This window comes from Pinus tabuliformis, chromosome 1_2, assembly GCF_031772625.1.
Source record: "Pinus tabuliformis cultivar Carrire ecotype Pingquan chromosome 1_2, CPIR1, whole genome shotgun sequence".
Lineage (NCBI taxonomy): Eukaryota > Viridiplantae > Streptophyta > Pinopsida > Pinales > Pinaceae > Pinus > Pinus tabuliformis.
In genome coordinates this window covers 265,892,394-265,964,482 of record NC_142298.1, presented here as the reverse complement: position 1 = coordinate 265,964,482, position 72,089 = coordinate 265,892,394, and positions in this window count along the sequence as shown.

Here is a 72,089-nt window from a genome sequence, read left to right as displayed (position 1 = left end):
CATTCTGCCTCTGTTATATAACGAAATTGTACTTGTTCTTTGTATTTCTTGCTCATTTACAATTTCCCATAACGAAAAGTAAACTAGTCATGCTTTTGGCCTCTTAGATCTGAACCTGTGTTAGGCGTTTTGCTGGTCTAAAGAGTTAGCTTGTTTGCTGTCCATAGCTGGTTAGTCATTTTACTTTCGTTCATATGGTTTGATTTCATGTATTTCCAGTGATTAAGCAAGTGAATCTTAAGGTGCCTTTTGATTTTGGACAAACTTGTTTACTTTCGCTTTAAATCGAAATCAAAGTTATATAACCACTTTCTTTTTGTATCCATCCACATTAAGAAAGGGAAAAGAAAATACATGCATTGTGCATTTTGCATTTGACTGTGTGCTTGACGATTTAGAAAAATTTGCATTTTTAGTGTGTGCTCTATGATCTGTTTGAAAAGATTTGCCTTTCTTTTCCCTTAGTAGTTAAGGTTTTCAAAGTTGAAAGATTGAAAAGTTTGCTTCTCATCTTAGACTGCATTCAGGAATTTGTTATATACATCTCGTGGTGATCCTTAAAGACAAACTGATAAGCAAGATCAACATTAAAATAAATCCAATTTACATAACAACGCTTTGTAACATAACGCAAACACATAGAGGTCTAGGTAGAGACGTGTTCCGGCGTCGTTAAACATAGTGACTGTCGATCTCTACGAAGGTGGGTGATTCCTCCTGAGAGTCGGTGGCACTAATACGGACTTGTGCTCCCACGTACTGTCGCGTATATATTGGGAGACCCCTATAGGCAATTATCCTTTATCCATAGGAAGCCGTGTCGACCGCCCTACTGATCGCGATGCAGTGAACACAGCATTCACGAAGATCGACCACCCGTACCGTAAAACGTATTCTGTGGTTTCGCGAAAAGTTTGGCACACCCTCTGCCTAGAACTCCAGAGCAGTTTCTTTTGGCCTTTTTCAAACTCTATAACTGAAAAAGTCCATCCGAGCATTTGTCACTTCGGGCTCGTTAAAACATCGAAGGCGACTAGAGTCATCTTTAGCTTTTTCTCGACTCTTAAAACATGAAAAAGCAAGTTTGTGTCTAAAAGCGTCGTTAATAAAATTTATTTTAAGCGGAACAAAATCACCTGTTATTCCCACGTTGATCTTTCAGTTGAAAAGTATGGAGCCCACCAACCAAGGAGGCAACCTTGGCGGAAGTCCAAATCCCTTCTCCTCTTGGGGAGATGTTGGTGCGCCTCATATGGCAACATTGTCACTTCCAGGATTGACAATTGGCCTACCTGTATGGCTCTTTTCAACTAATGTAGTCCAGATCGCCACTAATCCTGAGTAGTCGAATCAACAATCAGACCAGTCTAGGACTACCCACCAGCCTTCCACTTCTTACAATACTTCCTCTGATCCTTCATCTTCGCGAGGTAGAACTGGCAAAAGTCAGCCTCCCAAGGAGAAGAAGGAAAGGAAGAAGAGAGAAAAGAAGCAGAAGGAGCCTATGGCGAAGGCGACTGGGGGCAAGCAAAAGACAGCTGACAAAAACCCACACACTGCATCGACCGGGCCTAAATCGCCATGTGTCATTTGTGAAGGGGCCCACTTCCATCGTGATTGTCCGTGTATTCCCCGGATACTAAGGGACTGGTCCCCAAGATTGCACTATCCGGTAGCATCAACCTCTGGCAGCCATGTTGATTGCAGTCCGTCAACTAGCGAGAGTGAAGGACGAAGAGGGAGACCAAGATCACCCTGTATATTGTGTGAAGGCGAGCATGCCATCCACAAATGTCCATTCTTAGATGAGGCAAAGAGAGTTTTGGAAGATCGTCCGGTTTCGCCATTACGACTTCCTCCTGGATACCAAAAACTCGCGCCTAATCCCTCGATAGTTGAAAATCCAGCTGACCCGCCCAAGTGGTCAGCTGAAGTGTCGGTCATTGAAAATGAACCTACTGAATCCAGACCAGACGAAAGTTTAAAGGTCGAAACGGCAGTTGACCCGGTTCTTCCTTCAGAGGTTTCATCGTCCAATGACTCCGTCATTGAAGACCCATCTTCAAATGACACCCTCACTGAAGAGGATAAGGATGACACCGTCCATATTCTTTTCATCAACACAGACTCTGATGAGCATCAGGGCAATGCGCCCATTCCTTTATCGCAGGAAGGAACATCGTCAGGGTCGTATCCGGCCGTATATTCGGTCCCACCACCAAGCAACCTAGTTGTATCCTTTGATTGGAATCAACTAGGCAGACCCCGGTTACCAGCCAGTATCCCATTCAGAATCATAGTCCAAATCTACAGAATGGTGATGGCTGGAACTATCATTGATGAAGGGGCATCTGTGAGTATCCTTTCCTCTGTTGCTTGGAAAGCACTGGGTTGCCCGACGCTTTTGCCTGAGATGAGAAATCTATCAGGTTTTGATAAAGGAACCAGTCACCCGTTAGGGATTCTCCCCAATGTTCCGCTTACATTGAAAGGGAAGTCAGTTCGCATGAACATCATGGTCGTCCAGGGACCCTTGGCATATAACTTACTCCTTGGACGAGACTATATATATTGCATGGAGGCAATAGTGTCCTCGCTCTTTAGAGTCATGTGTTTTCCGCACGAAGGAAGAATGGTCCAGCTAGTAGACCAACTTTCATTTCCAGGATCACGCATTGCAAATAGTCAAATACCATCCCTTAACGGTTTATTCGCTCAAGGAATGCCACCGCCTCCGGTTCTACTTCCCGATGAATGCGAGTAATCAGGAAAGAAAGAACTGGGACCCAGGGGGCATGCACCCTGGCCTGCCTCGGGCAGAGAAAACCTTAGGTATAAAGTTAATTTCCGCAGAAGAATGGACTAGTCCGTACCCCGTCCGGCAGTGGAAGAGGGGGTTGTTCTAGGATAAAATTCTTTTGTCAAAGTTATGTGGGCGAAGCGATCGCTCCCTTTGTCTAAAGAAGTGGGCTCTCCTAAGGAGGGGGTCTATTTGTGGCAGCAAGAAGCCACCATCTTTGAATGTCAAGCCTCACCCATTAAAACAAGTTGTTTTGAAGGATAAGTAGGGGCAGTCTTCAAAGAAAGAGATGAAATTGCTGCAACAAATGGTCACCATCCTTAGCAACCTAATGATAGACATCACCGAAAAGAGAGTTTAGTTTGCGGCAGCAAACAAAACCATTTTTCGGATAATAAGTAAGAGATGGCAGAATCTCGAAATTATACTTTATACCTGGGGGCATGCAAACCTTTTGGAGTGCAAGCACGGGACGACTATTTTTTTTTTTTAAATTTTTAGGTCCTCCCTTTAAACCTGTAGGTCTAACCCGTTAAACTCGTAGGATTAGCCGTTTCTAGCTTGCATGAAGAAAGGATGAAGGGCAAAAGTTAAAACCTGCCATTTTGGAGTAATTAGTGAGGTATCGCTCCTTAAATAAGATTACCTCACCTAAAGCATTCCTTGTATTAAGACTGGTATAAATCGAGCAGTTTTGGCAATGTTCATGCTCGTTAAAAAATAAACGCAATCATCGAGCAGTTTTTGTGCAGAAGTTCATGCTCGTTAAAAAATAAACGTAGATTGTGAGCAATCTTTCCCTAGCAGTTCAAGCTCACCCAGAAAAAATGAACCGGTAAACAACCTCGAGAAATGTAACCTTTGAAAGCCATATTAAAAGCCCTTGGTCGTGTTTATATGCCATCACCTCCATCTGTTCATTTGGCCAATCGTTCACCTCCATATGTTTGTTTACCCATTTTGAGGAACAGCTGCGAAGAGTGATTTCACTTAGCCATCCTTGTGACACTGCCGTGATTGGAGAATTCCAACCTGTACCTAGAATCTGCTGCTATCCCTGTTCATCACTCGTTCCTCAAAAGACGAGTCTTCTTTGAGCTCTTTTCACTGACGCGTAAAATATGAAAAGTTTGCCGAGTTTTGGCCTTCCAGCTCGTTAAAGCGACCGGAAAGCTATCCCTCCTCTAGATTTTAATCTTTTTGGACCTGAGGGATTATTGCACAAAAAGATCGAGCGCTTGTTTTGTTCGGCTCGTTAAAGCAACCAAAAATTCATCCCTTCTGTATTGTTTTATACTTTTTCGGACTTAAGGGATTAGATGACGAAAAAGGAATTTTGGAGTTAACTTTTCGTGCCTTTTCAGACTCTCTAAAAATGAAAAGGACCGAGTTTTCCTTGTCGTTAGACTCGTTAAAATGATTAAATAGCGACAAACTTGTCTTTAGACGAGAACGAGTTTCCCTATCGCTAGGCTCGTTAAAACATAGCGATGGGCTTGCCCGAAGGGCAGGTTATAGAACAAGCATATGTTATCCTCCTCAAGCTTGACAAAAATAAAGAGGTACTGGTTAGCAATGACTGGGGAAAAATTGGGAGAACCTCACAGTATTAATGGTAGCAAGTCGCTCTTGAACATGACACTTTGTCCTCCGTCCGCTTCGGGTTGGGTTGTTTCATTCACCGATCGCAGAATCATGGTCCTCGCCACACCATCCACAATTGGGGTAATGCTACCAATCCATCACATCAGTGTCGTTATATGTTCAAGAGATGTGGTTCTGTAAAGAGTCAACCCTGTTCCACCCACTGCCATACATTATCCTTCATCCACTTCATGACCGCCACCCTGAATCATACATCACAGTTTATTTTCACCTCATCATTATCACTAGCTCCGTTCCGTGTCACTGATGTGGGATTCATTAAGGCCCTCCTTTGACGGATCGCTCCTTGTCGACATCAGCTCATTATCCAAGGAGTTGATCTAGGAACACCCCCCTCAGTACTTTGAAGCTTGCATGCCTCAATGGCAAGTTTCTCACTTCCGGCGACAGGTATACATCAATGACCTTCGACCAGAAGATTTTGCATGGTGGTCGACGCCAAGTCCTTTATTCCCACCATGTAGATTGTACTGCCGTACCTTGAGGGTCATCATCCTTATCGGTGATTCCTCTCGCGCTTGTTAACGGTTTACATTATTGACCGGTAATCAAGCGATGTCTTTCCATGTTCGACTTCAAGAAATTCTCACATGGATCGACTTGTACATCGAGTGAAGATCGGAAGAGATTGAAGACCCCGGATCTAGTTTCATCCATCCGGGCTGCGATATATATTCAGGACATAAAGACATTTGATATGTACATCATTGCAACAGATGATTATCCTTCTCAAAAGATGATAAATTCGGCAGAGAATTATCAGTGAAGGATGATAAATTCGGCAGAGAATTATCAGTCTAGCATCAGACGATCGTCTGTTCTATGTACCAAAATGTATTTATAAAGCTGAGCATGGGAATGCCCGCCTCAGCTAGATCATGAAAAATGTATGAAAAATAATGTATTGCATTGTATCTTATTACAGGACACTTCTCAGCAGATTGAATGAACTTCGGATCCTCTCAAAGTATCCGACTCGGATGACCCTAACCCACTCTAAGGGTGACAGTTCCTTAGCAACAACTGTAAAACAAACTACTGAAGGTTTACTTCTTTATGAAAGCAAAAGAGGATGGAGAAAGCACTAACCGTTGCCTTGCGCTTAATGTCGAATCCAAACTCTCCTCTTTGGCCGCTTGCTCCTAGCTCTTTGTCCTTCTGCTCGCCCAGCTGCAATGAGATCCTGCAAAACAACAAAGAAGGAAACTACAAGAGGCATGCAATCATAACTGGTTCATGGATTAGTGTAAACCAAACATGCAATCATCACAATACATAATTGAAACAAGAGCACATAGAAGAACCTCAATAGCTTTTATTAATGAAGAAATAAAGGTTCTGAGAGGATTACAACCATTGCAGGCTCCAACCCAGCAACACCTCCCAGCAGAAAGAATTGCTCTTCTTCACCTCTCTCAAACAATCACCCAATAACTCAAGAATGAAACCAACAGCATATCATTACTTTGCACAAAATTCCAGCCCCCTTGAGCTCATAGGAGAGAGCTCAATATATAGATGAATTGAGAAAGGATGAGTCAGCTTGCAACTGATGTGTAGCTGCCTTGTGTCCTCTCTCTCTTCAGTTAATCTTTAGTTGATCTTCAGTTCTTGAGTCCACTTGGTGAACCTTGCTTCCACTTGGAGAAACAAAGCCTCTGACTCATCACAAGGCGAAATACCTGATCCAAGTGTCAATTTTGGAAGATTCCAAAGCTATGACTCACTCTGCCACATGTCCAAACTCGCCCAACGCAGGTGGGCTTTGTTCTGCCTGCTTTGCAACGCAGGTACACCATGGAGTAGTTGTGTTTCAGCGCAGAAACCCAGTGGAGCACCTGCTTTGATTTCAGGATTGCTTGTTTTTGAGTGTTTTCAGGTGGAGAACTGATCTGAGAGCTGTTGGTTTGCTGACCTTGTTCCTCTAGGGGTAGGAACATCATGTTTAGGGAACTTTGGATCCCTTGGATTATTGACAATTCATGCTTGTTGCTGCAAGGCACAAAATTGTCTATAACAATGGCGGGGGAAAAAACATCATGCCCCCAAGCATGGGATACTGATATGGTATTCAAAGGTGGGAATGATGCCCTCTAGTAGGAGGAGTTTGTGGAGTGCCATTGTGTTTCAAGTGCTCCAGAAAGGGATCCAAGCATCTCGACCCAACGTGGCACGAGATCCTCCAAAGGATGATAATGAGATGTAGGAGCCTATGTGCCCCCCAGTATGCTATGGGCATACTAGATGTATTCAGAGTGGTGGACTCCAAACACTTATATGATACATATTATGATTAAGCATTTTTATATGACGATGATGGTTCACCATGTGTTATGTTTTATGGTTGTTTTCTGTGGTATACATGTGCTAAATTCCAATCTATAATATTATTTGCAATTGTATCTACATAATTGTTTTGGGCCTTAGGAACATGACTAAATGTAATGGTTTCAAATTCACGTACCAACAACTTAACTCGTAGATATTTTCTAAATAGGACTTGGATATGCACATGATACACACCATTCAATTGCATGACAAGTAGTAAGGAATCTAAATGAACATGAAGATGAAGGATGCGATAAGCAAGGGCATCGACTAACAAACGTATCACTGCATCATATTCGGCCTGATTATTGGTGGCAGATTTAATGCAAACGCCATTTGAAAGGACTAACGTATGCAAGGGGGTAAAAATGGCCCAGGCTACTGAGGCTAGATTTTAGGAGAAGCGACTCATACCGTCGGTATGACCGATAAACAATGTGGATGATGGATCCATCTGAAAGGTGAAAAATACAATAGATGAGATGAGGCAACCTACCTAACTTCATGGAAAAAATAAAGACACCCAAATCAAAGGGATATGAAATGAGAAAAATGTCTTGAGGTAGAGTGCACTGGGAGAATTAGAAAGGAAATGGCCTTTAGAATCCTCCAAAAATATGCCCCCTTGCCTAGGTGCAAGGTTAATCAGGGGTAGACATAGCTTCCATGATGTCCTCATCAGGATGGGAGATGGGTGGATGGGAGGAAGACTGAATACATGATGTGACAGTGTTACCTGGTGCATCGACTTGAGAAATAAGGTTCACATACGCATCTTCTTAAATGGTAGATGACAAACTGGTAGACGAAGGATCTACGGACGTTGAGACCTGGGATTCTTTCGAAAGAGGTTCAATAGAAGCGCATGAAGAAACCTCAGAAAGGTTTTCCTACGAGAAAATCAAGCATGACGACAGGTAAAGGATATGGCCAACGATGTCTGTCATCTTGACATCCGGGGGGGGGGGGGGGAATCATAATGGTGGGACCAAAGTCCCCCTGTTCTGGTTGACTAGGGGTACTAGAATCCACAAGTAGAGGAGTAGGGGTTCCACTACGAGTGGCCTTGTATTCGCGAAGTGCTTCAAGGCAATCGCGAAATTCATCGAGATAAGGGCAACAATGGGAATAGTGACCATGATGATCACACAAGGCACAAGGGTGATTTGTGTGTAACGTTTTGAGTTTCTTGGGTGGACCTGACAAGTTAACATGGACTTCAGGGATATTTGACTCAGGGAACGTTTCATGAACCAAAGGTTTGAGTTGAGGAAGCTCGAGACAATTATTGGTGGCGTGCCCAACAACTTTACACAAAGCGCACAAAGGTGACGACTTTGGGGCCTTAGGGGCTGGAGGAGCTTGGGGAGCCTTGTCCTTAGGTTCTTTCCTCTTAGCTTTGCCCCCCTGTCTAGATGCTTTCACAACAGGAGTGGGTTCCTGTTGAGGTTGTGATGGAACTGAAGCAGCGGTAGGGACCATAGGGACCGATTGAACCGGGGGTCAAAGAATGATAAGGTCTTAGCTGACTAGGCGGAATGATTGTAGGGGGATCGATGTACCATACTGGGATCCCCAAAGTCATGTTAGGAAGGACCAACGAAGCCATGACAGGGACAGAAAATACTCCCAGAGGGGGGAATAAGAAAGGTATCTGGCTTGCAGGGTAATGTCCCGGTGGAATAGCTCCTGGATGGTTGAGACCTAGAGGAACAGTTCCTGGTGGAAACATAGGAGAGGCACCCACAAACGGAGGAGGTCCTGGGGGGGTGGATCCAGAGGGCTCAGCTAGGATGGCAACAACAGGGTGCTGAGGAGATGGCTATTGATTGGATGTACCAGACTACTTAAGGGTAGCCTGTGACGCTTGTAACATGCAAACACTCATAGATTTAGGCTCTGAGATAGGAGGGGGAGGACCAGGGAAAGAACCTAACAATGAGGAATCTTTATAGGGGAGGTGAAGACTTCTTATCTGACATTGTCGAGTTAATGGACTCAAGGGAGGTCATGGATGTTGGCTCATAGTAAGTCAATTGATATATGGTAACGATCTTCCCTTTATGGGGGAAGCACATCTTGTAGAAAACCACATATGTGATGACTGACATGGCATATGTGTAACTACGACCTAAGAGAATGTTGTAATCCAAAGGGGCATCAATGACTTGAATGTCAACATGGACAGTCTTGTTCGCAAGGGTCACTTGACAATTGCGGTACATGACAAGACGCTGGGAGGAGAGTCTATCCCAAGCACGCAAAGTGATGGTGGAGGGGGACAAATCAGGTCGCTTAAGATGTTTCAAACAGTAGTGGACATCACATAGGTGGATGCACCTTCGTCAACAATGCATCGCGAGATGATGGAATTACAGACTCCAAGTGGTATCTGGAAAGTAACAGATGAAGGAAATGGGGGATGTTCTGATGTATCAACAGGGAAGACAATAAAACGATCGTCAAAAGGATCTACTATGCCCATGGCAATTAGTAGAGCTTTCTTTTGAGATGGGAATGACTGGAGTACTTCTAGTGTTGACATGGCGGCAGGTGATTGTGCAAAGTCATCTACTATAGTGTATGTATGGGCAGCTCGGTTAGAAGCCACATTACAGCATAATGGTCCTGTTAGCGCTTGAGATTTCACCCTAGGCTGAGGAAGGTAAACCTTCAAGGCAACATCAAACCATTTCACCTCGTAGCTAGCCCTACGGGGTATGAGAAGGCTCTCTCCGGTCAAACTCGGTAGATCTTTCAATAGGATGAGCTGACCCAATTAGGAACACTGATATTAGGCTAGTAAACTGATAAGGAGGGTTGATTTAAAGTTTTTGGGGTTTTTTGGTGGCAAATTGAGGATCTGCAATTTTAGGGTGCGGGGATTTGACACAGTTTCTGCAGGTGGGTCTTTGGGGCAAGGTAGGAGTTTGTGTTGATGCCTTTAGCTGAGATGGATGATCAAGGAAGAAAAAAGAGAAGCTAAAGAGGGAAAACAATGACTTTGAATCCTCTCTAGACAGTGGAAAACATAAACATTAAACAAATTTGAAAGCTGAGCATGGCAAGCATGAATTCAAAGTTTATCACTTCATTTGTTTAATAAGCTGCAGTAAAGAAAGAGATGGAACACATAAACACACTTACAATTACAATAAGAGAACACACCATCAACACAAGAGTCCACAAGAATCCTAATGATGTCTGCAAAACCCTGGTCTTCCTTTTCCTCAAATTGCAGAGATACAAGTAAAATATACAATGATAGCTTCTCCCTCAAGAGTCCAACCATGAAAATGAGCAAGAGAAGGCATAATATAGATGATCTAACTCCTTTCCCCACCTCTAGGGGTCGAGCTCAGCTTCCTAGGAGCTGTTTCAACTAATTCTAAACTGAGCACTAGATAATAGGCAGTCAAAACAACTTGCCTCTAAAACTTAGGAAACCTATCCATGCATTAAATTTTTACCATTTACATTCAAGAATCTTCTAGAAGTGATCAAGGAGAGTAAAAGCATCATAGAGCCATGAAAATTACACAAAAATCCATCATTTACATGCCCAAAACATTAAACCAAGTGAAAACAGTGTTTTTCTGGCCGAACTGGTCAAAACAGGCAAAATTCCCTGACTGGTCGCGCACATCACTCTGACTGGTCGCGCACATTCACAGCTCTGTTTGAGGGCCTTCCCGGTGTCCAAATCAGGTGCAAGATAGCTCGTTGGAAAGGTCTGCGAGTCTACTTTCCAACCCCACCGGAATTTCTGAATTTGGAGTTGATTTGACCCCTCAAAAGTCATTTCTCCCAATGCAACTCAAAATAGGGGCAGAAAGTCAAAAATTGCATGTATTTTGAGCTTTTGGAAGCCCAAATCTCCATAAAATCTGAAACCCATCCATAGGCAAGTGTATTTTTGCATGAAAATTCCAAAAATGCAAAGTTTTTCCCGTTCTGAGTTGCCCCCATGTATGGTCGCGCGCGGGGTGAGACCAGTCAAATGGCCAAAACCTGTAAAATTCCCAAAAATGCCTCAAAACTCTCAAAATTTCTTGGGTTTGCTGCTATGAGGATGCTAATGAGTATCATGGTGAGTGAGAGAGGCCTCAGCCAAGATACGGAGCGGGTTGGTCTTCTTCTTCCTCTTACGGGCCTCGGACAACCTCCTTTGGAACATCTTCATTTTCGCCTTGCAAACATGCATCCTCGCCCAATAGTGATTCTTCATGTTCCGTAGCAACCTCTTGTCCTCGTTTTCCTTCTCTAACAGCCTCTCGATCAATTTAGCAAGCAAGAGGGCGATTTGAGAAAATTTGAAGTGGTTCTGTGAGTGACAGGCTGACTAGTCGCGCACGGGCTTTGACTGGTCGCGCACAGCCTGACTGGTCGCGCCCGTTAGGAATTAACACTGTGGAGGAGCTGCTGACTGGTCGCGCACAGCTCCTGAGTGGTCGCGCACCTGAAAATGACCCAAATTCTCTGCAATTCGCCTCCTTTCGCCTTCTTCGCCCTCTCACTCTTCTTTGCAAGCTCTTAGATGCACAATGAGGGTGTTTTAGAGGGAATTTAACTCTTTATAAGCCCAATTTGAAAAAATTTACTTACCAAACCCACTTTCTAATGTTTTGTTTTGACATTCTCTTTAACACTGTTTTGAGTTTGCTTTGTCCTGAATTTGACTTTTTGAGTGCTTTAACACCGTTCTTTTTGCAGGTTGACCATCTGATGGACTCTAGTGAGGAGACTAGGGTTATTGCCGACATTTTGAAGAATTTTGAAAATTTCCTTATTTTTTGCAAAATTGACATGACCTTGGCTTTAAAAACATGGTTTTTAAATCCAAGGTATAAATGAGCTGTACCTGATGAAAATATCCATGAAACACATTTACATACCTCCTTCCGGCTTGCTGGGGACCCATGGACCTCTGACTCATGATCTTGCAATGACATTTGACCGAAACCCTAGACCTAAGACTTTGGACTTGAAGACAAAAAAAAACAAGCGTGACACAAGTTCATTAACTGATATGACCTGATCCAGCAAAGCCAAGAAGGGAACAAGGACCAGCTCCTCCATCAGTTTTATGGCATGCCTAATGGAATGCAAAACTGACATCGATGAGACACCTACCTATGCATAATGCAAAGAGCTTTTGATCACTGATGGAGGGCATCATGACCGACACTAACATTGGCTCCAATGGGGATGGTAGCTCCTTGGAGGTGCCAAGAACCTCAGACCTCTAGGAGAGCAGACCAGTGCTTGCAAACATTGGGCGATGGAGTCAAAAACTCAAGCTGAAATACATGACTGAAAACTGACACAAACGAACTTAACAACAAGACTGAAAATTGACTCAAAAAGGACTCATGACTCAACCAAATACTGACTCAATACTTAAACACAACCGACAAACTGAAATGATGCTCAAGTTTGAGCTTATTCATCAAAACCTACTCTAACAGTTTCATTCATCACCTGATCAAGTGAAATGAAACAACCAATGCAACCAAGTAAGTATCCCGTCTGCTGTTCGAATTCTCCACAAGTGTTCGCTTATGAACAACAAGAGAGAACTACTGAAAGGCAACTCTGATGGCAACTTAGAAACAGATCCGTTGAATGATACGAACTCTCTATCTGCCTCCAAAAACACTGCATAAGGATCTTGAAATTCAAGCTCACTGGAACTTAGCTCATCCAATGGATTACTTCTCTTTTCCTCATACCATGAATGCAAACTTTGATCTGAGTCTTGTGACGAGACCTCTGCTGAAAATGACAAAGAAACTGACTGCTGGATCAAATTCATATCAGCACATGTTTCAAGCTCACATGTGGTCAATGGAGAAAGACTTTGACTGCAAACCTCATCCAAAACATCAGCTATTGGATCATGAAAAACTTGAAAAGACCGCTGCAATGTATCCATTGAAAATGTATGACATCCTTCTAGCTGTTCATCTTTTTCTTGAGAAGTTTTACAAATATTCTGCCTTATAAACTGAAATGCTTCGAAAGAAAAGGGTATAGAATCTTCCGGCATCATCAAATCATCTATTTCAACTGCCATACCTTCATCTGTAATCTTCCCTTCAAGTTCATTTGGTGGCTGCAAATCTGATGCTACAGGCTGCTCAAGCATTTTGTTATTTGTCTCGTCCTCAACATTAACACTGAGAGATTGCTGATTTGTTATAGGATGTCCATTTAAAGATTTACTATACAACCTACCCTTCAAAAACTGAAATGATTCGAAACAAAAAGGTAGGGAACCTTCTTGTATCATTTGATCAAATATGTCAACTTCCATGCCTTCATCTGCAATTTGAAAACCAATGGCATTTGGGGGCTGCAAATCTGAATATGAGAAGTCTTGAACAAGGTTTTTATTGCCTTCAAGATGGTCTAGATCAAGACTTGTTGACAGCTGATTCCTAATTTCATGGAAGTTGTCTCTGATGAACTGAAATGAATCAAAACAAAGAGGCAAAGATCCTTCACTTACTTCCCAATTTTCTGCACTTTCCTCATCGATGTCATAGCTGATATGTGATGGCTGAACATTGTATTCAAGCTGCTGAAAATGAACTTTTTCCTCCCACAAACTAGCTGCTGGTTCGTCTGCAAGATTAGCGTTTGTTTGGAGAACATAATCATCATCATACTGATCATAATGAGGCAAATCATCATCAAACATACACATCATATCAACAGCTCTCTCTTCTTCACAATGATCTATAAAACAATCACTACGACAACTAGGGTAAGAAACAAAATGTTTTGGATCAGCAACTTGTTCTTCTTCAATCAGCGCGCCATGAACATCATAATCATTCCTTGAGTTGATCTTGTCCATCATCTTTTCCACTGCACTTACCAAAATGTCAAGCTTTACCTCTAGAGATGTCGATTTTTCCAGATCTATGTTTTTCATCTCTTCTTCTTTCAACCTTGCCCGTCGGATCAGCAGATGCGCCTCTACACTTACTGCACTGTTTTGCATCTCGTGAAGTGTTGCAATATCCCTTTCTCTCAGCTGAAACTCCATCTCCGGATCAAAGGCACCCGGATAGTGCAAGAGAGCAGATCTAGGAGAAGGTCTTATATCAACTGGCATTGAATAATAAACTTGGTTGAATCTGGCCGAAAACTGTTGTACTGTCTCCCCTGGCAATCTTTTCAGCTGGTTATACTCTTCTACAATCAAGAAAAGGTTCTGCCCAATCATCCACCTATCAAGAAAAACTTTGACGAACTGCTGGAAATCTGAGATGCTTGCATCAGGCAGGGTTTTGAACCAACTCTTCACTTTGGCTTGCAAAGAAAGAGCAAAAAGCCTTATACTAACATCTTCTTCATCAACTTCAAAAAGATCTAGAAAATTCTCAAAATTCTGGACATGTTGCTCAGCGTTGACATTCTTACATTCACCATCAAACATCGGCAAGTATAGATCATAGTTTTTGGGGAAAACATGAAGAACAGAAGGCAAAACAAGAGGTTTATACCGATCTGGAATTTTACAAGGTGTAGGGGTATGTACAGCAGGTATAGAATTGGTCTTTTGAGGCTCATCAATTTGAAGATAGCCATCACAAAATTCGGAAGAAAGGTCTTGATCAAGCTCAAAGGTATGCAAATCTTTGGTATTCACAATCTTCAAAGGGAAAGAATCAACTGCAGGCCTGGGATCTCTTCTCAAATACAATATACTTTGCAAAGCCTTCTTGACATTCTTGGGAAAAGAGAAGAAATATTTTATGACAAAGAACAAAATGTCTTGGATAAAATTCCAACTTGAATACCTGATATGTCCATATTGTCCTTTCATGTTTCTGCTGGTCGGGATAATCCTCCAGTGGAGTCTTTGGATATGATCTTGAAAATGATTTAGAGTCGCCAAGTGAATGATTTCAGCCTGTCAAGTGTCTGATCGTTGTCCACCATCAACAATCAGATCTGAACTTGATACATGTACTGGGGTAAAGTGTCAATGAAGCACTACGTTCACAAGCTCACGGAGATTGACTGAAGCAGCGTTTATCTACTAACGCTGATGTAAAACAAGAGCGTTTTCGAAGGCTACCTGGCGTAACTTCAGGCTCCGTCTAAGACTTATGAAATAACACGTCAATGAGCAAACGATCAGTTTTTCTCCCCAGTATGGTCGCCACTATGTTAGCGCTTGAGATTTCACCCTAGGCTGAGGAAGGTAAACCTTCAAGGCAACATCAAACCATTTCACCTCGTAGCTAGCCCTACGGGGTATGAGAAGGCTCTCTCCAGTCAAACTCGGTAGATCTTTCAATAGGATGAGCTGACCCAATTAGGAACACTGATATTAGGCTAGTAAACTGATAAGGAGGGTTGATTTAAAGTTTTTGGGGTTTTTTGGTGGCAAATTGAGGATCTGCAATTTTAGGGTGCGGGGATTTGACACAGTTTCTGCAGGTGGGTCTTTGGGGCAAGGTAGGAGTTTGTGTTGATGCCTTTAGCTGAGATGGATGATCAAGGAAGAAAAAAGAGAAGCTAAAGAGGGAAAACAATGACTTTGAATCCTCTCTAGACAGTGGAAAACATAAACATTAAACAAATTTGAAAGCTGAGCATGGCAAGCATGAATTCAAAGTTTATCACTTCATTTGTTTAATAAGCTGCAGTAAAGAAAGAGATGGAACACATAAACACACTTACAATTACAATAAGAGAACACACCATCAACACAAGAGTCCACAAGAATCCCAATGATGTCTGCAAAACCCTGGTCTTCCTTTTCCTCAAATTGCAGAGATACAAGTAAAATATACAATGATAGCTTCTCCCTCAAGAGTCCAACCATGAAAATGAGCAAGAGAAGGCATAATATAGATGATCTAACTCCTTTCCCCACCTCTAGGGGTCGAGCTCAACTTCCTAGGAGCTGTTTCAACTAATTCTAAACTGAGCACTAGATAATAGGCAGTCAAAACAACTTGCCTCTAAAACTTAGGAAACCTATCCATGCATTAAATTTTTACCATTTACATTCAAGAATCTTCTAGAAGTGATCAAGGAGAGTAAAAGCATCATAGAGCCATGAAAATTACATAAAAATCCATCATTTACATGCCCAAAACATTAAACCAAGTGAAAACAGTGTTTTTCTGGCCGAACTGGTCAAAACAGGCAAAATTCCCTGACTGGTCGCGCACATTCACAGCTCTGTTTGAGGGCCTTCCCGGTGTCCAAATCAGGTGCAAGATAGCTCGTTGGAAAGGTCTACGAGTCTACTTTCCAACCCCACCAGAATTTCTGAATTTGGAGTTGATTTGACCCCTCAAAAGTCATTTCTCCCAATGCAACTCAAAATAGGGGCAGAAAGTCAAAAATTGCATGTATTTTGAGCTTTTGGAAGCCCAAATCTCCATAAAATCTGAAACCCATCCATAGGCAAGTGTATTTTTGCATGAAAATTCCAAAAATGCAAAGTTTTTCCCGTTCTGAGTTGCCCCCATGTATGGTCGCGCGTGGGGTGAGACCAGTCAAATGGCCAAAACCTGTAAAATTCCCAAAAATGCCTCAAAACTCTCAAAATTTCTTGGGTTTGCTGCTATGAGGATGCTAATGAGTATCATGGTGAGTGAGAGAGGCCTCAGCCAAGATACGGAGCGGGTTGGTCTTCTTCTTCCTCTTACGGGCCTCGGACAACCTCCTTTGGAACATCTTCATTTTCGCCTTGCAAACATGCATCCTCGCCCAATAGTGATTCTTCATGTTCCGTAGCAACCTCTTGTCCTCGTTTTCCTTCTCTAACAGCCTCTCGATCAATTTAGCAAGCAAGAGGGCGATTTGAGAAAATTTGAAGTGGTTCTGTGAGTGACAGGCTGACTAGTCGCGCACGGGCTTTGACTGGTCGCGCACAGCCTGACTGGTCGCGCCCGTTAGGAATTAACACTGCGGAGGAGCTGCTGACTGGTCGCGCACTGCCCAACTGGTCGCGCACAGCTCTTGAGTGGTCGCGCACCTGAAAATGACCCAAATTCTCTGCAATTCGCCTTCTTCGCCCTCTCACTCTTCTTTGCAAGCTCTTAGATGCACAATGAGGGTGTTTTAGAGGGAATTTAACTCTTTATAAGCCCAATTTGAAAAAATTTACTTACCAAACCCACTTTCTAATGTTTTGTTTTGACATTCTCTTTAACACTGTTTTGAGTTTGCTTTGTCCTGAATTTGACTTTTTGAGTGCTTTAACACCGTTCTTTTTGCAGGTTGACCATCTGATGGACTCTAGTGGGGAGACTAGGGTTATTGCCGGCATTTTGAAGAATTTTGAAAATTTCCTTATTTTTTGCAAAATTGACATGACCTTGGCTTTAAAAACATGGTTTTTAAATCCAAGGTATAAATGAGCTGTACCTGATGAAAATATCCATGAAACACATTTACATACCTCCTTCCGGCTTGCTGGGGACCCATGGACCTCTGACTCATGATCTTGCAATGACATTTGACCGAAACCCTAGACCTAAGACTTTGGACTTGAAGACAAAACAAAACAAGCGTGACACAAGTTCATTAACTGATATGACCTGATCCAGCAAAGCCAAGAAGGGAACAAGGACCAGCTCCTCCATCAGTTTTATGGCATGCCTAATGGAATGCAAAACTGACATCGATGAGACACCTACCTATGCATAATGCAAAGAGCTTTTGATCACTGATGGAGGGCATCATGACCGACACTAACATTGGCTCCAATGGGGATGGTAGCTCCTTGGAGGTGCCAAGAACCTCAGACCTCTAGGAGAGCAGACCAGTGCTTGCAAACATTGGGCGATGGAGTCAAAAACTCAAGCTGAAATACATGACTGAAAACTGACACAAACGAACTTAACAACAAGACTGAAAATTGACTCAAAAAGGACTCATGACTCAACCAAATACTGACTCAATACTTAAACACAACCGACAAACTGAAATGATGCTCAAGTTTGAGCTTATTCATCAAAACCTACTCTAACAGTTTCATTCATCACCTGATCAAGTGAAATGAAACAACCAATGCAACCAAGTAAGTATCCCGTCTGCTGTTCGAATTCTCCACAAGTGTTCGCTTATGAACAACAAGAGAGAACTACTGAAAGGCAACTCTGATGGCAACTTAGAAAAAGATCCGTTGAATGATACGAACTCTCTATCTGCCTCCAAAAACACTGCATAAGGATCTTGAAATTCAAGCTCACTGGAACTTATCTCATCCAATGGATTACTTCTCTTTTCCTCATACCATGAATGCAAACTTTGATCTGAGTCTTGTGACGAGACCTCTGCTGAAAATGACAAAGAAACTGACTGCTGGATCAAATTCATATCAGCACATGTTTCAAGCTCACATGTGGTCAATGGAGAAAGACTTTGATTGCAAACCTCATCCAAAACATCAGCTATTGGATCGTGAAAAACTTGAAAAGACCGCTGCAATGTATCCATTGAAAATGTATGACATCCTTCTAGCTGTTCATCTTTTTCTTGAGAAGTTTTACAAATATTCTGCCTTATAAACTGAAATGCTTCGAAAGAAAAGTGTATAGAATCTTCCGGCATCATCAAATCATCTATTTCAACTGCCATACCTTCATCTGTAATCTGCCCTTCAAGTTCATTTGGTGGCTGCAAATCTGATGCTACAGGCTGCTCAAGCATTTTGTTATTTGTCTCGTCCTCAACATTAACACTGAGAGATTGCTGATTTGTTATAGGATGTCCATTTAAAGATTTACTATACAACCTACCCTTCAAAAACTGAAATGATTCGAAACAAAAAGGTAGGGAACCTTCTTGTATCATTTGATCAAATATGTCAACTTCCATGCCTTCATCTGCAATTTGAAAACCAATGGCATTGGGGGCTGCAAATCTGAATATGAGAAGTCTTGAACAAGGTTTTTATTGCCTTCAAGATGGTCTAGATCAAGACTTGTTGACAGCTGATTCCTAATTTCATGGAAGTTGTCTCTGATGAACTGAAATGAATCAAAACAAAGAGGCAAAGATCCTTCACTTACTTCCCAATTTTCTGCACTTTCCTCATCGATGTCATAGCTGATATGTGATGGCTGAACATTGTATTCAAGCTGCTGAAAATGAACTTTTTCCTCCCACAAACTAGCTGCTGGTTCGTCTGCAAGATTAGCGTTTGTTTGGAGAATATAATCATCATCATACTGATCATAATGAGGCAAATCATCATCAAACATACACATCATATCAACAGCTCTCTCTTCTTCACAATGATCTATAAAACAATCACTACGACAACTAGGGTAAGAAACAAAATGTTTTGGATCAGCAACTTGTTCTTCTTCAATCAGCGCGCCATGAACATCATAATCATTCCTTGAGTTGATCTTGTCCATCATCTTTTCCACTGCACTTACCAAAATGTCAAGCTTTACCTCTAGAGATGTCGATTTTTCCAGATCTATGTTTTTCATCTCTTCTTCTTTCAACCTTGCCCGTCGGATCAGCAGATGCGCCTCTACACTTACTGCACTGTTTTGCATCTCGTGAAGTGTTGCAATATCCCTTTCTCTCAGCTGAAACTCCATCTCCGGATCAAAGGCACCCGGATAGTGCAAGAGAGCAGATCTAGGAGAAGGTCTTATATCAACTGGCATTGAATAATAAACTTGGTTGAATCTGGCCGAAAACTGTTGTACTGTCTCCCCTGGCAATCTTTTCAGCTGGTTATACTCTTCTACAATCAAGAAAAGGTTCTGCCTAATCATCCACCTATCAATAAAAACTTTGACGAACTGCTGGAAATCTGAGATGCTTGCATCAGGCAGGGTTTTGAACCAACTCTTCACTTTGGCTTGCAAAGAAAGAGCAAAAAGCCTTATACTAACATCTTCTTCATCAACTTCAAAAAGATCTAGAAAATTCTCAAAATTCTGGACATGTTGCTCAGCGTTGACATTCTTACATTCACCATCAAACATCGGCAAGTATAGATCATAGTTTTTGGGGAAAACATGAAGAACAGAAGGCAAAACAAGAGGTTTATACCGATCTGGAATTTTACAAGGTGTAGGGGTATGTACAGCAGGTATAGAATTGGTCTTTTGAGGCTCATCAATTTGAAGATAGCCATCACAAAATTCGGAAGAAAGGTCTTGATCAAGCTCAAAGGTATGCAAATCTTTGGTATTCACAATCTTCAAAGGGAAAGAATCAACTGCAGGCCTGGGATCTCTTCTCAAATACAATATACTTTGCAAAGCCTTCTTGACATTCTTGGGAAAAGAGAAGAAATATTTTATGACAAAGAACAAAATGTCTTGGATAAAATTCCAACTTGAATACCTGATATGTCCATATTGTCCTTTCATGTTTCTGCTGGTCGGGATAATCCTCCAGTGGAGTCTTTGGATATGATCTTGAAAATGATTTAGAGTCGCCAAGTGAATGATTTCAGCCTGTCAAGTGTCTGATCGTTGTCCACCATCAACAATCAGATCTGAACTTGATACATGTACTGGGGTAAAGTGTCAATGAAGCGCTACGTTCACAAGCTCACGGAGATTGACTGAAGCAGCGTTTATCTACTAACGCTGATGTAAAACAAGAGCGTTTTCGAAGGCTACCTGGCGTAACTTCAGGCTCCGTCTAAGACTTATGAAATAACACGTCAATGAGCAAACGATCGGTTGTTCTCCCCAGTATGGTCGCCACTATGTTAGCGCTTGAGATTTCACCCTAGGCTGAGGAAGGTAAACCTTCAAGGCAACATCAAACCATTTCACCTCGTAGCTAGCCCTACGGGGTATGAGAAGGCTCTCTCCAGTCAAACTCGGTAGATCTTTCAATAGGATGAGCTGACCCAATTAGGAACACTGATATTAGGCTAGTAAACTGATAAGGAGGGTTGATTTAAAGTTTTTGGGGTTTTTTGGTGGCAAATTGAGGATCTGCAATTTTAGGGTGCGGGGATTTGACACAGTTTCTGCAGGTGGGTCTTTGGGGCAAGGTAGGAGTTTGTGTTGATGCCTTTAGCTGAGATGGATGATCAAGGAAGAAAAAAGAGAAGCTAAAGAGGGAAAACAATGACTTTGAATCCTCTCTAGACAGTGGAAAACATAAACATTAAACAAATTTGAAAGCTGAGCATGGCAAGCATGAATTCAAACTTTATCACTTCATTTGTTTAATAAGCTGCAGTAAAGAAAGAGATGGAACACATAAACACACTTACAATTACAATAAGAGAACACACCATCAACACAAGAGTCCACAAGAATCCCAATGATGTCTGCAAAACCCTGGTCTTCCTTTTCCTCAAATTGCAGAGATACAAGTAAAATATACAATGATAGCTTCTCCCTCAAGAGTCCAACCATGAAAATGAGCAAGAGAAGGCATAATATAGATGATCTAACTCCTTTCCCCACCTCTAGGGGTCGAGCTCAGCTTCCTAGGAGCTGTTTCAACTAATTCTAAACTGAGCACTAGATAATAGGCAGTCAAAACAACTTGCCTCTAAAACTTAGGAAACCTATCCATGCATTAAATTTTTACCATTTACATTCAAGAATCTTCTAGAAGTGATCAAGGAGAGTAAAAGCATCATAGAGCCATGAAAATTACATAAAAATCCATCATTTACATGCCCAAAACATTAAACCAAGTGAAAACAGTGTTTTTCTCGCCGAACTGGTCAAAACAGGCAAAATTCCCTGACTGGTCACGCACATTCACAGCTCTGTTTGAGGGCCTTCCCGGTGTCCAAATCAGGTGCAAGATAGCTCGTTGGAAAGGTCTGCGAGTCTACTTTCCAACCCCACCAGAATTTCTGAATTTGGAGTTGATTTGACCCCTCAAAAGTCATTTCTCCCAATGCAACTCAAAATAGGGGCAGAAAGTCAAAAATTGCATGTATTTTGAGCTTTTGGAAGCCCAAATCTCCATAAAATCTGAAACCCATCCATAGGCAAGTGTATTTTTGCATGAAAATTCCAAAAATGCAAAGTTTTTCCCGTTCTGAGTTGCCCCCATGTATGGTCGCGCGCGGGGTGAGACCAGTCAAATGGCCAAAACCTGTAAAATTCCCAAAAATGCCAAAAATGCCTCAAAACTCTCAAAATTTCTTGGGTTTGCTGCTAGGAGGATGCTAATGAGTATCATGGTGAGTGAGAGAGGCCTCAGCCAAGATACGGAGCGGGTTGGTCTTCTTCTTCCTCTTACGGGCCTCGGACAACCTCCTTTGGAACATCTTCATTTTCGCCTTGCAAACATGCATCCTCGCCCAATAGTGATTCTTCATGTTCCGTAGCAACCTCTTGTCCTCGTTTGCCTTCTCTAACAGCCTCTCGATCAATTTAGCAAGCAAGAGGGCGATTTGAGAAAATTTGAAGTGGTTCTGTGAGTGACAGGCTGACTAGTCGCGCACGGGCTTTGACTGGTCGCGCACAGCCTGACTGGTCGCGCCCGTTAGGAATTAACACTGCGGAGGAGCTGCTGACTGGTCGCGCACTGCCCAACTGGTCGCGCACAGCTCCTGAGTGGTCGCGCACCTGAAAATGACCCAAATTCTCTGCAATTCGCCTTCTTCGCCCTCTCACTCTTCTTTGCAAGCTCTTAGATGCACAATGAGGGTGTTTTAGAGGGAATTTAACTCTTTATAAGCCCAATTTGAAAAAATTTACTTACCAAACCCACTTTCTAATGTTTTGTTTTGACATTCTCTTTAACACTGTTTTGAGTTTGCTTTGTCCTGAATTTGACTTTTTGAGTGCTTTAACTCCGTTCTTTTTGCAGGTTGACCATCTGATGGACTCTAGTGAGGAGACTAGGGTTATTGCCGGCATTTTGAAGAATTTTGAAAATTTCCTTATTTTTTGCAAAATTGACATGACCTTGGCTTTAAAAACATGGTTTTTAAATCCAAGGTATAAATGAGCTGTACCTGATGAAAATATCCATGAAACATATTTACATACCTCCTTCCGGCTTGCTGGGGACCCATGGACCTCTGACTCATGATCTTGCAATGACATTTGACCGAAACCCTAGACCTAAGACTTTGGACTTCAAGACAAAACAAAACAAGCGTGACACAAGTTCATTAACTGATATGACCTGATCCAGCAAAGCCAAGAAGGGAACAAGGACCAGCTCCTCCATCAGTTTTATGGCATGCCTAATGGAATGCAAAACTGACATCGATGAGACACCTACCTATGCATAATGCAAAGAGCTTTTGATCACTGATGGAGGGCATCATGACCGACACTAACATTGGCTCCAATGGGGATGGTAGCTCCTTGGAGGTGCCAAGAACCTTAGACCTCTGGGAGAGCAGACCAGTGCTTGCAACCATTGGGCGATGGAGTCAAAAACTCAAGCTGAAATACATGACTGAAAACTGACACAAACGAACTTAACAACAAGACTGAAAATTGACTCAAAAAGGACTCATGACTCAACCAAATACTGACTCAATACTTAAACACAACCGACAAACTGAAATGATGCTCAAGTTTGAGCTTATTCATCAAAACCTACTCTAACAGTTTCATTCATCACCTGATCAAGTGAAATGAAACAACCAATGCAACCAAGTAAGTATCCCGTCTGCTGTTCGAATTCTCCACAAGTGTTCGCTTATGAACAACAAGAGAGAACTACTGAAAGGCAACTCTGATGGCAACTTAGAAACAGATCCGTTGAATGATACGAACTCTCTATCTGCCTCCAAAAACACTGCATAAGGATCTTGAAATTCAAGCTCACTGGAACTTAGCTCATCCAATGGATTACTTCTCTTTTCCTCATACCATGAATGCAAACTTTGATCTGAGTCTTGTGACGAGACCTCTGCTGAAAATGACAAAGAAACTGACTGCTGGATCAAATTCATATCAGCACATGTTTCAAGCTCACATGTGGTCAATGGAGAAAGACTTTGACTGCAAACCTCATCCAAAACATCAGCTATTGGATCGTGAAAAACTTGAAAAGACCGCTGCAATGTATCCATTGAAAATGTATGACATCCTTCTAGCTGTTCATCTTTTTCTTGAGAAGTTTTACAAAGATTCTGCCTTATAAACTGAAATGCTTCGAAAGAAAAGGGTATAGAATCTTCCGGCATCATCAAATCATCTATTTCGGCTGCCATACCTTCATCTGTAATCTGCCCTTCAAGTTCATTTGGTGGCTGCAAATCTGATGCTACAGGCTGCTCAAGCATTTTGTTATTTGTCTCGTCCTCAACATTAACACTGAGAGATTGCTGATTTGTTATAGGATGTCCATTTAAAGATTTACTATACAACCTACCCTTCAAAAACTGAAATGATTCGAAACAAAAAGGTAGGGAACCTTCTTGTATCATTTGATCAAATATGTCAACTTCCATGCCTTCATCTGCAATTTGAAAACCAATGGCATTTGGGGGCTGCAAATCTGAATATGAGAAGTCTTGAACAAGGTTTTTATTGCCTTCAAGATGGTCTAGATCAAGACTTGTTGACAGCTGATTCCTAATTTCATGGAAGTTGTCTCTGATGAACTGAAATGAATCAAAACAAAGAGGCAAAGATCCTTCACTTACTTCCCAATTTTCTGCACTTTCCTCATCGATGTCATAGCTGATATGTGATGGCTGAACATTGTATTCAAGCTGCTGAAAATGAACTTTTTCCTCCCACAAACTAGCTGCTGGTTCGTCTGCAAGATTAGCGTTTGTTTGGAGAATATAATCATCATCATACTGATCATAATGAGGCAAATCATCATCAAACATACACATCATATCAACAGCTCTCTCTTCTTCACAATGATCTATAAAACAATCACTACGACAACTAGGGTAAGAAACAAAATGTTTTGGATCAGCAACTTGTTCTTCTTCAATCAGCGCGCCATGAACATCATAATCATTCCTTGAGTTGATCTTGTCCATCATCTTTTCCACTGCACTTACCAAAATGTCAAGCTTTACCTCTAGAGACGTCGATTTTTCCAGATCTATGTTTTTCATCTCTTCTTCTTTCAACCTTGCCCGTCGGATCAGCAGATGCGCCTCTACACTTACTGCACTGTTTTGCATCTCGTGAAGTGTTGCAATATCCCTTTCTCTCAGCTGAAACTCCATCTCCGGATCAAAGGCACCCGGATAGTGCAAGAGAGCAGATCTAGGAGAAGGTCTTATATCAACTGGCATTGAATAATAAACTTGGTTGAATCTGGCCGAAAACTGTTGTACTGTCTCCCCTGGCAATCTTTTCAGCTGGTTATACTCTTCTACAATCAAGAAAAGGTTCTGCCTAATCATCCACCTATCAAGAAAAACTTTGATGAACTGCTGGAAATCTGAGATGCTTGCATCAGGCAGGGTTTTGAACCAACTCTTCACTTTGGCTTGCAAAGAAAGAGCAAAAAGCCTTATACTAACATCTTCTTCATCAACTTCAAAAAGATCTAGAAAATTCTCAAAATTCTGGACATGTTGCTCAGCGTTGACATTCTTACATTCACCATCAAACATCGGCAAGTATAGATCATAGTTTTTGGGGAAAACATGAAGAACAGAAGGCAAAACAAGAGGTTTATACCGATCTGGAATTTTACAAGGTGTAGGGGTATGTACAGCAGGTATAGAATTGGTCTTTTGAGGCTCATCAATTTGAAGATAGCCATCACAAAATTCGGAAGAAAGGTCTTGATCAAGCTCAAAGGTATGCAAATCTTTGGTATTCACAATCTTCAAAGGGAAAGAATCAACTGCAGGCCTGGGATCTCTTCTCAAATACAATATACTTTGCAAAGCCTTCTTGACATTCTTGGGAAAAGAGAAGAAATATTTTATGACAAAGAACAAAATGTCTTGGATAAAATTCCAACTTGAATACCTGATATGTCCATATTGTCCTTTCATGTTTCTGCTGGTCGGGATAATCCTCCAGTGTAGTCTTTGGATATGATCTTGAAAATGATTTAGAGTCGCCAAGTGAATGATTTCAGCCTGTCAAGTGTCTGATCGTTGTCCACCATCAACAATCAGATCTGAACTTGATACATGTACTGGGGTAAAGTGTCAATGAAGCGCTACGTTCACAAGCTCACGGAGATTGACTGAAGCAGCGTTTATCTACTAACGCTGATGTAAAACAAGAGCGTTTTCGAAGGCTACCTGGCGTAACTTCAGGCTCCGTCTAAGACTTATGAAATAACACGTCAATGAGAAAACGATCAGTTGTTCTCCCCAGTATGGTCGCCACTATGTTAGCGCTTGAGATTTCACCCTAGGCTGAGGAAGGTAAACCTTCAAGGCAACATCAAACCATTTCACCTCGTAGCTAGCCCTACGGGGTATGAGAAGGCTCTCTCCAGTCAAACTCGGTAGATCTTTCAATAGGATGAGCTGACCCAATTAGGAACACTGATATTAGGCTAGTAAACTGATAAGGAGGGTTGATTTAAAGTTTTTGGGGTTTTTTGGTGGCAAATTGAGGATCTGCAATTTTAGGGTGCGGGGATTTGACACAGTTTCTGCAGGTGGGTCTTTGGGGCAAGGTAGGAGTTTGTGTTGATGCCTTTAGCTGAGATGGATGATCAAGGAAGAAAAAAGAGAAGCTAAAGAGGGAAAACAATGACTTTGAATCCTCTCTAGACAGTGGAAAACATAAACATTAAACAAATTTGAAAGCTGAGCATGGCAAGCATGAATTCAAACTTTATCACTTCATTTGTTTAATAAGCTGCAGTAAAGAAAGAGATGGAACACATAAACACACTTACAATTACAATAAGAGAACACACCATCAACACAAGAGTCCACAAGAATCCCAATGATGTCTGCAAAACCCTGGTCTTCCTTTTCCTCAAATTGCAGAGATACAAGTAAAATATACAATGATAGCTTCTCCCTCAAGAGTCCAACCATGAAAATGAGCAAGAGAAGGCATAATATAGATGATCTAACTCCTTTCCCCACCTCTAGGGGTCGAGCTCAGCTTCCTAGGAGCTGTTTCAACTAATTCTAAACTGAGCACTAGATAATAGGCAGTCAAAACAACTTGCCTCTAAAACTTAGGAAACCTATCCATGCATTAAATTTTTACCATTTACATTCAAGAATCTTCTAGAAGTGATCAAGGAGAGTAAAAGCATCATAGAGCCATGAAAATTACACAAAAATCCATCATTTACATGCCCAAAACATTAAACCAAGTGAAAACAGTGTTTTTCTGGCCGAACTGGTCAAAACAGGCAAAATTCCCTGACTGGTCGCGCACATCACTCTGACTGGTCGCGCACATTCACAGCTCTGTTTGAGGGCCATCCCGATGTCCAAATCAGGTGCAAGATAGCTCGTTGGAAAGGTCTGCGAGTCTACTTTCCAACCCCACCAGAATTTCTGAATTTGGAGTTGATTTGACCCCTCAAAAGTCATTTCTCCCAATGCAACTCAAAATAGGGGCAGAAAGTCAAAAATTGCATGTATTTTGAGCTTTTGGAAGCCCAAATCTCCATAAAATCTGAAACCCATCCATAGGCAAGTGTATTTTTGCATGACAATTCCAAAAATGCAAAGTTTTTCCCGTTCTGAGTTGCCCCCATGTATGGTCGCGCGCGGGGTGAGACCAGTCAAATGGCCAAAACCTGTAAAATTCCCAAAAATGCCAAAAATGCCTCAAAACTCTCAAAATTTCTTGGGTTTGCTGCTATGAGGATGCTAATGAGTATCATGGTGAGTGAGAGAGGCCTCAGCCAAGATACGGAGCGGGTTGGTCTTCTTCTTCCTCTTACGGGCCTCGGACAACCTCCTTTGGAACATCTTCATTTTCGCCTTGCAAACATGCATCCTCACCCAATAGTGATTCTTCATGTTCCGTAGCAACCTCTTGTCCTCGTTTGCCTTCTCTAACAGCCTCTTGATCAATTTAGCAAGCAAGAGGGCGATTGGAGAAAATTTGAAGTGGTTCTGTGAGTGACAGGCTGACTAGTCGCGCACGGGCTTTGACTGGTCGCGCACAGCCTGACTGGTCGCGCCCGTTAGGAATTAACACTGCGGAGGAGCTGCTGACTGGTCGCGCACTGCCCAACTGGTCGCGCACAGCTCCTGAGTGGTCGCGCACCTGAAAATGACCCAAATTCTCTGCAATTCGCCTCCTTTCGCCTTCTTCGCCCTCTCACTCTTCTTTGCAAGCTCTTAGATGCACAATGAGGGTGTTTTAGAGGGAATTTAACTCTTTATAAGCCCAATTTGAAAAAATTTACTTACCAAACCCACTTTCTAATGTTTTGTTTTGACATTCTCTTTAACACTGTTTTGAGTTTGCTTTGTCCTGAATTTGACTTTTTGAGTGCTTTAACACCGTTCTTTTTGCAGGTTGACCATCTGATGGACTCTAGTGAGGAGACTAGGGTTATTGCCGGCATTTTGAAGAATTTTGAAAATTTCCTTATTTTTTGCAAAATTGACATGACCTTGGCTTTAAAAACATGGTTTTTAAATCCAAGGTATAAATGAGCTGTACCTGATGAAAATATCCATGAAACACATTTACATACCTCCTTCCGGCTTGCTGGGGACCCATGGACCTCTGACTCATGATCTTGCAATGACATTTGACCGAAACCCTAGACCTAAGACTTTGGACTTCAAGACAAAACAAAACAAGCGTGACACAAGTTCATTAACTGATATGACCTGATCCAGCAAAGCCAAGAAGGGAACAAGGACCAGCTCCTCCATCAGTTTTATGGCATGCCTAATGGAATGCAAAACTGACATCGATGAGACACCTACCTATGCATAATGCAAAGAGCTTTTGATCACTGATGGAGGGCATCATGACCGACACTAACAGGTCCCTTGGGGATCTTAGGAATGGCCTTAACTTTAGGTTGAGGGATATGTAGCAGACCATTTGGTGTCGTAAGAGGCTCAACAAATGCTTTGGTTTTGGACTCAGTGGTGGATGAAGTCGATGCCTTGTCATATTGAAGTGATGTAGTTTGTAGGTTGATATTGGAGGGGTTAACCTCATCAAAATTCATCATAAGGATTTGGTAATCACTAGGACCAGAAGGTTGGGGGGATGGGCTGCTTGACCTGATTGAGGTTGAGCAGCAACAAATCCTTGTTGAGGGAAAGGATTTGTAAGCACTACCGGTTGAGATGGCGCAAGATACTGAGGCGATTGCTAACCTCTAGAAGCTGCTTGAGCTTCACACATTTGGCGCATCTCGGGTAAGAGAGGACACTCATGTGTATAATGTTCATGTACACCACAATACGCACAAGGCTTGTTCGTACGAATAACCCTGTTCTGCTTGGGTTGGCTAGCCTGTTGCTGGTTTTTAGTGTTAGGATGGTTCCCCTGGGGTTCACTAGGTTGATTACCTTTATCACCCTGGTTACCCTTGTTACCCTTCCCCTTATTCTTCTTCTTCGAATTTTGGGGATTGGTTGCACTCTGTTGTGTAAACACTTGACCCTGAGGGGGTGGTGGCTGCTGGGGCTGAGGATGCATGGGAGGTTGCAGTGCTAATGCTTGAGGGGTTGGAGCCAATGTTGCATTAATTGTTATCGGGATAATATCAGCGCGAGGAAAAAATCGGAAAAAATCGTAATTATTGGGAAATAATCAGAAATAATAGGGAAAAAATAATTTGGTACAAAAATATTCATTTTTTTTCAATTTTTTTAATATCTAAACCATCTACAACGTAAAATAAATACATTGATACATAAATATGATAAAAGAACTAATATATAAGATGTTTAATATCATTTCTAGTGCTAAAATCACACACAACATTGAATCATGTCCTGAATAGTAAGTCCTGACTCCTGAGTCCCAACTCAGGCTCAAAATATCAACAAAAAATATAATAATATATCTCATCATGTCATAATGTCATATACAATAAAATGAAGAAAATAACTAAAGTCTAATCCTATTGATTTCCTTTGCCCCTCTTGCGAGAAAATGCCACAGCTTTCCCTTTCCCTCTAGATGTAGATGCTGGTGCAGGTGGAGTTGGTAGTGGAGTCTGCTATGCTCTAGAAGTTGAAGAACTAGAAGTAGGAGCTATAGGAGGTAGACCACATCCTCTACTGGTGGCAAGGGTAGCCTGGGCAGGTGGTGTCACCTGGAAACATTACAATCTCCCAATCCTGAAATCCTGAAAAACTGATAAGTCTGCTACATTTTGAATGAAATCTAAAATTCTACTTTCTCCATATGAAATCCAATGAGGCCGGAACCACTCTCAAACATTCTAAGTCATTTCATGGTAATGTTAAAAATTTAAGTAAAAGGATGAAAATGAATATTAAGGAGAATGTCACTTTTACTTTAAGAATTTAAGAATTTAACATTACCATGAATAGCGTATCAATACTAGGGCCTAGACTTGATCATTAAGCTGCCCCACTCCAAAATTATTTGTTTCTTTCAAAAAAATTGCATTTCGAACATTTAGCATCCCTTATAAAACCTCGTTGTCCCGACTGTGTAAATGATTTCATAAAAAAACAAAAAAAAAACATTATAAAACCTCGCTGCCGGAGACCCCCACGATAATTTCGATTGTTATCGCAATAAATTCGAATTTAAATTATCATAGTAATTTCAAATTATCGTGATAATTTCATAAAAATCGTGCAAAAAAAAAATTACCCGTGATAAATTGGTATAAAAATCGTGATAAAACGATAAAATCGCGATTGTCACAACATTGGTTGGAGCGCTCGATTGTGCATAAGGAGGAGCAACAGTTTGGTAGACAGGTTGGGGCCTTGAAAACATGTTGCTAGCAGGAGGGGCATGAGTGTTAGAAGAACTAGAGCCCCCCTGCGGATAGCCATAACTTTTTTGAGTATATGGCAAAGGGTGTGAAAGGGTTCCAACGATACCGTTGACAATGTTAGATGCCCCCGGTGCATTCGCACTTCTAGGACGAGGGAGGCCTGGAATGATGGTATAGACATAACCGGATTGCGCATAAATCAGGTCATATCTTAGAGTGGTTTGGAGAGCTTCTTTCTCTGTTTGAGGAAAATAGGATGTGACATCTTTTCCAATGGGTGCTAAAAGGCTCCTAAGAAACCAATCTAGATAGACATTGTCTTCCAAGGGCGGGGCATGACATGTGCTCCTCCTTCGATGCCACTCTTGAACATGGTCGGAAAGGTGAGTGGCGAAGGACTAACAACATGAGGTCAATAGCTCTGTACTAGTGACGATCCGGAGAGGTAACTAGAAATATGAGAGGAACGCTTTAGAAAGTGTCATGAAGATGGAATGAGATGTTGCAGGCTAGTATACATACCATTTTGTAGCGTCTCTAGTGAGCGTTCGTTGGAATAGCCGAACACAAATGGAGTCATCGGTAATGGAGTTGGACGAACATCACATGTGGAAGGATCAAACATGTTTGGTAGGATCCTCTCTAACATTACCCTCAAACTTCGGGATGTCTGAGGGAAGCTTAATCGACATAGAAGGCCAACCAGCATCGTGGTGTATAGTGTCGTTTATTAACTAGCTAAAATCCAGTAGACTTAACCCAACCATAAGAGGGAGGATGGGGGCTGCCAGAATGGTTCTTGAGACTGTTCCACTTGATGTGACCACCGGGGCCAACACCAGGTTGGGTTCCTGCACCAGCTGTGGGTCTAGATATGGTGACGATATGCGGTGAAGGAGGTTCAGAATTAGATGAGGAATCAAAAGAACCAGGAGAAGAGTCGGTATGGGGACTCAGAGGGCTATGAAATCGAACCCGATGGGTAGGGGTTTTATGCCCGGGTGGAAACTGGGGGTGAAGGCCTAATAGTCTTCGCGACAAACGCCTTGGTGGCGCAATGGTGGAAAGGCACACGTGCCATGAAAATGGTGAAGGGATATCAACAATATGCCTTTGTCTCGATGAGGTGAGATAAATTTATTATGTTAAGTCTTGGCTTGGTGGTGTAAACCAAGCGCCCCTCGCTTAAGGTGTGCTTGTGTGTGTGACTATATTTATTGATTAAGACCAGATCTTTCTTGTAAAAAAAATAAAAAAGCTTGCTGAAAATAAACTGAAATTAACAACAGAAAATGAACATCAAAATAATTAACTAAATCCCACCCAAACTGGGTTGCAAACACTGTGCTGGTTGGTGGCTAAATCGACGGAAAATACACTAAAATGATCAAGAGATCTAAATGTTGGTGTGACTGGGATCAAGTGACACTAAACTGCTGGAAAGTGGTGCAGTAACAATAAAAAACCAGAGAGGAAGATCGTTGCAAAAAGATAGGGAGATGGGTGAAACACCTAGGGCAACCGATGGAACCCTAAGGCCAATGACTAAACAAGTTGTAATGTGAAACTATGGAGGGTGACAACCTATCTTTATAGATATGAAACAAAAGGGTACAATATGGAAAATATGATTGAAAGCACTGCAGGAACTCAGACTACTCACTCAGCTAAACTCCTGCTATAAAGGTGGAAGCGTACTAGAAGCCCTAGGGTGGGCTAAATTCCATTTCGACGAGTAAATTAGAGTATATCAAGGCCTAAGCAGGATGAGACAGAGGTTAGACAACCCAATAGACAACTCTCTGCACAACCCAGAAACATATCTGAGAAAAACCCGGAAACCCAAAAATCGCAGGTACTAACCTGTTTTTTAGGTGGGATCATAATTTTTGTGCTGATAAGTGTGCTCTGGTCTCTAGATCGTACTTTTTGGGCCTAAAAGTGCAATTTTTGCTCCATGGATCCCGGTCGGAAAATATTGGAAAAAACTACCGCCTTTGTCGCGGCTGGTTCCTGTGACTTGCAGAAAAGACCAGAATGCTTACGGAAGTTAGAAATTTAACAGATCTAGGGTTAAAAAGCTAGGAAACATTAAGAGACTTGAAAAAAGAAGAAGAAACCCTAAGCTGAAAACCAAAGGTCACCTAAGTTTCTGGATCTGAAGTATAAAACTAGTGGAGTCGCTAATTTTGTGACTGGTAACAATCAGAAAATCCCTAGTGGATTCGCCAATTTTGTTGTAGTGTTTTCTTCTCAAAGATGCATGAAAAGAACCAACTTAAGATTGTGGATGACAAACAATCTCAACAATATAAATGGCTGCTAAACATTGCAAATCTGCAGCAACTGATAGAAACAAAACTTGCCAAAGTCCTGATCTATGTTACAGTCATAGTTAAACAACAAAAAGAAATAGTAATAACTCCAATAATCCAATGGAAACCAGATATAAACAAAATAGTTTTATTATAACACCTGTGAAGGGAACAAATAAATGTTACCAATCCCCCTCTATGGGATGGGTTTTTGGTTATCCTCAAACGTCTTCAACTTGTGTAGAGTCTCTCTCCTCTATAATGTGTAAACCCAACAAAAATATGGTATGCGACAATGAAAATAATCAAAGTTACAATAAAGAGTGCAACAATGAAAATAATCAAAAGCGAATAATGAATGGAAAACCCTTCTATTTATAACAAAATATTCAGTTATCCTCAAATGATGAGCAATAATAAAATATTATTAACCCCATTCTTGGAATAATCTCTTGGAATAGTTTATTATATTTGGTTAGGAGGGAAAAAGTATTTAAAATTTTATTTAGAAATAATAAATACATGAATGATTTATTTATCATCTCAAGGAATTGGTTAATGAATAATAAATAAATAAGGATTTATTTAGTTATTCCTAAGGGATTTAGTCAAATTTGACAAAGAATAATTATTAATTAGTGATTAATTAAATATTCTTAGAGAAAAATAAGATAATTAATGATTTACTTGTTTATTTTTCATGATTGGGTCAAATATGACAAGGAATAATAATTGAACAATGGTTTAATTAATTATTTCTAGAAGAAAATCAAATAAGTAGTGATTTATTTAATTATTCTTCGTGGGTTTAACTATAAATTACTTAACAAAAGTGGTTTATTAAGTATTTTCTCAGAGTGAAAGCAATTTTACTATGGTAAAATTGGCTTTACATGGTGTGCTTCGATCCATCTAGTAAATTAGGCTAGATGACCAATTTTTTGGTGGTAACAATAAACAACAATAAAGGCTTCTTTCATCTCTTATCTTGTTGATACATCCACCAAATCAATATCAAATGCATGTTACTCACAACCATCTTCTACAAGTGCTCTGACATTTGTTTGTTTCTTTACACCGGGTGTCTTGTTTCGCTCAGGTCAAAGTCTAATGTTATAATACCCATGTTCTAATGAGACATGAATGATGTCCTTTGGGAAATTTAACTAAAATTCACTTGTGTCTAATGAAAGAGAATGCATACATTGTAATAACTTGTGACATTGACCGTTCACCTGCAAGAACATCAACATCAACTTTCATGACATCACAAACCCTAATGCATTCCAAGGACAGGAACCAAGTTCAATAAAGGAAAACATATGTGATGAGTAATCTTAGAATTCAATGGCAGTTGGATCCTTGAACAATTAGAAGGGGGCGACCCAAAATTTGGTGGTGGGAAAATTTTTGGGTGTTGTTGTAGTGGGCACAACATAATGGTACATAGATAGTGGATGCTCGACACATATGACTGGAGATCGAAACGATTTTTTTAGCGTAAACGAAAAGAGTGAAAATGTTGCATTTGGGGATAACTCTTCAGTCAAGGTACTTGGAAAAGGTGTGGAAAGTCTTGGAAGAAAACATATGAAGGCACAAAATGTTTTTCTAGTTAAGAATTTGAAGCACAATCTTCTTAGTGTTGGTAAGATGTGTAATCAAGGGTACAATCTGTTTGACTCCTGAAAGTGTGAAATCAAAGAAGAATACTCAGGAAGATTGGTTGCAATAGCCACAAGAATACCAAAAAACATACATGTTCTAGACCAAACAAAGTGGAAGAAACTTACAACCAAACAAAATAGTCGTAAGAACGATAAAGAGGGAAATGATAAGAAGACAAAAGTCATGTTGTGTGCCATATGTTCAGGGGGAGTAGCCCAAAAGACATGAGTCACCCATTTCCATTGATGTCATAGGGGGAGAGAAAAGGAAGTGTAGAATGGAGACAAAGGGAGCATGTTGACAAAGGGTGATCTAGATCTTGGTTTTCCATGATCAAAGGAGGCTCATAAAGCTTCAAGTTTTCAACGTTCACCACTAAGTACATTTGCACATATACTGGAAAATCGAGATGAAAAAAATTGTCTCCCATCTTTTCTAATATGGTGAATGGGCGATATCAGATTGGTCTCAACTTCTTTCCTTCCTCTTTCTTCCTGTCTTTGCTGATGTGGAGCTACACTCTATCTCCAACCTGGAATTGGTGATCTACCTAGTGCTTGTCATGTTGAGCTTTATATTGAGCTTGAGTTTTATCCAACTGCTCCTGCACTGCCCGGTGAATCATCTGAATTCACTGAATGAACTTTCGTGCTTTGTCCTTGTCATCTTGCCCACTAGAGTCTTAATCTATCCCAAAGACCATGTCTAAGAGATCCTTTGGAAAATATTCAAAGCATGTCTTGAACGGTGAGCTATGAGTGTATGAATGCACTGCCTGGTTGTATGCATGTTGTACATAGGGAAGCTTTCGTCCCACAAATTTGGACGCTTTCCACAATACCCTCAGAGTAAATGTATCACTGTGCTGTTGAAAACCTCTATTGAAGCCTGCTATCAATCTGTTCAAAAATAACCTGAATGGATTGCCAAATATCATTGACAGAGTCAATGATATTGGCCCATAGTTGTTCCTTAGCCTGACCTAGAGGTTCATTCAGTGTCAGCTCTTTCTTCAGGCTTTTAATTCTTTCAATCATCCTTGTGGCCTTTTGTTGTTCTTCTCTACGCATGATTTGGGCCAATTTGTAATCTGTTTCCATGCTGGTGACTTTCTCCTTAAGTCTATTCATCTCAGTAGTTTGAATGGACATTTCTTCCATTGCTTTGACCAACTTGTTTGCTTCATCACCTATAGAGCATGTTGTTGTTGATCCTGTTGTTGATGTAGTAATCGGTAGTGCAGTGGCCATTGGAGCAGTGGGAGCTAAAGATGTTGCCAATGTAGAAGGTACAACAATGGTAACTGTTGGAATGATAGTTTTAGGAGCATTATCAATACTAGCTTGTTTGAGATGCATCAAGCTATCCAGTTCTTTGTCCATCTCCTTCAACTGATCATTCAGTTGCAACACTAGGTCCATCATCTGTTCATGATTTCTTTGACTTTCCAGGACCTCCTTTGTCTGTGGGTTCTGTAAATGAGGTAGCTTAAGTTGTTTCTTGAGGGCTGCTATGTCCTCATTCTTCTTCTTGATTAATTTCTCTGTGGCCTTAATATCACTTGGGTCATGGCCCAATTCAATGACCAAGTCCTCCAAGGAATTTATTTTGTTCTCTTTGGCCTTGGATGAGGCCTTTTCTAGCTTGAATTGGGTTGTCACATTATCCAATGAATCTTTCAGCTTAAAGGCTCCATGGCCTTTTCCGTGAGGGTGGAGTAAATCATTTCTCCATCCTGCTTATGGAACTCTATCTGATCAATGGGATGAACATCCCTGGCCAACATGTTGAGATTGCAACAAGATGATGGAGCTTAGTGAAAAGAGTCGCCTTCACTAAGTGGGCCCGCAGGCTATTTTTGGCGCAAGTCTATTTTTAGACTATGTCTATTTTTAGACATATGGATCATGTCTATGGATTGCAGGTTGCTGTTTATGGATGATTGATCAAGTTGGGAAAAAATAGATGGACTTCTATTTTTGATGAAAGTGTGAGTGATCAAAGTCTATTTTTAGACTGGCTGTCAAAAATAGAAAAGTCAAATATTATTATCTCACAATAATATTTGGACTATAAACTTAATCTTATTCTCTTGGAGCACTTCAGTTTGAGCTACAGAGGTGGCACATGCAGCTGTCAGAAGGAAATACGCTTTTCTTATGAGTCAGTTGAGTTGTTGCATGCATGACTTCAGTTAGAACTCAATCAGTTGAGTTTGGTGGAGTTGATTGTGGAGTTGATGGAGTTGTGTTCAGTTTAGCTTTGTTAAACTGGTTGTATTTAGTCTAACTGGAAAATAGACTAGAGATGAGTTGGGTGAATTAGTTATTAATTATTTCACAATTTATTAACTCATAATACAACTAATGAATACATCAATTAACTCAGTTGCATGTCAGTGCATGTTCAGTTCAACAGGGACAGGTGGTAGAGAATCAGATTGCTATCAGTTGTGACTATAGTTGTGCACCAGATCTTGCACAATCAAGGGATTGAGTATGCCAATGAGTTTTCTCACGTATTTGCCCACATTATAGCTTGTGCTCACGTCCAAAAAAGAGTGAGTGACTATTTTGCAGGTGAAAAACGAGTTTGGTGAGCCATTCTCATCAGTTCTTGAGCATGTATTGAGCAGTGGAGGCAGGCAAGCAGTGGAAGAGATTTGGAGATCAGATCTGAGCTGTATTGTGTGTAACAGAGGTGGAGATACTTGTGAGAATTATTATGCTGTGTAATGTTACATGAATCAATCATTAATATACAGATAGTTGGGGTTTTTAGCGAGATACTTTCCCCGGGATACATACTGTGTTAATGTGTGAATGCTCTTGATGTTTTATTGTTATTGATGCTGCTATATTGATGATCAACATAGAGGAGCTTATGTATTGTGTATGTTTTCCGCAATAGTACATGATCAGGATAATCTCCATTGAATATGTGTTAAATTATTCAAAATTTCTACATGGTATCAGAGCTGTTGATCATCAGATCTACTATTCAGGAAGTGTTTACATTCTATTTCTTCAGGCAGAGTCTGTAATCGGGCCAGGTAGCCTCTGGATTCATCCTTCCTTTGGAAGGTGAGATATCCGGTGAATGCCCATACAGTCAATCTCTGTACGAGAAATATTGTGTTCTCACGAATTCTAGATCGGAAGCAGTTGAGTTGGTTGCTGGTGGAATTCGAATTTGCAGCAGTGTTTTCTTGGTGACAACGCAGCAATGTCTTTCAACGGATTGCGATTGGAGTATGCTCTTGAGGGCAGCTCAAACTATATTGCATGGAAGGACAGGATGGAGGCAGTATTGGATGATAACGGGCTGAAGGAGTTCATAGATATGGATATCCCAAAGCCTACTGATGCTGCTGAGGCGGAAGTTTGGCAAAAGAAGACCGCAAAATGTCGAAGGATTCTGTTGGAGGGCGTGAAGGATCACATTGTGTCCAGCCTCCATGGAAAGGCTACTCCATATTTGATGTGGAAATCATTAACATAATTATTCCAAAGCAAGAGCGATCAGAGGAAGCTGGCGCTCAAAGATAAACTCAGAAACATCAAATGCGAGAAGGGTGACAGTATTCCCAAGTATCTCATGAAGTTCACTCAGTGTCGAGATGAGCTGGGAAGTGTGGGGGTTACTGTCGATGATGAGGACTTGGTGAGCTTGGATCTCCTTGGTCTTCCGAAGAGTTGGCATTCCTATCAGGACTCTGTCAATGGTCGAGAGAAGTTTCCAGGATGGGAAAGACTATGGTCAGATCTTGTGCAGGAGGAGATCAGGCGGAGTACCAGGGACGGATCTTCGTCAAAGGGAGCTGATGAAGAGAATTGTGCTTTGGCTGCCAAAGCAAAGAAAGGGAAGAGCAAGAAAGCTTCTCAGTCTGGTGCGAAGGGAAAGAAGCAGGATATGTCCAAGGTGAAGTGTTTTCACTGTCACCAGCACGGACACTATGCCACAAATTGTCCGCAGAAGAAGAAGAACAAGCAAGCTGCTGGATCTGCAGGGGGAGAGGCCTTAGCTTCTTAGTTTGAGCTTGATTTTTCATTGATCGCATGCTTGGTTTCAAGTGTGATGGGATCAGTGTGGTTCTTGGATAGTGGTGCGTCTTTTCACATGACGGGAGATAGAGATTTGTTCTCTGATCTGGAGGACAAAGATCTTGGAGTGCACATCGAGATGGGCGATGATGGTAGATACAGTGCGACCGGTATTGGTACCATTTCCTTTGAGAGGGAGTCTGGTAAACCCTTTGTATTGAAGGAAGTCATGCATGTTCCAAGATTGAAGAAGAATCTCATCTCAGTGGCGATGTTAGAAGACAAGGGGTATGATGTTGTTTTCAGCGAGGGAAAGGCCTTCCTGCGCAGCAAGACAACTGGTGAGACCCGGAAGATAGGGGTTCGAGTGAGGAACCTTTATCAGTTGCATGTAGATGGATGCGCAGCAATGGCAAGCAAGGCAGAAGGATTGGTGAGCCAGGATGATGGCGAGTTGTGGCACAGGAGATTGGGTCACCTTCACCATGGAGCCTTGAAGACACTGCAACAGATCACTACAGGGCTTCCTAAAGGCACACTTGCGCAGTAAGATCAGTGCAAGGGGTGTACTTTGGGGAAGTTTGTGAAAGCCACCTTTCACGAGAAGGATAGTCGTGCCACGACGATCCTTGAGAGAATTCACACAGACGTGTGTGGACCTTTCTCAGTTGCTTCGACAACAAAACACAGGTATTATGTGATTTTTGTTGATGATTTCTCTCGTAAGTGCTGGATCTTCTTCATGCAGAAGAAGAGCGAGACATATTCAAAGTTATGTGAATTCAAAGCACTGGTCGAGAAGGAGTCGGGGAAGAAGGTGAAGGCTCTTAGGAGCGATAATGGTGGTGAATACATCTCGGACGAGTTCAAGGATTTCTGCAAGACAAAAGGGATTCGTAGAGAGCTCATAGCTCCCCATAACCCACAACAGAACGGGGTAGCTGAGCGGAAGAACATAATGATTGTGGGTGCTGCATGGGCAATGTTGCATGATCAGGGCCTACCCCTTCACTTGTGGGCGAAATCATGCAATACAACAGTTTATGTGCAGAACCGTTGTCCTCATAGGATACTTGGCATGAGTACACCTGAGGAGACTTATTCTGGTAAGAAGCCTGATCTTTCTCATTTGAGGATTTTTGGTGCTAACGTTTACATGCATGTGACGAAGGATGCCAAGAAGAAGTTGGAGCCGACCGCAGAGGTTGGGATATTTGTGGGGTACACTGATACGCCCCACAACTATCGTGTGTATTTGCCAGACAGTGGTAAAACTGTTGTGCGACGGGATATAAAATTTCAGGAGGAGAAAGCCATGAAGTGTTCGCTTGAGAGGGAGCTACACTTGCATGCAGATGAGGAGCTATTAGTTCCTAAGGATGAGCTTCAGGACGTGGATCAGCCACAGGATGAGGTTCATGGAGTGGAAGAGACCACTCATGCAGCGCCAACCATCAGAGGGCGAAAGCGCTTGACAGAAGCTGAGCGACTGGTTCAAGATGCAGAGAAAGTTGTAGGACCACCTACAGTCCAACGCAGGCAGAGACAGTCACCTGATCGGTACAATGGATACATGGATTTTATGAGCAAGTGTGTTGTGACTGAGCCATCCTCTTTCGAGGAAGCTGTGGAGGATCCCGCATGGGTAGGCGCCATGGTGGAAGAGTATGATTCTATTGTCAAAAATAGTGCATGGGAGATTGTTCCTCGACCGGAAGGGAAATCAGTGGTGGGTTCGAGATGGATCTACAAAGTTAAGCAGGCAACTGACGGGAGTGTGGAGAAGTACAAGGCAAGATTTGTTGCCCGAGGCTTTTCACAGATTGAGGGGATCGATTATGAGGAGACCTTTGCACCTGTCGCAAGGTATTCTTCCATACAGACAATTCTTGCTCTCTCAGCGCAGATGGGATGGCACATTCATCAGATGGATGTGAAGACTGCGTTCCTCAACGGAGTCATTGAGGAGGAGGTGTACATTGAGCAACCCGAAGGCTTTGAAGTCTTCAGCAGCGAGTCGCATGTGTGCAGGTTCAAGAGAGCGCTGTATGGGTTGAAGCAAGCACCACGTGCTTGGTACACACGGATAGACAACTATTTCACAGGACTTGGATTCTCCAAGAGCGAGGCGGATTCGAACCTATACCAGATTGTGGTGGAGGGTAAGTTGCTTATCATTGTACTGTATGTTGATGATTTGATTCTAACGGGTGATGAGCTGTTGATACTGTCATGCAAGAAGGATCTTGCTACAGAGTTTGAGATGAAGGATTTGGGCCTCCTTCACTATTTCCTGGGATTGGAAATATGGCAGCGCAGTGGTGGACTGTTTGTTTCTCAGGGCAAGTATGCTCGGGAGATACTGGAGAAGTTCAACATGCATGGCTGCAAGCCTGTTGATACTCCTCTTCCTGGAGGTTGGAGGAAGGAGGATGCCACTTCGGGAGAAGAAGTGGATGCCACTATTTATCGACAGTTGGTGGGGTCGCTGATGTATTTGGTCAATACACGACCTGATATATGCTATGTAGTTAACCAGCTTTCACAAGCTATGGTTAAGCCTACCAAGCTCTTCTGGAAGGTGGGCAAGCATGTATTGCGCTACTTGAGAGGCACATCGGGATATGGTTTGTGGTACAGACAGGAGGATGAGGTGAAGCTATGTGGCTTCACGGATGCAGATTGGGCAGGGAGCCCAAAAGACAGAAAGAGCACATCAGGAGGGGTCTTCAGTATTGGATCAACAACAGTTTCTTGGTACAGCAGGAAACAGAGATCTGTGGCACTCAGTTCAGCGGAGGCCGAGTATATGGCAGCAAGTTTGGCTGCATGCGAGGCTATATGGATGAGGAAGATCCTAGTTGGTTTGTTCGGTTCTCATTTGGATCCTACTGTGATTTACTGTGATAACCAGAGTTGCATTAAACTCTCGGGTAATCCTGTATTTCATGATAGATCTAAACATATTGACATTAGGTACCATCATATCAGAGATTGTGTGGAGTGGAGGATCATGTTACTTTCGTACATTCCAACAGAGGATCAGGATGCTGATATTCTGACGAAGGCTCTCACCAGGAGCAAATTCGAGTACCACCGAGGCATGATAGGGGTTGATGATAATCCATATCTTGTCGAGAGGGAGTGTTGAGATTGCAACAAGATGATGGAGCTTAGTGAAAAGAGTCGCCTTCACTAAGTGGGCCCGCAGGCTATTTTTGGCGCAAGTCTATTTTTAGACTATGTCTATTTTTAGACATATGGATCATGTCTATGGATTGCAGGTTGCTGTTTATGGATGATTGATCAAGTTGGGAAAAAATAGATGGACTTCTATTTTTGATGAAAGTGTGAGTGATCACAGTGTGAGTGATCAAAGTCTATTTTTAGACTGGCTGTCAAAAATAGAAAAGTCAAATATTATTATCTCACAATAATATTTGGACTATAAACTTAATCTTATTCTCTTGGAGCACTTCAGTTTGAGCTACAGAGGTGGCACATGCAGCTATCAGAAGGAAATACACTTTTCTTATGAGTCAGTTGAGTTGTTGCATGCATGACTTCAGTTAGAACTCAATCAGTTGAGTTTGGTGGAGTTGATTGTGGAGTTGATGGAGTTGTGTTCAGTTTAGCTTTGTTAAACTAGTTGTATTTAGTCTAACTAGCAAATAGACTAGAGATGAGTTGGGTGAATTAGTTATTAATTAATTCACAAGTTATTAACTCATAATACAACTAATGAATACATCAGTTAACTCAGTTGCATGTCAGTGCATGTTCAGTTCAACAGGGACAGGTGGTAGAGAATCAGATTGCTATCAGTTGTGACTATAGTTGTGCACCAGATCTTGCACAATCAAGGGATTAAGTATGCCAATGAGTTTGCTCACATATTTGCCCACATTATAGCTTGTGCTCACGTCCAACAAAGAGTGAGTGACTATTTTGCAGGTGAAAAACGAGTTTGGTGAGCCATTCTCATCAGTTCTTGAGCAGGTATTGAGCAGTGGAGGCAGGCAAGCAGTGGAAGAGATTTGGAGATCAGATCTGAGCTGTATTGTGTGTAACAGAGGTGGAGATACTTGTGAGAAGTATTATGCTGTGTAATGTTACATGACTCAATCATTAATATACAAATAGTTGGGCTTTTTAGCGAGATGCTTTCCCCGGGATACATACTGTGTTAATGCTCTTGGTGTTTTATTGTTATTGATGCTGATATATTGATGATCAACGTAGAGGAGCTTATGTATTGTGTATGTTTTCCACAATAGTACATGATCAGGATAATCTCCATTGAATATGTGTTAAATTATTCAAAATTTCTACACAACACCTCAAAATTAGTCTTCTTATAGTCTGCCGAGGTCTTTGGTTGCTGTACAATGGGCTGCAAAAATGACACCTGCATCTTGCTTGCTTTGATGTCAAAGGCTGACATCAATCTGGTCTGGTTTGGTGGTGTAAGCTTGAGGTATTGGGCATATGTCTTTGCTTTCAACTTTTCATTCCTCATCTTTATCTCTTTGAATTTGTCTTTGATATCTTTTTCCCTGTCAGTTGGCTTGACCAAGGAAGAAACATCCATACTCTGTTGTATCTCTATCATTTGTGTGTTGGAGGTTGATGGCTGCTGTGTTTTACCTGATGTAGCTACTTCTTTACTTCTCTGCCTCATTGTCTCAGTGTTAGTCATTTCCACTGATTCAATGTTCTCCTCCTGTTTAGACACAGGATTCAACTTGGGCTTCTTTCTTAGCTCAAACAACTCATCAGTAGTCTCCATGGCAGAGCTAGATGCCTCTTCCCTGTTCCTCTTAGGATTCTTCTCCTCATTGGCTAGGGTCTGTAACACAGGATGAACATTCATTGGTTCTCCTATTTCTGGAACCTGCAGGAAAGAGCTCTGGTCAAATTTCTTTTCTAAATCAATCAGTGTGTTCTCAACATCCACAACTGTGTTTTCCATATCAATCAATGTGTTCTCCACCCACTCAGATTGGTTGGAAAACTGTTCAATGTCTGGTCTTGGGTGGTGGATGTAAGGTGCCAATTTGACCTTAAGTCTCAACTTGTTTATGACTCCATGAGGGTCATAATGCCATATGAAGCTGTTTCTGAATTTCATTTGTTGTAGTAACCTGTCGGCTTCTGGACCAACCTCTCTATTGTTGCAAATGAATGGGCCCATTTGGTTTTTCACATTGAACTGGGTTTTCTTGTTAACAGATAAGAAGTGGGCTTTATCAGAATAGATGATTTCTCTGAATATTCAAGGGCAAATATCCTCATAGGGAGGTATTTTGGAAATTTATAAGGGGCTAATTGGCAGTCAAAAATTCTGATCTCAGTGTGGTTTTGGTAGAGGTACCAGTCTCCCATCTTGCTGCTATTTTCCAATTGCAGCACTCTCTTGATGTCTTGGCTGATTCTAGGTTGAGTATCAGAAGTCAGCATGTTCATGACTGGGTACACAAAGGAGTCTATGAAGTCTTTGTAGGTGAATGTTGTGGAAAAATTCTGGACCAAGGGTGTCTAGTAGACCACTGATCTCTCCTTTCCCCTGGTGTCCAACTTCTGGATGCTCACAGGGAACTTATCTGTCTGGTAATACAAAAACATATAAAACAACACTGAAGAGTATTTGAAAACTCTTTCAGTGGGCAGTCTGGTGAATTGTTCATGCATTCTGTCTGCAATGAACTGAGCATAATCATACATGATAGCAGGAGGCTTGCCTGGAGTGAAAATGGACAGGAAGGCCAGGATGACCTCATCCACATGCTCATCTGATGTGTATCCTAGGATGCATGAGAGCATGGTGATTATGTGTCTGCCAGTTTCTGAGAAAATGGTGGCAGCATAGGGTGGGGTATCTGTAGGAGTATGGTGCTCTTCAATGATAAAATTCTGGAAAATTTGCTTGATTTTCACCTAGTCTAATGTGATGTATAAGTCTAACATGTTTCCAATGGACAAAGGAGTCTGATGAGGGCTAGATTGGATTTGAAGCATCTGTAGATTAACTTAGGTGTAATGGTGAATAATAACTCATGGTTTGGGGCAATAATAGCCCTTTGGCTAGGGATATAACAGGCATGACAAAAACGTACAATATATGGGAAAGGGTGAACTTCTGGGAATGTATACTTGGGCAAATTGTATTCCCAAAGGTTGATGTCATCAGCATGGTTTAGGAACCTATCTTTACTCCAGCAGTGGAGCTTCAGAAGGTGGCCTCGAGTAGCAGTGTCTTTTATTTGGAAATCCCTGTCTGTTAGGGCCAAATGGTCAATGTCCAGGTGAGGGGTTGAGACCAACTTGACATCTAGAGTGGTGTAGGAAACCATCTCAAGGATAAAATGTGGGAATTAGGCTTGTACAGATTTGTATAAGTGAAGCTTTGAATAGGTCTCTACAAATATAGGGTATTGGCAGTTTGCAGGATAGGGGTTTGGGTATTTCAGGGGGGAAATATTCTCAATTTAGCGGAAATCAATTAATTCAATTAATTATTTCTTGAATTCACTGTATGTTTTTAAACTGAGAGGGTTGTTCTGGTTTTTTGTTAAAATACCTAAAAATGGTGGTATAGGCTACAAACTTGTGTGAATGATAGCTGCAGAGGGTACTTTGGCTTCAATTGTGCACTGGATGACTGAATTGGGCGTTCAGAGCGTGTTCGAGAGGCAGTTGGTGGTTAAATTTGGTTGCAGAGGCTCAAGGTGGTGCAGGAAAGCTTAGGAGGCTTTCATAGAGAAAATGAGCAAAAAAGGGTGAAAATGGGTGTCTTTTGCCTTTTAACCGACAACAGTTAGAAATTGGCGAGGAATTTCATAATGAACAGTGATGGTTTTGGGCTTTGGAGGGGAGGTGGTTTCGGGGGCCATCGCACCGCTTTTGGGAATCGAGCGATATTTCACCGAGAGCACGCGAATTAGTGTGGAGATGCCATGTAACCAAAAGGGGCCCGAGCAACACCACCAATTTCGCGTGCTATCGGGTGGGTAAAGGTTGGCAAGGAAATCAACGCGATATGGATGCAGTCGTCAAATCTAGGGGTGGTAGATCGGACGACTGTCGCGCGGTGGAGCTGCACGGCGGGAACTCAGGCGAAAATCTGCGGTGCTTGGGGGATTAATTACAACTGATTGTAATTATTTAATGAATACGAAAGGGTTAAATATAAGTGGAAGGGACAGAAAACTTAGAGTAAGGGGTTTTATGTGGTAAAAGGGATTATATCGGGAAATACAGGAATGGGGAAGTTAATAAAGTAATGCGGTAGGGGGGGGATTTAACCTTAGGATAAAGGTTTTTAGTGGGTTTTAAGGCCAAATAGGGAAATTAATAAGGGGAAAGTGGTTTCCTCAAAGGGGAATGGGTTTCACACTAGGGAAAAGGGGTTTTTGGGTAAGGGAATGAGTTTGGATGGTAAATTGCTAGGGAAATGTGTGAAACCGAGGGGCAAGGGTGAAAATGAAGGCAAAAGGGTATTTTGTTAGGAAATAATGGGATAATGGGGAAATTAGTAAGTATGTAGTGGGGGGTGAAATGAAATGAGGGGAAGTTAGCCAAATCAACTTGTGAACATCCTTTCACTTTCATAACTGCTCCTGCACACTGAAACATATGATTAAGCATGATAAATGTGCTTTTGCTTCAATCAACTTTGTACTTCTGCAACCTTTCTTCTACTTACCCTAACATTTTTTCTTCACTTTATTTGGTGCATTTAAGCTAGCAAGCCCTTTCTTTCCTTTTTCTTTTGAAAAGTAAACTATCTAATTCTTACCTTATATCTTCCAATGGCTCAGATTAAGCTTATGAGGACATTTTATTTCTCTACCTAACTACTAATCTGCCAAGATTAAACAGTCTGGCTAGATCTTTATTCTCTATCTATAAACATGAACTTTAAAGCATGAAGTAGTCAAGATTAAATAGTTTGACTATCATGGGTTGTGGCATTTATGACAAGATGCACACAACCATTATTTTGTACAGAAAAGTAAATAGTAGTGGCACTTAGACTTGCACACTTTCATGATCTGTTTTTGTTTGGGATTCATTTTTTTCACTATGTTTTATTATCTTTTCTTATTGTTTTTGTCATTTGATATTTCTTTTAGGACATACCCTCTTTACATTTTTTTATTTTTAATATGGAAAACATTTGCAGAAAAGCAAAGGTATGCACAATATTACAAGATCAACCACAACTAATTCAAAATTATGAATCCTATTAATATAGGACCCTAACACATCCTACACTCCCAAGTATGAAAATATTTTTCTTGGTCATTGTTATTCCTACGAAAATTTTGCGCATAAAGCAATCCATTGTAAAATCAATACAAGATATGATTATACAATACGCATAAATTATACCAAGATCAAGAGATGTTCATGAATATACCAAAATAAAATACAACCCATTTGAACTAGTAATGAATCAAAATATTGTGTGCTACAAATGCAATAATCTCGGTCATAAAGCATAGGATTGCAAACTTGAAAATGCTCCAATCATAAAGACAAAAAAGCCAACTATGAAATGGGAAAAAAAGAAGAAAGAAGATCACATCTTAGCATTGATCGCTAAAGATAAAGAAGATGAATGTGTTGATGGTGCTGGAAACACTGCTAGTAGTAGGGGTTCTCCCCATTATGAAGTCCCAATTAGAGCTCACACTATTTGGGATGGGAGCCCCATCTGGATATTGGCCCGACTGCCAATATGTGTGTTTTCTCTTGGATATCAAATACAAAGATGAGTGTGATACTAAGTGTAATATGTCAGAAGAATGAGAATGAGATCAAATCTCCATTGATAGCTTATGCTCATGATATACTAATACAACAACAACATCATGAGAAACAATATGCCTTAAGGAAGCATCCGATAGCTGAAACTAACTAAGGCATACACAAAGGGAAAGTGTTAGAAATCAAATGCAAATTAGTTCACAATTAACAACTAACATTAACATTGAATTAAGAACAAATATTCAATGCCTACACACAAGATGCATGAAAATGAATTAGTTCATAAACACGTAACCAATGTGAAAACCACATGCATACATAATTTAAATACCAAATACCCAAGATAACAATAGAGGAATGCATGGGGATCAATGCAAGAACATAAAACTTCTCATTAACATTATCACCCATTCGATTATAGGTACCACAAGCTCTTAAAAACCCAATAGTTGGACGAGAGAAATTCATATCATCTTCATAATAACACTAGCCTTAGAATCCATCCACCTATAGGCTACCAAGAGAAAAGGCTTTCAACTCCTCAAGCACAAAGTAGCAACCCTATAATAGCCTAACTTAAGTGCTAAAAATTCATTTGCTTGAGGCATGAGTTTACATTTATAGAAATGAGGAGGGTGACCTCTCACTGTTGGCTCAATTTGGGCTTACCCAGGTTCAATCTATACTATGCACCAATAAAACCCTCAATCACTGGTCCTTTCGGCAATGAGCTGCAGGCAGATCGTAGTCTCACCCGAAGTGACTATGGGAGGATGCAGAACCAAGTTTATGCAACCTTGAATGGTTAGGAGATGTGGTATTATTATGATATCTTAATCTTAGTACTTATAACTCACTTCCCTGCATTAGATTAATCACTTAAATATGCCATATAAAACCATAAACCATCACTGTGCTGAAATAAAATGCAATTGTATAACTACTACTCTACAACAGATAATAAGAAAATATACACATCAAACACCAAATTATCATGGTTCACCCTAGTGTAGGGCTACGTTATCAAGAACTATTGGTTGATATAATAAATCTTTGAACAAAAAACAATTCTTTACCTACTCACTAAGCTGCAGGTTGTCTATGCACTTAGCTGCAGAGCCTCGCCTTCACTACCAAATTACAAATCACAATAATTTACCCATAATACTGATATCGATCAATTGATGATTATCTTCTTATTATTTTAACCTATATATATTATTAAATCGAAGGGTTACATCATCAAAATACCATGTTCCAAATGCCATCGATTCCCTAAAACGAACAACTATGGTCCCAAAACCATTGATCCCTTACAAAATCATGCACTTCTACAAAAAGGAGGGGCTCGGACCCACCCTTAATCCCTTACACCACGCAATATATTTAATTCCTCAAACTACGCTCCGCTGCTCCACTGCGCGGTCCACTTCACGTTCTGTTGCATGCTTTGCCCCACAAAATGCGGAGGCTTTGCCAAAATCTAGACTAAGTTGGGCTGCGCACAACACACCCTCAACACTCACATGTGATTCATCCCTAGTCACTCAGTCGATTTGCCTATGATCTTCAATGCAATGATGTTGTATGCACTATTGAAATGTTGTAGAATGTCTGTGACTTGCTTCTCTTTGCTGCACACTTCCTCCAGTAGCGCTTCTGTCACAGGTTCTGTAGCCTTCTGCATCATTGCTCTCTCTCTGTGTCAAATATCTTCAAGATTCTCATCTATTGCTTGGGAAAGTTGGAGAGCCTCATCTTGCCATGGTTGAGTTCTCTCTGTCAGAGCATGTTCTTCCTTCCTCAACTCCTCTATCTACTTCTAGAGGGAATTTCCCTCATTGATCTTTGTGAGCTTCTATGAGATTGGTAAGGTTCTCATAGTTGCTCGAATCTCTTCTAGTTGTTGTTGCTTCTATTGAAGATCCTCTTGAAGTTTCAACGCATTTGGACCTTCATACAACAAAGTCCAAATTTTTAAACTTTCATCCAACAACTTCCCACAATTTGCCACTATTGCAAAGATGCCAACCATTGCAGCCTTCAAGTCGGCCTCCCACTGCTCTCGCACTTCCTGTGGTGTGGTTGGTTGTAGCTTCATTTGTAGCTTTTTGATCTTCATCTCATATGTAAATTGCACATCCCTAAATCTTATCCTTGCATCATTTTATTACAAGGCCAAGCTTCACGACCTTGTCCTCCACTGATTCCTCTTCTTGGGCCTTAATGTCCAAAATCTCGTGGCATGTTGCTTTGACCACCTCCTTCAACTTTTTTTGCTGTTGTACTGCCTGATCCCTCTCCTAGATTACCTGGTTGAGCTTCTGCTTTAGTGAAGCTCACTCTCTCTTTGCCTGAATATTTAACTATGAAGTGTGTTTTTCACGTAGCTTTAGCTCATCTATGATCTCTAGATGCAGCTTGTGTAATCTTTGAAGTGGAAATGCTGCGATGTTCATGTTCATGTACCTCCACTCTTTGGCTTGTTTTTGTACCTCGACAGAGTCAAAATGCAGGGCTCCAATAGGTATCAATGTTATCTACGCTGCAAGTGTAGGCTCTACTGATCTTTCCTCTCCAAGCTTCTCCTCTACTTGCACTGGTTGTCTAACTGTCTGTGCCAATATCTTTAGTTCTACAATGCGCTCCTCGACACCTGTTAGAAGTGTGTCGTAGCGATCCTCTAACTTGTTCCATGATTCCGTCGTTGCTTCTTGAATTCTATCCCCAATCTGATCCAAGTCCCCATCAGTGAGGACCACTGGTGTTATGTCCTTTCTCTTATCTACCTTCTGCTTCCTTTTTCTTCTTGTGGAAGCTTCGACGCCTTCCTTCCTTTTCTTTGTGAAAACTTTGTCTGTCTTTGTCTTTTCAAATTCTATTATATGATCATCGCCTTTAGGAGGATCCTAGTGACCCTTGTCATATTTCTCCTTTTGTTCTGGCTCTAGCTCATCCTTATCCTTCCCACTAGCTTCCCCGTGATGCGTCATGTCCTCCTCTATCTGTGTCTCCAGCGCAGTCATCCACTCCACAGGCCATTGTTGTATCTGTGCTAGGAGATCGTCTTATGTCACTAAATATGACAGAAGATGTCATGTCTTCTTTGTGTCCTTGTGATCCTGTATGTAAATTCTATGTAAGTCAACCTTGACCTTCGTGGCATTGCTATACTTCTTGTATAGGCTCGGTGAAAGGCAAGGGTGTTGGTTCACCAACATGTGTAATTCCATATGGTATAATACAAAAAACAATTTGTTATCCTATGCTTGTTCCAGTTTAGTGGTATACACAATGATACATATCACGCAACTTCACAAACATCCGAGGGTACCGAAGGGAATTGTGAATCTTCTGGCTCTCTCCATGCGAGCATCACAATGATCAAAATTAACCATGTGTAATGAAACATAGTACCTTTCTCCTGAGCCTTGCAATAGTCGTCCAAAAACTCTTGTCAAAAATATGCAACCCAGTTGTACTTAATCCCATTAGTTCACTGCATTAGTGCAAGGACTTCATTAGCCCGACACTTCCTCATGATTTTTCTAGCCAATATATGTGTTGTGAAGTGAAATCCCTGGTCATTGATCGAGTTGATATCATAACCTTGCTTCCCTTTTGTCAGTCCAAACTTCTTCTTCATGTTTTCTGCTATGGCTCTATCCTGATCTTTCCCAACAAACTCCTCTACGGGGTTCAACCCTTGATAAGGCAGTCTTGTGATTCTCCATATTAGCATTGGGTTGATATGGATCCTCTTCCCCATCCATAGGAATCCATCATGCACCAACACGAGCAATTGTCTCACACAAGCTGTGCTTCCTGGACTTCTGTCGAAGTGCAGCACATTCAACATATTCATCAAGCTTGACTGCGCCAATCTAGCCGCCCACTGCTGTGGTTCTAACCTTGTCACACCACTCTTAGGGTAGTGTACTTGTTTTAAGTATATGTTTGGTGTGAACTGCAAATGTTTATTTCTATCATTGAAATCATAGTTCGCGAACTTCAGCTGCAGAATCTTCCCAACGGTTTCTCATGTAAATTGCACTGACTCCGGGAATAAATGTGAGAAGCTTCCATACTTCACATCCTTCAATTCTTTCACTGGTTTTCCATCTGATTTTCTTGGTGGAATATATGGTGGGAGAGGTGATGGAAACGCTGTGCCGTCCATTTCCATTTTCACTTTCTCTACTTCTTCCTCACTATCTCTCACCTGTTCAGGTTCTTTTTGAGGCTCAACAGGTCCCTTTTCCTGTTTCTTCTTCGTTCTATGTTCTTTGGTCATTTTCTTTCACAGAGATTTCTGTTGTGTGTGTGATTATGCTACTGTGGGCATATAAGATGATGCTATGGGCGTATCAGATACTGCTTCCATGATTTTGGCTATACCCTTCTCTTTAAATATACAAATAAAATCTTCAGGATTCATATGGCAACGAAAAATTCTGCAACTTCTTCACAATAGCAATATTCGAATTCTCAGGACAACAAAGTGAAAAATCTAGGTGGGACATGACTTTTTATAACAAATATGAATTTATAACCCCATCATTAACTCAAATTGTGTTCATTAATTTCATATATATCACTAGATCTGGTCAATCTATCCTCATAAATGCATATTTCTGCGTGTTTTAACCACAAATTTCCTTTTTAATGGTCATATTTTTCTTGACGAAATTTGGCGCATCTCATATTGTAGCGAAGAAATCCCTCTTACAACGAAACTTTGACATAATCCAGACTGTAGCGAAGTAACTTCCTACATTGAATTTCTCTCTACAACACAGTTTATAGTCCAGTGCCCACTTTCAACTGCAGGTGGCACTAAGACTTTTCTCCTTTCTTCAGAGCGAAGTTGTAGGGGCAGGGTTGTCCTTGTACAGCTTCAACCTGCTACCATTTACTCTTCCTTGAACCAATTCTCCATTTAACTTTTCTAATTGAATTGCGCCTCCATCAGTAATATGCTTGATAATATATGGGCCCAACCAATGCATCTTGAATTTTCCTGGAAATTTTACAAACTTACTGTCATAAAGGAGAACAAGGTCTCCTACCTGGAACTTCTTTTGCTTAATATGTCTATCATGCCAGGCCTTTTCTCTTGCTTTCTGTACCTACTGATGGAATCCTGCTATAAATCTGTCTTCCTCCAAAGCAAGCAACTGCGACATTCTTTCCTCCATTATATCAAGGTCTGCCATATCTATAAAAGTTGCAACCCTCAAGCTATGCACGGTGTATTCCATGGGCATAACAGACTCTTGCCCATAAACTAACCTGAAGGGTGTCTGGCCTATCAAATTTTTACATGTGGTCCTATAAGCCCATAAAACTACTGGAATTCTAAGGTCCCATTCATCTCTATTCACATTGCATACCTTAGTAAGTGCATTCTCCAAAATCTTATTAAATGATTCTATTGTTCCATTGGCCTGAGGATGATAAGGGGTACTCTTCTGATGATAAACTTGGAACTCCTCAATTAATGCTTCAATAGTCTTATTTAGGAAGTGTGAACCTTGGTCACTCATCAAAATCTTGGGACATCCAAATCTAGACAGTATGTACTCAAAAATAAACTTCACATTAGCCTCTGCACTGCAGTCCCTTACTGGTTGTGCTTCGATCCATCTTGTCAAGTAACCAGTCGCTGTAATTATGTCTTGCACAACTTATTTCTAGGTGGGTTGGTGGGTCCAACAAAATCAATGGCCCACTCATCAAAGGCCTGCAATGTAAGTTGTGGTACCAACGGAATCTCATCTCTTCTGGAAGGCTTCCCTGTTCTTTGACACACATCACATGCTCCACAATACTCCTTTGCATCTTTATGTAGTGTAGGCCACCACAATCCCACTCTCAAAATCTTGCATGCAGTAGCTTTCACTGCATAGTATCCCCTAGCTATGCCCCCATGAGCCTTTGTTAGAATTTTCTGCATTTCATGTTCATGAACATATTTGTGCAATATCTCATTTGATCCCATCTTATAAAACTGTCCTGCTATTAATGAAAAGTTAGCTGCCTTAACCACTAATTCTTTTTTTTTTGTTGCGGAGTATAATCTGAAGGATCCTTTCATGCATTAAAAAACTGAATGATATCTGCGAAATGGTCATATGTGACTCTCATGGAAAATAACTACACCTTAGGGAGATTATCCTCTATGTTGGTTAGTTCTTCCCATGTTTCTAGTCTTGACAGATGGTTAGGTCCTACATTCAATCTTCTTGGTTTAACAATGATCTCAAAGTCATATTCCTGGAATAACAGTAACCATCTGCAAATATTTCCTCCTAATACAGGCTTATTAACGAAATAATTTAGTGTATAATGATCTGTAAACATTTTAAAGTGTGACCCAAACAAATAGTGTCTAAACTTCTGCAAAGCATATACCATGGCCAATCCTTCCCTTTCTGTAGTGGTGTAATTATTTTATGCTTTAGATAACTTTCTACTTGCAAAAGTTATAGGATGATCAATCTCTCCTGCACCAGGTTATGCATGTATTACTCCCAAAACTATACAAGAGGCATCCACAGGGACATGGAATTCCTTATTCCAATCAGGGAACACTAGCATACGTGCAACTACCATTTTTTGTTTTTGTTTTTGTTTTGTTTTTTTTATTTTGTTTTATTTTTTTTTGTTTTGTTTTGTTTTTTATTTTATTTTATGTCGAGGCTCTTCTGAAATTCTTCATTCCACTGAAAATTTACATCCTTCTTAAAAAATTTCTCCATAGGGGCAGTGACTTGAGCATACCCCTTGATGAACTTCCTGTAATACCCAGTATATCCCAACGTAGTGCGAAGTTGTCTTACTGTCTTAGGTGGAGGCAAGTTTACAATGATAACAATCTTAGTAGGGTCCACCATTAGTGCTTGCTTACAGACAATATGTCCCAACAATATGTCGAAAATTACACAAAATATGCACTTCTTTAGCTTCAAAGATATCTGCTATTGTCTAATTGTGTCGAGCATAGGTCTTCAACTTCCAACATTTTTTCTCAACAATCCAAATATTGTCCAATCATCAAAATATACCTCTAAAAACTTGTGGATGTATTCCTTAAAAGCTGTGACCACCACCCTAGAAAATATAGCAAGGGCATTTTTTAATCCAAAAGGAATTACTGTGTATTTATATGAGCCCCATTCTGTAGCAAAGGTGGTTTTATGCTGATCTTCAGGTGCAACCCTAATCTGATGATAACTTGAGAATCCATTTGTAAACGAGTAAGCTTCTTGACCTCCTACATTGTCTAGCACTTCATATGTGAAAGGGGTAGGGAAGGGATCATGTAAAAATGCATAATTCAACTTTCTCAAATCAACACAGATCCTAATTTCTCCTTGAGTCTTCTTCTCTTGCACTACCATAGGACTCACCCATTCTGATTCTTCTACAGGTTCAATAATTCCTGTTGTTATCATCTTATCAAGTTCTACTTTCACTTTCTCCTTATACTTCAGGCTTAAGGGGAATCTTCATGACTCCTAGATCTCCTATTATACCCTTCATTTCTGAAAACTTGGTGGGAAACAGTTCTTGATATTCATGAAGTAACTCTGTAACTTTAGTGACTGCCTCTTCATCCTAGTAGTCTCGTATTGTTGCAAATTTGGTTCCTTCAATGATCCTATGTTTACCTTCTTGGTCTTCAATGACTTCATTATGTATGGTATTTCTAGCTTAGGTCCAGTTACTTCGCGATATCCTTCTGACTCTGCTATGTCGATGTTGCGAGGGTCTTCTTCTTCATCTGTAGTAAGGTTATAACACTCCAGTGAATTTTCTATTTGCGCAGCCCAATCAGGTTGCTGCCATGTCAGTGGGGTTACATTCTCAAAGATCCTCTTCTTGACTATCTGAAGGGCCAAATCTATGTATGGACAATCATCCTCAAAGTTGAATGTTAATATGAAGCCATCAACCATGTCTTCCCAGTTTACTATACCATGTCAAAGCTCTATTTCTAGGTACCAGTTCTTAGGGATTGTCTCTAATGTATGAATGAATCCATGTACCCATTCTTGTTGTGGAATGTCATTCCATGCTGTAGTTCATAGCTGGATATGCTTCCTAGGATTAGTTTCACCATCATATTTTATCTCCACCTCTATATCTATCTATCCAAACCTTATCCCCATGAATCTTCAACAATCCTGCCAACCTCCTATATTCTTCTTGTGTGCATTCCACCATATAGTAGGGATAGCTTTCATGGCTATATCCAAGGCTGGAAACCTTTGATTTTATGGAAATTTTTCTTCATAATCATTAAGAAAAGTATTTACATCACCTAAGCCATCATAAGAAGGCAGGTTACATACCTCATATATCATATAATGAACTGATTTGGTAATTCTTGCACAATGCCTTGTGGATACTTCATGCAACCTATTCTGCCAGTTCTCCATCTCTTCTTCTGAGTATGAGGTACAAGAACTTCACGCCCCAAATCAACTTGCCTTCTGTAGTAGGGTTAATACAATCTTGTTCCTTTGTTGTCATTTGATATATATTGTCTATGTCAGCTGTGCAATTATCTTTTTTGACTGGTTCTGTATATCTTACTCCTTCTGATGGATCCAAGGGAAAAATTACTCTCATATTGTTTCCTTCAAACATAATCTGTTAAGTTCCTAGTCAATTCCAAGCAATGCAGGATAAGGGTTACTCTCATCCAAGATCTCTATTACTTCAAAATCAATAGTAGTGTGAACTCCTTCAATATCCACAATGACACCTGGTAGTCTTCCTAGAGGGAAGATATTTTGTTGATTTTCCATCCTTAACTGAATAGGTGACCATTATAGCTTCAAATTACCCATTAATTCCCATGTCTGGTTCATCAAGACATTAACATCAGATCCCAGACCTAGAATAATTTGATCCATCTCATATTCTCCTATTTGCACATTAAGCCTCTTTTCTCTTCCGGTTCTCTTCTATTGACGCAAATTATTCACTACGCGCATATCACATCGTGGTGTTTATTTGGATGCACATGAATCTATCAACTCCTAAAGCCCTTCTACAACCTTTTGATATCTTAATAATTTCATACAATTATGCAAAAAATATTTTAAAATACTTACTTGATTTGGTGAAGCTTGGTCTTGTGTCAGAGCTCGGTCCTGTGTCGGATCTTAGTCTAGTGTCGAAGATGTTGACACATCATAGTTAATTTTATGATTGAGCTTTGGCTGTGAACTAGAGGTCAAAGCTCCAACATCCATAAAACTTCGCTTTGCTTCCATAAATACTTCTTTTTCCCTCTAAATATAAAAAACATGAAATTTCTCAGTAGTCTTTCTAACTCGTGCACTTTCAAATTCTTTCTTTTCATCTGCTTTATCGTTATCGGTCGCAGCTCCACTTCTAGTGACAATACTAGTTCAAGGTTCATCAGTCCTCCTTTCAATAGTCGTAATTTGAATATTTTGTGTTGGCTGTTGATTCCTTTTTTCTTGCATCTTCGCCATAAGTATAGGACATTCTTCAATTACATGGTCAAAGGATTTACAATACTTACATGTCATTGTGGGATTCTGGCAGTCTCTCGCAAAATGACCTGGCTGGCCGCAGTTATAGAAAATGATTTATCCACGTCCTCGACCAGCTCCACCACCTCAAACTCTTCCTTGGTAACCTCCTCAACCACCACGTTGTCCATTGTCCTCATGTCCATGCTCTTCTGCTTGCATTCTATAAGCGTCAACACCACGCTCCATCATTAGTTCGTAAGCCCGACAATTATTCTCATCGTGTCCTATTGATTTACATAATTTGCAATATAGATTCTTTGGAGTTTGTGCATATTTATGTAACAAGTAACAGTATTTTGAACGATGTTGGCCTCTACTCTTACATGTTTCGCACCACAGGATAGATCCTGCATTCAAGGGATTCGTGCTCCACCAACCATGTAATTTTTGAAGATAGGGGACTGTTCTTTAGAATGGCCCTCCGATCTGCACTTAGCACGCCATACTTCTTCTCTAACTTGTTTTCTTTTCTTGATGTCTTGTATATGTAGGGTTAGGTTTGCTAGCTGATTCTGAATCTGTTGCATACTTGCATTAGTATCTCCTATAGGCAAAGATTCCAATTTCACCGTAATCTCTAAAGCTTCGGCTTGACTTCCTATATTTTGTTGCATCAATGGCAATATGATATGTGGTAGCAACGCAACTATAAACCATTCTTGATGTTGTTGTGGAGCTATGTCGAAGCTTACTTGATCCAATAACACCTTAAATCTCTGATCAAACTCCCAAACAAACTCAATAGGTTTCTGTTTGATTTCTTTCAACTCGGCGATGCACTATGACACGAACTTCAGATTCTTAAACTCTTTTATCAGTGTTGTTTTAATATATGCAAACGTTATGTTCTTACTATTTGAATACTTCATATACCATGTCAATGCTCTATCTCAAAACGTCGTAACGAGTTGCACTTTCTTTATATTCTCATTGTTGATCTGCTTCGCTATCCATACATCATCACATATAAACCAAAACTGTTATGGATCCTCCAATCCAGTTCCTTTGAAAACGGGTCGCTTAATATCGCTAGCCATACTTCTTCTTGGAGAGGGAGGGGGAATAGGGAGAGGGGGAGGGGGAAGGGGAGGGGGATAGGGGGTAGGAGGGGTAGGGGGAGTAGGGAGAGGGGGAGGGGGAGGGGGAGGAGTAAGGGGAGGGGGATGGGGGGTAGGAGGGGTAGGGGGAGTAGGGAGAGGGGGAGGGGGAGGTGGAGGGGAGGAGTAAGGGGAGGGGGAGGAGTAAGGGGAGGGGGATGGGGGGTAGGAGGGGTAGGTAGAGTAGGGAGAGGGGAGGGGGAAAGCTAAAAATACCATGGCTATTACTGTATTATAGCTTTTGCGAACTCTCCAGCTAGAAGGGTTAATACTGCAAAGTTACTTGGGGATTATTAGGGTGGCTTTCTTCTCCTTCTCTTTCATATCCACTCAAAAGAGGACAATAATTAGTCTCTATAAAGGTCTTCAGATCTTGTCCACGAGAGCTCTTTCTAGTACTCTATATCTCTTTCCACTTCGCGTACATCCGATCTCTTTCTCAAATTTATTCTCTCTTCTTCCAAACATAAGTAAACTAGCAATCTGGTTGCATCTATAAAACTCCCTTCTCACATAGAAGCCTCTTAATCAAAAGTTTCAGAGATTTTAAATACTTACCTTGCGGTCATTTGAAGAAACGTCATTCTGATTCACTGCAAGACATGATCGAGTCTACGACGAACTCAATAATGAATCCTCCCAAGATGCTATCAATCCAGAAATCGACAGCCCTTGAAATCCTATTGTCAGTGCTCTTGAGTCGTTGTATCAGTTCAAGAGTCCACATTGTAGTTTCTTCACCTTCAAAATAGTTCTTCCTTTCGATCAACCTCGATATCCACACGTATAACTCGACATGAAATGAAGTGAAGAAAATCTTGTATTGATCTATAAAAATATACTTCTATAGCCAAGCTTCGGATGTTAGACAAGGGTTTTTGTTTTCTTGATCCGCAAATTCTCGCTCTTTCAGGTCTATCTAGTCTTGAATCTCCTTCTTCAACGGGTACGACATCCACATATCCTTCAAACAAATCATGGTCCCAACAACATAACCATTTTTTGGCTCGATTTGGAATGAACCAGGTTCGATCTATATTGCGCACCAAAAAAACCCTCAATTGCTGGCCCTTTCGGCAACGACCTGCAAGAAAATCGCAGTCTCACCTGAAGTGACTATGGGAGGATGCAGAACCAAGTTTCTACAACTTTGAGGGACTAGGAGATGTGGTATTATTATGTTATCTTATTCTTAACATTTATAGATCACTTCGCTACATTAGATTAATCACTTAAACATGTCATATAAACCATAAACCATTATTGTGCTGAAGTAAAATGCAACTGTAATAACTTCTAATATACAACAGATAATAAGAAAATATACACATCAAACATCAATTTACCATGGTTCACCCTAGTGTAGGGCTACGTCCACAAGAAATGTTTCTTAATATAATAAATCTTGGAACGACAAACAATTCTTGGCCTATGCACTAAGCTACAGGTTGTCTGCGCACTCAACTACAGACTCAAGCCTCTATCCACTGAGCTGTAGAGCCTCTCATTTGCTACCAAATTATAGATCACAATAATTCACCCATAACATTGATCTGAATCTAATTCAAGATGATTCTCTTATTATTATTTTACCCTATATATATATATATATATATATATATATATATATATATATTATTACATCGAAAGGTTGTATCATCAAAATACCATGGTCCAAATACCATGCAATCCCTAAAACCAGCAACTATGACCCCAAAACCCATAGATCCTTTATAAAATCGCATGCTTCTACAAAAAGGAGGGGCTTAGACCCACCCCAAAGCCCTTATAATACCACGTGGTATATTCAAAATGCTCTACTACGCGGTCCACTGCACACTCTGCCCCAAAAAATGCGGAGTCTTTGCCAAAACCTAGGTCAAGTTAGGTTGCGCCCAACATACCCCCAATACTCACATGTGACTCGTACCAAGTCACTCAGTCGGTTTTCCTCTAATCTTCCCTGCAATGCTATTGTAGGCGCTATTGAACTCCTGCATAATGTCTGTGACCTGCTTCTCTTCGCTGTGTACTTCCTCCAACAGTGCTTTTGTCGCAGGTTCTGTAGCCTTTTGCATCATTGTTGTCTCTCTCTGTTGAAGCTCTTGAAGCTTCTCATCCATTGCTTGGGACAGTTGGAGAGCCTCATCCTACCATGGATGAGTTCTCTCTGTCAAAGTCTGCTCTTCCTTCCTCAACTCCTCTATCTCCTTCTGGAGGGCATTTCCCTCATTGATCTTTGCAAGCTTCTGTGAGATTGGTCAGGTTCTCATAGTTCCCCGAATCTCTTCCAACTGCTGCTGCTTCTGTTGAATATCCTTATGTCGTATTTGCGCATTTGGATCTTCCTACAATGAAGTCCAAATATGTAAGCTCTCATCTAATAACTTACCACAATCTACCACTGCTGCGGAGATGTCGACCATTGCAGCCTTCAAGTTGGCCTCCCTCTGCTCTCACACTTCTTGTGGTGTGGTTGGTTGTAGCTTCATTTGTAGCTTGTTGATCTTCATCTCATATGTAAATTTCACTTATGCAATATTATCCTTGTATATTTTTACTGCAAGGCTGAGCTTCGTGACCTTGTACTGCACTGGTTCCTCTTCTCGGACCTCAATGTCCGGAACCTCATGGCACATTGCTTTGATCACCTCCTTTAGCTTCTACTGCGGCTGTATTGCCTGATCCTTATCCTGGATCGCCTGGTCGAGCCTCTGTTGCAGTGAAGCTCACTCTTTCTCTACTTGAATATTTAACTGTGAAGTGTGTTGTTTGCGCAGCTTCAGCTCATCTATGATATCTAGATGCAGCTTGTGTAATCTATGAAGTGGTACTGTTGCGATGTTCATGCTCACATACCTCCATTCTTTGGCCTTCTGCTGTACCTCGAAGAAGTCAAATTGCAGGGCTCCGGCAGGTATCGGTGCTATCCACGCTGCAAGTGTAGGCTCTACTAGTCTTTCCTCTCCAAGCTTCTCCTCTGCTTGCACTAGCTGTCTGCCCATCTGTGCCAATATCTTTAGTTCTGTAATGCGCTCCGCGACACCTGTTAGAAGTGTGGTGTAGTGATCTTCTAATTTGTTCCATGATTCTGTTGTTGCTTCCTGAATTCTGTCCCCAATCTAGTCCAAGCCCCCATCAATGGGGACCATTAACGTTATGTCATTTTTCTTGTCTGCCTTCTCCTTCTTTTTACTTCTTGTGGCAGATTCGACATGTGCCTTCCTCTTCTCTACGATAATTAGGTTTGTTTATGTCTTTTCAGACTCTTTATTTTTCTCATCACCTTGAGGAGGATCTTGGAGACCCTCGTCATATTGATCCTATTGTTCTGATTTTTGCTCATCCTTATCCTTACCACTTGATCTGGTGCTAAGTCATATCCTCCTCTGACGGAGCATCCTCTGTCTGTGTCTTTAGCGCAGTGATCCACTCCACGGTCCACTGCTGTATCTGTGCTAGGAGATAGTCTTCTGTCACTAAATATGGCAGGGGATGCCATTTCTTCTTATGTCCCTGCGAGCCTGTATGTAAATTTTGTGGAATTCAGCCTTAAACTTCGCGACATTTCTATACTGCTTGTATAGGCTCGGTGAAAGGCGAGGGTGCTAGTTCACCAACATGTGTAAGTCCATATGGTATAATACAAAAAAATTATCTTATCCTATGCTTGTGTCAGTTTAGTGGTATACCACATCGAGGCATATCATGTGGCTTTGTTGATTTGTGTAGCTTGGGAGGTACTCCAAGCCCTAGGGTTCAGGGTTTGCAGAGAAAAGACTCACAAGGGAAGATTATGGGCTTGGAACCTAAGTGTGAGGTTTTGGCACCCATCGAGGTTTGGGACAAAACAATGATGGATTTATGACATGTGATGGATGAGGATGATAGTGCTTGGAAAGACAATTCCAACACAACGAAAATTTCCCGAATCCGAGATGTCGTTAGAGAGAAATTGATTTTTGAAGTTGACATAATAATTATTGGTTGTCAAGTAGGCCGACTTGATGTAAACAAGTCTAATAGATGTGTCTCTTATTAAATAGTGGGAGCCCCTATTTATGTCTATAAAAGGAGGACAAAAGCTTGTTATTTTAGCATCCATTTGTGAGCAATACATTCAAGGAACAACTCTGAAATTTCATGGAGGAATATCTTTGTTTAGCCGAAACAAAGGAGACTTAAAGAGAGCATGAAAGAGGCCTAAAAGATCAACGTGGATTTTATGTTTGCTGTAGGTGACAACATTGAGGAGAAGGGTTGTTTTGAGGTGTGAATAGGACTATCTCAAGTGAGGATTAGGGCCAAATTGAAGGATTATTTGGGCAGAGGAGATTAGGAGTTGTCTGCGTTGTTTTCAAGGCATTTTGCTGGTGTGTTTGCTGGGACTGAAGTCCTACAACAACTGTTGTGCTAGGCCGCAGACCATAGCCAACAACTGGGCTATCTCTAAGGGTTGCGTTGAAGTATTTAGTCTAGATTTGGGGCAGTGTAGTAGTGGAGAGTCTCTCCCTTGGTGAACCGCAACCTTAGAAGGCTTGACTTGATGACTGCATGGAGGATTGAGGTATGCAGTTGATGCCATAACCAGAATTGGAGCGTGCAACAGTCAAGCATGGTGAAAAACAACGTTTTGGAGAGATGTATTGGATCAAGGCTTGACCATGTTTGGATCACTTTTGTTGATGCAAATTGTTGGAGCCAATTGGAAGACATTCTAGGGAGGGAAGGTGTCTTCCTAGGTGCAGATACGACAATGACAGGATTGGGTGTGATAGGTTTGTTGGAGGGCAACGTGTTGGCTACCCAAAGTAGCCCTAGAGAAGCATACAAGAAGGACGTTGTTGGTGCAAGATTGGGTGAAGTATTGTAGCCTTATGTGCAACACTTTGATGGACGAAAGTGACTGTTGGATTGGCAGATTGGAGCTCAGGCCTAACTAGAGAGCATTTGATGAGCCCATTTTCATTGTAGCAGACGTGATTTGCAACAGTGATAGGAGGCAACCCTCTTGGAGTCTCGATGTGTAGTGGCCTTGATGGACTAAGGCACTACTAGTGAGCAGTACGGAAGCAAAGGATCGATAGGACGTGATACGACATAGAAGCTACAACGAAGTTTGTCATTTTATCTTGTATACCATAGACTGTTGTATTATTTAGATTTGGTTTAATATAACGGAAATTGAGATTGTATAATATTGTACAATTTTGTTTAAAACTGTGTATATTGTCCATATGTGATTTACTGCTTTATATATCCGTTGTGTAAAGTAGTTTATGGTTGAGATTCTTGGTTTGGTAGCATTAGTGACTTTAAGACTCTAACCTAGACCCAAGTTCGTGGAAATTTAACAGGCTTCACAAACATCTGAGGGCACCGAAGGGAACTGCAAATCTTTCGGCTCTCTCCATGCAAGCATCACAATTATCAAAATTAACCATGCGTAATGAAACAGAGTACCTTTCTCCTGAGCCTCGCAACAGTCGTCCAAAAACTCTTGGCAAAGATATGCAACCCAGTTGTACTGAACCCCATTAGCGCACTGCGCAACTAATGAAACTACCGGTGCAAGGAATTCATTAGCCTGACACTTCCTCATGATTTTTCCAGCCAATATATGTGTTGCGAAGCGAACTCCTTGGTCATTGATCAAGTTGATATCATAACCTCGCTTCCCTTTTGTCAGTCCAAACTTCTTCTTCATGTTTTTTGCTATGGCTCTGTCCTGATCTTTCCCAACAAACTCCTTTGTGGGGTTCAACCCTTGATAAGGCAGTCTTGTGATTCTCCATATTAGCATTGGGTCGATAGGGATCCTCTTCCCCATCCACATGTATCTATCACGAACCGGCACGAGCAATTGTCTCACACAAGTTGTGCTTCTTGGACTTCTGTCGAAGTGTGACACATTCAACAACTAGACTACAACAGAACCATTTGTTGGATTAATTTGGGCTGACCCCGGTTCAATCTACGCTGCACACCAACAAAACCCTCAATAACTGGCCCTTTCGGCAATGACCTGCAAGTAGATCGCAGTCTCACTCGAAGTGACTACGGGAGGATGAGAACCAGGTTTCTGCAACCTTGAAGAATTAAGAGATGTGGTATTATTATGCTATCTTAACCTTAGTATTTATAAATCACTTCACCGCATTAGATTAATCACTTAAACATGCCATGAAACCATAAACCATCACTGTGCTGAAATAAAATGCAACTGTAATAACTGCTACTCTACAATAGATAATAAGTAAATATACACATCAAACACCAAATTACTATGGTTTACCCCAGTGTAGGGCTACATCCACAAGAACTGTTGCTTAATGTAACAAATATTTGAACAATAAACAATTCTTGACCTACGCACTAAGTTGCAGGCTATCTGCGCACTCAGCTGCAGAGCCTCACCTTCTATACCAAATTACAGATCACAATAATTTACCCATAACACTGATCTAGATAGATTGATAATTCTCTTCTTATTATTTTACCCTATATATACTATTACATCGAAGGGTTACATCATCAAAATACCGTGGATTCCCTAAAACAAACAACTATGGTCCCAAAACCATTGATCCCTTACAAAATCACGCGCTTTTACAAAAAGGAGGGGATTCGACCCACCCCAAAGCCCTTACACCACGCAATATATTTAGTTCCTCAAATTGCGCTTCGTTGCTGCATTGTGCGGTCCACTTCACGTTCTGTTGTGCGCTCCGCCCCACAAAATGTGGAGTCTTTGCCAAAATCTAGCCAAGTTGGTCTACGCCCAACATTCACCTTCTCCCATGACCTTAGGAATCCCTCATGGCCTTTCTACTTCTAAAGTTCTAAGTCACTCTTGATCTCCCCTAGGATTCTTAGACTTCCACCATGGCTCTTGAGATTCTAAATGACTTTTGACATCCCCTTTTGTTTTTTTTTTCATGAATTCAATATTTATCATTTATGATAAATATATTATTTTACAATATGGTTAATGAGATTCAACGTTTTGCATCTCCTTTTGTAAAAAGACATTGTACTTTTAAAATTTTAAGGATGCCTTGATGATGTCTTTGCCATGATCTTGGGTCATCTTGGCTACAACATCAAGTCAACTATTCATGATTGCCATCAATTGGGTCATGCCTCTAAGTGGCATTTTGATATAGATGGTCAACAAACATTTCGCAATTCCAATTCTACAAACACATAACCATTAATTATACATTGAGATGAGCACACCTTAATAAAGTAGGGAACAATTAATATAAACAATAATTAATTCATACAATTGATTTTATTAAGAATTCATAGCCCCATAATGTTAGTATTAAAGTCGTCTGGACCCATCTTCCTTCATCTTTTTTACTCGGTGAGCGTCATGTGTCCTTATCTGTATCCTTTCCAAGACTTGGTGAAACAATTCTCGAGCGCTTGATCAAATTATTCACTTGAATAATCCTAGAATTCTAAATCACTTTAGATATATCACTCACTTTAGATATATCACTCTTTGTTGCGATGGTGCATTTGTAACTTCTTAGAGCATATCACATTTTAGTACTAAAGACTTTAACATCTACCTATGTAGTGTGCATTGGCAATTTCAATGCTTCTCAACTGTGTTGATGTGACTACCCTTTGTTGTGCATTGTAAAACTTTGGAGGCTCTTCTAATATAATGTGATCGTAATTTGACACATTATCCCCTAGACACAGTGTACAAAAATCATATTATTTATTGTTTCTTATGCATTTAGTATACAAATATCCTCTATATTGTGCATTGCTAGCATCGACACAATAGTTAAAAACAAGGCTTCAAACTTATGCTCTAGAAAGGCATAGTGCGCTTGTATAGGGTTAGAGGAGCTGCGCTAACCATTATTTTTTCATTCCTCCCTTCATGCTGGTGGGTTTTGTTATGAATTTTAATAGTCACACTTCTCACCTTATCTAAATCAAGGTTCATATATATAAATCACACTGTACATAACGTTGGGTGACTGTGCATGGTTTTTCTTCCTTTATTTGGTGTTTAGTGACTCTCCATGCACAAGTGACATATCATATGGATTTTATTTACAACACTGGCATTGTTCAAGTGATGTTCAACTCATCGTTTGAATGTACTAACACATTGCTTCCACGCTACTTTGTGTGCATATTTGAATATATGGTTGTCGCTGCATGCACAATTTCCCTTAATGTTTTTCCCATGGTAATATGAAATATGTTAACACCATCGCTACTGCCAAGGACAGGACCCATGATTGTGCTTAACAAGTGCACAGTGTGCTTGTACAATATACATTGTGCACATGCTGGCGCACAACTCGTTGGTGCATAGATTATCATGGCCTATGCAACACACAACTTTCACAAATTGATGCATCACATGAATACCTCAATGGTGTCTTCACATGGTATATATATAATCTTCCAATTGTCCCTATTGCACCATGTAATGAAGCCCGACACCAAACGTTGGCATAAACTCTTCAAGGTAGCCTTAAACTCTTCATTTGAATTTATTGCAATTCTCACATGTAGTCACATTCGTTTGCATAACTTTGCTGTAGTGCTTAAGGTCCGCACATTACCAGAGATGAAAGATTAAGTGGTTAGAGGGGTTGAGTCATGTGGCTCCTTGCAAATTCTTTATATAACGCCCCACTTACTTAGCATCTCCCTCATATATTTCCCAATGGCGATTGAGAGGAAGAGCGCATGTCACAAGTCTAGAGGAGAGGAAGTGAATCGCCAACAACTAGACTTGCACTTGGTGACTATCAAAGCCATGCCCCCTTTTGCATGTTGGACATGCAGAGGAAGAAAGACAAAATTTACACACACGAACAATATGAGTTGTTGCACTTTTATTAATCACACAAACTTGAATTTATTACAATGAACCTGATATGAGGTATTTATATTTTTTCGACTAGTGACTTACTAAAAATAACTTCACATGCAAACACGCATTATGTTTGACTTTTCCGAAAATAAGATTGAACTCGAAGTCACTCACACTTGACTCAATTAATTCACACTATAAATTTAGACTACTCTGCATGTGGGAGTAATTAGAATTTTCAACACTCTCCCTTAATTATGACTGTATGACTCAACATAACTCAATTGACTAAACATGACTCAACTATGCCTGCTAGACTTACAATAGAAATTGACTCAATCTTAACTTAAACATGCATGATGGTCTAAGTCTCAGGTAGGTTCACAATGACTCAAAACTTTTACAATTTTCGACTTTCGTTTTCGTTTTTTTCCAGATTCTATATCCTCGAAATTGTTTCATTCTATGTTGCATTTTCTTGCCATACACTCCATATTTCTTCACTTGTTGCTGCTACAATGTTTTTTTTACTTGTCTTGTATTTGTTCTGAAAAACAATTTGATCTTGTCTTCTACAACTTCCTCTTCAACACTTCTTTCACTCATGGACTATTGCCACAACTCTTCATCTTCAAACTATCTTCTTTCCTCTTCTTCTTGCGCTTCATATTCTTGATCTTCTTTCTGCCATATTTCTTGATAAGAAAATTTTATCTCTCCTTGACTCCATTGTTGAAAATTTGTTTCAATGCTTTCTTGTTTGTCTTTAGAAACTTCCATATCTTTCTCTTCACTTTCATCATCAGGGACTGTTGTTTTTTCCTGTACTTTGTACACTCAAGATCGATGTTAGAAATATATTTATCCTATACTTTGTACACTCAAGATAAATGTTAGAAATATATTTATCCTGTACTTTGTACACTCAAGATCAATGTTAGAAATACGAGGTTATCGTCCGCTGTTATGCATAAAATGGATATCCTCATCAAAAACTGTTGAATCACTTCATTTTCATCTTCTTTGAAATCACTAGCTATTGCTAACATGTTGTCTTCCACTTGGCTTCTAGACACAAGTGGGCTTCTCTCACCAAATAACAACATATCAATTAGATTATTTGTTGCATCATGTGCAAACACTGATCACCAGTTAATGGTTCTTCATCAAATTTAACATCAACAATTCCAATTGTTGGATCTACCAAACCACTTACTGCTCTATTGATAGCTTTATCTATGCCAAACTCAGTTGTTTTTTGTTCACACATTACTTCATGAGCAGTTCCAACTTCTTCATAATTTGCTGCAACAATGGCAGTTTCAACCTTCAATTATTCATCAAACATGGCGCTTACCATATTGCCACAATCAATCCCTGTTTCAAAAAAGAAACCACACATATCATCAACATAATGTTCATCCACCCTATGGTGGGTTATCTGAGCATGCATGTGCTGATTAACAAATTCAACTTCACCAAATTCATTAGCTGCGGATAGATGCACCAATGCACATATCACTTTTCAGTGATCATCTACATGTGTTTTATCACTGTGGGATTCACCATCATCTACACCATCCACGTGAATATGCTCTTGCTTTGCTTCACACACAGAGGCTTTAAATTCTCCCTTTGCAATATTTGTTGCCTATTCTTCCTCCATATGCATGCATGATGCAGGAGCATCAGAGGTCTCAAGCCTCTTGGTTTTGAGAGGGAAAATTTTCAAACATAATTTTTACTTTTAGGAGAAAATATATTATTTTATGTAATTATTGAATTCCAAAAAGTAAGGGTGAGAGATTTGGTACAATCTGCTCATAAAGGCAGAATTTAGATATAGGACTGTTTTTTGAGATCCTCAAGGGATCATTAAGAGATTTTAGGAATTAGTTGAGGGATCTGTGGAGAAGATCATGGATCTAGAATAATATGTAAATTATGAAATTGTTCCTATACATGCAAGCTACATATGGATTAGAGCATAGAGGTGGTGTGAGAGTGATTAGATTTAGAGAGGCCATTTTAACAAAGAAATCAGGGCCATAGGGTAGAAGGCCAATTAAATTTAGATCTGGCCAAAAGAGAGGAAGGAGATTTTGAGTAGGGAAATTATGTACAGAATTATAAAGGAATGGAATTTATTATTTTATCTATTGCCCGCATGGCAATGATCCAAATCTGGGTGTGATGGCTGAGTAATTGAATTTGAGTTTCTATATTTGTTGATTATAGGGCAAGAGTATTAATTCAACTTGGTAATGACTGCATTGTTTGCATAAATTTTAATTATGTTGATTAATCTTGTGTGGGTTGTGTGGGCTTGGCAAATCATGAGAGAAATACATGCCAGTGAGAGGAATAGATCGATCTATTGTTTGTGAGAAATAGAGTTTGAATCCATCATCCAAATGTTGGTTGCATTTGCTATAACTAGGAATGTGAGAATTTGTTGCCACTTGGAAAATATACAGTAGATTTAGAGTCGTGGATTTGCTGGACATATTGCTTAGAAGGAACCAAAAATTTCTGTGATGATCCTGCATTTACAGGGTATCAAATAGATGGAGGCTATGCCTAATATGCTGTTGTAGATGCAACATATTGTTTCACTTTACCTGAAATCTATTCTGATATTGAGGTTACTCCACTATTATGTGTGGGCCTGATTGGTTATTGTTCCTTGGGAAAACCGGGCTTCAAACCACGTCTTGACAAGCAAACGAGAATTGGTATATATGGTTTAGATGCAACAACACACATTATTGCTAGGTTACGAACCATGAAGGACATCAAATTTATGCATTCCCAAGAGTAGGGGATAAGGAAGCACAAGATTTTGCCCTAAGATTAGGGGCTATATGGCCAAGAGATTCTATGTCCTTATCACCACACGAACTCGATGTAGCTATTCCTTTTGCACAACCATGAATTTGCTAAAGCATTGATACGATGGTAATCTCCATGATTTTTTCATGAATCCCGTAGATCGTGCCTGAAAAATTCAGAGAAGGAGGAAACCCAATGAAAATTCGACGAAACCCCCAGTTAAATCACATCCCTGGCACACACTGTGTTTTCTCATCTGGAGAGCACAATTTGCTGTGAATGGCAATTACTGTGAAACAAAGTCATTGATAGAACATAGTCTGTTGTTATTGGAGGTGCTGCCTTTACGACATATGGTATAATGAGACATGCAGCTGACCTGCGTGTTGGAGAAAGTGTCATTGACATTAGTATTGGAATGCTTAGTCCCTGGAAAATCATATGGGACTTGTGTAATTGCAACTGATACTCTTAAGGAGTGGTTGAAGACTATGTATTGAGAATAATAGGGTAGCCTTAGAGTTGTAAGGTTACCATTTGGGGATTCAGAGACCTAGTAGGTCATCATTTTTGGTATCAGAGCCAAAGGTATTTTGGTGGGTGTATTTGAATATCTTCCCCATGGTAGATTGCTTATATTCTATTGTCAAAAGTTTTTGGAAGAAGAAAAAGGTCAAGCTTCCGAGAACAAGCACCAGCAACTGAAAATAGGGAAAATAGAGATTCGAACGTGCAGGTTGTAGCTCAACAGATAGACTCATTAATTGCTACCACAAATGTTTTTGTTTCTGCCTTTTCAGATCAGGAAAGTCTTGATAGAATTGATCTGGGGAAACACATACGATTCAAAGCTATTGCTGGTGAGGGAACATTGAATCCCAAGCAAAGAGATAGTCTGGTGGTCAATGGGTTTTTGTGTAAAGATCTGAAAACATTGAACACCTTCAATTTTTGTTTCGGGGGTTGTGGTGAACATTGGGGCACCTGGTTCTATGCATGGTCATGAGTAGACAATAATCCATTATAAATTGTGTGTCTTAGTTTTGGAGAACTGTATTGAACCATTTGTGTGCAACTGCAATAGAATTCGAAAATCATATATAGTGCAGAATGATGTCCTGGTCCTTTTTTCTCTTTGAGGTTTCTTTGCAAGGATTCAGACAAGGCTGATAGGTAATATAAGAGCAGGTACATAGAGATAAAATGTGGCAAAATATTGGAAGGTAACTGATACTCTTAGGAAGAACTTATAGAGGCAAATGAACAGGGAATAGTCCATTCAAAGTGCAGGTGAATGGTGGAACAAGATTGGGCAGAAATCTTGAAGGTGATATGGTATATTTTTATTTTTAACTTTGGTTTTGAGGATTGTGTTGTAGATTTCAGGTTGCAGACAAAAAGGGTGTTAGCAGCAAAGACAACTGAGAGGATCTGTAACAAGGAACTAGTTGTGTTCTCAAAGTGGAAGAGCACGCGAGCTCTTAAACAATGATAGAACCTTGGAAGAATTCTGACAGAGATTGGATAAGGAGGACAAGTGAATGTTCTCAAAGTAAGTGGAAACTGTAGAGCCTAAAAGAGCAAAAATTTTTGCTCAAAGAATGGTTTGAGAGGCAGAGAACCATAGATCAAGCTTAAGGAGAAAAGCTTGCTGAGATATATAAGGCAGGTATGGGGACTTGCTGAAAAGAGAGGCTTAGGTGCAGTCCACAAGTAAAAAAGATGAAGTTCACAAAGGAGAAGATGATTGTTGATAGACATTGTAGAGGTTCGGGGAGAAGCCACAAAAAGTTGAAGGAAAATGCCAAGGCAAATGGAATGAGAAAGAGTCAAGAAGGGTTTGACAAAGAGAAAGTTGAGATAAATTTCTGTCTTGAGTTATTGATGGAGATCTTACAGATGAATAAGGAAAACTAGAGGTATGGTTGGATCATGAAAAGAAAAGTCAAATGGCATAAATTTCAAGTGAAGAGGGAGCACAGATTGAATGCTCAACTGAAGGAAGAGTTACTCAGAATAAATGAGTATGTGGAGGAAGCTTTGGTATGTGAACCAGAACATGGCCCATTGATTTTTGAAAGTAATGAAGATGCAGAGGAGAAATCTACAGAGGATCTGAATCATATGAAAGATTCAAAGCAGCTGATGGCTGAAGCATCAAGTGAGATCACAAGGTCTTATGTTTTTAAAACTCACAATTTGCGTATGATGGCAGGTATTGCCGGAGATAAACAACCTTTTGAAAATGTCTTCAGGATTGAATATCTTGAAGCGAAATGTGATGAAGAAAACCTCTCAAATGAGGAAGGATTTGAATGGTTGCTACAAA